This window comes from Manihot esculenta, chromosome 3 (assembly GCF_001659605.2).
Source record: "Manihot esculenta cultivar AM560-2 chromosome 3, M.esculenta_v8, whole genome shotgun sequence".
Lineage (NCBI taxonomy): Eukaryota > Viridiplantae > Streptophyta > Magnoliopsida > Malpighiales > Euphorbiaceae > Manihot > Manihot esculenta.
This window is the reverse complement of record NC_035163.2, coordinates 29620900-29691750: the sequence shown is the minus strand read 5'-3', so window position 1 is coordinate 29691750 and position 70851 is coordinate 29620900. Positions and strand designations below refer to the sequence as shown.

General features: G+C 32.9%; 8 protein-coding genes, 1 long non-coding RNA gene and 1 pseudogene across 11 annotated transcripts; 6 read left to right on the top strand and 4 right to left on the bottom strand.

The window, feature by feature from the left end:
• The first annotated feature begins 2008 nt into the window (after positions 1–2008).
• LOC110610973 (pentatricopeptide repeat-containing protein At5g43790) lies at positions 2009–4186 on the top strand. The gene has a single exon (XM_021751056.2). It carries the CDS (start codon positions 2117–2119, stop codon positions 3914–3916), a length of 1800 nt encoding a protein of 599 aa, XP_021606748.1. The 5' UTR covers positions 2009–2116; the 3' UTR covers positions 3917–4186.
• Positions 4187–4889: 703 nt separating this feature from the next.
• Positions 4890–8226, top strand: LOC110611059 (annotated as a pseudogene).
• A 6204-nt stretch (positions 8227–14430) lies between these two features.
• LOC122723331 lies at positions 14431–19335 on the top strand. The gene is made up of 2 exons (XR_006350238.1): positions 14431–14658; positions 19074–19335. It is a non-coding gene; the product is annotated as an uncharacterized LOC122723331 (long non-coding RNA).
• Positions 19336–22800: 3465 nt separating this feature from the next.
• On the bottom strand, positions 22801–26221 carry LOC110611003 (putative calcium-transporting ATPase 13, plasma membrane-type). The gene has a single exon (XM_021751098.2). The coding sequence runs from the start codon at positions 25960–25962 to the stop codon at positions 22897–22899; it is 3066 nt and encodes a 1021-aa protein (XP_021606790.1). The 5' UTR covers positions 25963–26221; the 3' UTR covers positions 22801–22896.
• A 2991-nt stretch (positions 26222–29212) lies between these two features.
• LOC110610540 (dentin sialophosphoprotein) lies at positions 29213–34252 on the top strand. Of its 2 annotated transcripts, XM_021750507.2 has the most exons (6): positions 29214–29843; positions 29980–30039; positions 30130–30327; positions 30456–30635; positions 30805–31020; positions 31180–34252. In XM_021750507.2, exons 2-6 carry the CDS (start codon positions 29997–29999, stop codon positions 33882–33884), a joined length of 3342 nt encoding a protein of 1113 aa, XP_021606199.1. In that variant the 5' UTR covers positions 29214–29843; positions 29980–29996; the 3' UTR covers positions 33885–34252. The 2 variants fall into 2 exon arrangements, with proteins under 2 accessions (XP_021606200.1, XP_021606199.1); XM_021750508.2 differs by lacking the exon at positions 30130–30327 and having other exon boundaries at positions 29213–29843.
• A 280-nt stretch (positions 34253–34532) lies between these two features.
• On the bottom strand, positions 34533–35978 carry LOC110612208 (calmodulin-like protein 11). Of its 2 annotated transcripts, none has more exons than XM_021752920.2 (4): positions 35632–35978; positions 35376–35518; positions 35194–35274; positions 34533–34881 (listed from the first exon to the last, which is right to left on the bottom strand). In XM_021752920.2, exons 1-4 carry the CDS (start codon positions 35705–35707, stop codon positions 34744–34746), a joined length of 438 nt encoding a protein of 145 aa, XP_021608612.1. In that variant the 5' UTR covers positions 35708–35978; the 3' UTR covers positions 34533–34743. The 2 variants fall into 2 exon arrangements, with proteins under 2 accessions (XP_021608612.1, XP_021608611.1); XM_021752919.2 differs by having other exon boundaries at positions 35376–35533; positions 35632–35965.
• Positions 35979–39453: 3475 nt separating this feature from the next.
• LOC110610396 lies at positions 39454–42767 on the bottom strand. The gene is made up of 4 exons (XM_021750306.2): positions 42075–42767; positions 41185–41840; positions 40331–40521; positions 39454–40084 (listed from the first exon to the last, which is right to left on the bottom strand). Exons 1-4 carry the CDS (start codon positions 42592–42594, stop codon positions 39622–39624), a joined length of 1830 nt encoding a protein of 609 aa, XP_021605998.1. The 5' UTR covers positions 42595–42767; the 3' UTR covers positions 39454–39621.
• Positions 42768–44305: 1538 nt separating this feature from the next.
• On the top strand, positions 44306–47221 carry LOC110611897 (guanine nucleotide-binding protein subunit gamma 2). The gene is made up of 4 exons (XM_021752454.2): positions 44306–44858; positions 46573–46625; positions 46792–46836; positions 46936–47221. The coding sequence occupies exons 1-4, from the start codon at positions 44721–44723 to the stop codon at positions 47018–47020; spliced, it is 321 nt and encodes a 106-aa protein (XP_021608146.1). The 5' UTR covers positions 44306–44720; the 3' UTR covers positions 47021–47221.
• LOC110611896 (ADP-ribosylation factor-like protein 5) lies at positions 47212–50444 on the bottom strand. The gene is made up of 3 exons (XM_021752453.2): positions 50237–50444; positions 49791–50001; positions 47212–47750 (listed from the first exon to the last, which is right to left on the bottom strand). Exons 2-3 carry the CDS (start codon positions 49980–49982, stop codon positions 47391–47393), a joined length of 552 nt encoding a protein of 183 aa, XP_021608145.1. The 5' UTR covers positions 49983–50001; positions 50237–50444; the 3' UTR covers positions 47212–47390.
• A 5820-nt stretch (positions 50445–56264) lies between these two features.
• LOC110611476 (pyruvate kinase isozyme A, chloroplastic) lies at positions 56265–61879 on the top strand. The gene is made up of 6 exons (XM_021751850.1): positions 56265–57043; positions 57744–57834; positions 57968–58161; positions 59779–59900; positions 60326–60804; positions 61203–61879. Exons 1-6 carry the CDS (start codon positions 56465–56467, stop codon positions 61502–61504), a joined length of 1767 nt encoding a protein of 588 aa, XP_021607542.1. The 5' UTR covers positions 56265–56464; the 3' UTR covers positions 61505–61879.
• The last annotated feature ends 8972 nt before the right edge of the window (positions 61880–70851 follow it).

Genomic DNA, 70851 nt, shown 5'->3' with positions numbered 1-70851 from the left:
CATTATAATGTTCATCCCTGATTTTTTCACCTTTTCTATTCAACGAGTACTATTTTGATTTAGTCAAACTACTACTAGATTAAAATTTAAAAAGAGTATATTATAAAAAATTATTTTTTATAACGTTGAATTAACTATCGCTAAAACAACTATCTATTACTAAAATAGCTACCATCTGATTCAATAGTTAGTATTGCCAATCAATACCTTAATATTTAAAAATTTCATTCTTAAAAAAAAAAAAAAAATTCAATACGCTCTTGTCTTGTATTCTTAAATTATAAAATGAAAACATTTTTTTTGTTTGTTGTCTGATTGGAGACCATAAATAATCCAGAAGCCCATGGGCAAATAAACGAGTTGCGGTTGGGCCCATGCAATCGACCACATCCCTTCTCCAATCTGTAGAAGGTGTGATTCTGAAATTAATTTAACCAATAAAAAATAACACTTCATAGTTTTTATCATAAAAATGATTTTATTTTTCTTTTTTGTAGATTTTCATTTTTTAAATAATAATTTATTTATTATTTGTCTAATATACGTTAAAGAATACAATTTGTTAATTTTAAGGATATTTTAATAATTAAATAATATAAATTTGTTACATATATTTAACTTAAATAAAGCGATATTAATATATATTCTATAATTTGAGGATTGAAGTCAATTTCTTATGAATCCGGGAGAAAATAAAAGTTTAAGGTTGTTCGTTTTTTTTTATCAAGCTATAAAATTTTATTGCATTAAAAATTTCATGAAGCAGGCATTATATATATAGACCAACCGAAATTTATGAAAAATATATTATTCAGCTCAAAATGGAAAACTATTCATAATTTAAGTCTAACTCACAATATTAAATGTATCTAAGAATCGATAAAATTTTTTTTAAAAATAATTCACCACTCTGACAATTCAATCTACAACAATTTAACGACATTAATCAACAATAAAAAAAAAGAGCTATTGTCAATATGCTAATTAATTGAGAGCAAAATATTGATATCCAAATAAAAAAATTTTTAAAATCAATACTAAGCAAGTATAATATATAAATAAAAATAAGTCTGTAGAATATAAACTCCACCCACCAAATTTAGGTCAATAACTTTAGTACTAGATATTGAAAATAAGAGATGAAGGAAATGATACTATGGCATTTCTAGTTTATTGTAGCCATGGAGCAAATCTTGATGGGGCATTCTGCACTCCAACACTGAATTCTCCACAATTTCTCACGGACTTCAATCACAATCAAATAAAAAAAACCCAAAAAACACCCATACAAATCAGAACATAGCACCATCACAAAATCTCCAGTAAACTAAATATAAGAAAAACATTCTAATAAACTTCTCAAAATAAAACAAACTAAATAAAAATACAACAAAAACGTTGCTATAACCACCAAGAAGGGCCAGCCCCGATGCTGAAAGGCAGAGGCAACCCATCATGCAAAATTGAACTATCCCCCTAATTTTTTTCCTCCCTTTTATTCTGAAAAAAATCTACTGTACCAGTGCAGATTTGACTATTCAAAATCTTTAGTTAAATGAGAAGGAAATCACGCCATTCCATTTCACTTTTTAAGGTATAATTATATATTTTTTTAAATTCATTCATTTTATTAGTTATAATATAAATTGATGAATGAATTTAAATATTTTTAAAATAAAAATTATTATTTAATTTATATAATTTAAAAAATTTTTAGTTTAAAAAATATTTTAAAAATTATATTAATTAATTTATCTATTTATTTTACCGATTAAATACCATCATTAATTAAAATGATTAATTAATTTATATTTTTATAAAATTAATAGATTAATTACTTAATTTTTTATAAAATAAATAATAAAATATAAAATTAATAAAAAATTATTAGTAATTTTTTTAATAATTTTAAAATATTTTAATGTATTTTTTAAAATTAAAAGATTAATTAACGATTCTCTCGTACTGCCATGATAAAATAGTAAATTAAACTAATAGAGGAGGCCGAACTGAAATCGAATCAAAGCTACCGGTTTCTTTTTCGGTTTTATATTCCCGCCCCTGCCGTCTGCCTCTACTTGCATATGCATAATCGAATTGAAGATCCTTCCTGTCCATGAAATCTCCAAACTCAGTTTTCACTTGCCCAACCCTGCAACTTTTTCAAAAATGCAAAACCCTAAACACCCTCAAGCAAATCCATGCTCAAATGGTAGCAAGTGGGCTTATCCTCCACAGCTACCCTCTCAGTAGGCTTCTCCTCTTCTCCTCTACTCTGGACATCACCTATACTCTTTCTGTTTTTAACCAAATACCAAACCCTTCAATATTCCTCTTCAACACTCTCATTTCCTCCATCGTCAATCAAAAACACCATACCCACGTTGCTTTCTCTCTCTATCTCCGTATCCTGTCTCACAAGTCTGTTAAACCCAATAATTACACCTACCCATCTCTGTTCAAGGCTTGTGGGTTACACCCGTGGGTCCATCATGGCTTAGCCCTCCATACCCATGTGTTGAAATTTCTCGAACCCACATATGATCACTTTGTTCAGGCGTCGTTGCTGAATTACTATGCGAATTATGGCAAGTTAGGTGTGGCTAGATATTTGTTTGATCAAATTAGCAAACCTGATTTAGCTACTTGGAATTCTATTCTAGCTGCTTACGCAAGTAATACTAATAATACCTCTTCTTATAATGGCAACGTTGGTAGTGAAGATGTTACTAGTTTGTCAGCAGAGACGTTATATTTGTTCAATGAGATGCTAAATTCTTTAGTTACGCCTAATGAAGTTACCCTTGTAGCTCTAATTAGTGCTTGTGCTAACTTGGGTGCACTTGGTCAAGGTGCATGGGCACATGCATATATACTGAAGAATAATCTTAGGTTGAATCGCTATGTGTGTACGGCTTTAATCGCAATGTATTCGAAATGTGGATGTATAGAATTAGCATATCAATTGTTTGATCAATTGTCTCAAAGGGATATATTGTGTTACAATTCGATGATTGGGGGTTTAGCAATACATGGTTATGGGCACAGAGCACTAGACCTTTATGAGAAAATGAAACTTGAGGATCTGGCCCCTGATAATGTAACATTTGTTGTCACAATGTGTGCTTGCTCGCATGTTGGCTTAGTAGAGGAAGGCTGCAAGATCTTTGATTCTATAGAAGAGGTTTATGGTATTGAACCTACACTTCAGCATTATGGATGTGTAATTGATCTTCTAAGTCGAGCTGGGCGACTGAGAGAAGCCGAAGAAAAGATGAGGAACATGCCAATGAAACCAAATTCAGTAGTATGGAGATCTTTACTTGGAGGAGCAAGAGTTCATGGGAATTTGGAGATAGGAGAGGTTGCCCTTAAGAACCTAATGGAACTAGAACCAGAAACTAGTGGCAACTATGTGCTTTTGTCTAATATGTATGCAGGGAATAATAAATGGGCAGATGTGAAGAAAGTTAGGAAATTGATGAAAGATCAAGGGATCGTTAAAATGCCGGGAAGCAGTTTAGTTGAGATGGGTGGTGCCATGCATGAGTTCATCACAGGAGACAAAACACACCCACTTTCAGAAGAGATTTATTTGAAGCTAGAAGAGATTAATAGAAGGTTACAAGAATATGGTCATAAGCCAAGAATCAAAGAAGTGTTATTTGACATAGAGGAGGAAGAGAAAGAAGGTGCTTTGTCATACCATAGTGAAAGGCTCGCGATTGCATTTGCTCTTATAGTAGCTGATTCTAGTGCACCTATTCGAATAATAAAGAACCTTCGCATCTGTGGTGATTGTCATGCAAGTACTAAGCTTATATCAATGGTATATTGGAGAGAGATAATAGTAAGAGATAGAACTAGGTTTCATCATTTCAATGGTGGTACTTGTTCTTGTTTGGATTATTGGTAAGGCATGATTAATTATCTTGCATATTTGAAATTGCTTGCCTGTGCTTTATTGGTAAGGTTATAGACAGAAAAGTTATAATTAATGAAATCAAATTCAGGACAGCTACTCTAACCAGCTGAAGGCAGGTAATTTCGTTACAATTGCTCGTCTTTCTTTCTTTAATTCTTTACTCTGGCGTCCTTGGAAGTCTTGTACATTATTGTGTTGTCCATACTCCATAGGTAAACTTTCGTTTTCTAGCAAATATCATTTCAGATTTTGTTTAGGTTACATAATATTCATGTGAATCTTTTTGCAATTTCTTGATGTTGACATTGTTTCAAGCTGTGCCCATTTATATAAACACACACAGAGCTTTCAAGCAATAGGGATAAAAGTTTGGTTTATTCAGTCCAGCTTTCAACAAATTAATGGATATTGGCGTTACTTAAAGTGCAAAAGGAGATGTTAAAGTAGATCCATTAAGCGAGGGAGATATGCTACAACCAATAGTCACACTTATTAGCGATACTAATAAAAGCTTATGTGTAATGATCTGATTCACTGTAGATCAAGACATCTTTAAAGGTCTTTTTATGAGAAAAACAGATAGGATCCACTTCAATATCTTTCAGATTCATAGTGAATGGACAAAACGTCATTTCTTATCGCATTTTTCTATTTAAATGGAAATTGCTTGGGTGTATCTGTGAATTCAAATAAGGAAGATTCTGATAGCTAATTGCCTAAATCCACAAATTATACATTTTAAATACCTTCCTTTTTTAATCCGTCTCTTCAAAATTAATTGAATTTGGGAGTACAATTTTACCATATCTTCTCAAATTAATTTCTTAACCCCTATTCCTCTATTGGTTGGTCCACTATTAATTGTTATATTAACGGATCAGATATTTAATATTAATTATTATCTCTAATATTCTGTTAATTTAAATTTAAATTAATCAAATAAAAAAATTTTGAATTAAAAAAAATTATGAAAAACAATTGTCGCACTAAATAAAATGATAAATTCATAGAAAAAATTACAATAATTATTTTATAAAAAAACATTAATAATATGTGTTAATTTTTATCTATTTGTCCAGATTCATCCTCCCAAATCACCAATTACACCACGACACCAACCGGTTCCTATTTTTTTTACCAACTAGCACTTGCAGCAGATCACTTATTTGTCGCTGTTTAATATTCATTTGATGAAGTTATTTTTCCATTATTAAAACGCTTACTCCAAACTTGAAACCAAAAACAGGGGAGCCTTCCTATCTTCCATCAATGGCGTCCACGACCAACCTCTTTACCAAAACCCCTTTTCCTCCCATTCCGCCTTCCTCTCAAACTTCCATTCATTTCCAAACTTCAGTCGAAAAGGGTGGTCCGACTTCGAGCTGCCTTGATTGAACCGGACGGTGGCAAACTTGTTGAGCTCTTCGTTGATAAGTCCCTTAGGGATCTTAAAGGAGAAGAAGCTATTTCATTGCCTAAGATTAAGTTGACGAAAATTGATTTACAATGGGTTCATGTGTTGAGCGAAGGGTGGGCCAGTCCACTTCACGGATTCATGAGGGAATCCGAGTTCCTTCAAGCTCTTCATTTTAACTCTCTTCGTCTGGAAGACGGGTCGGTTGTTAACATGTCGGTGCCAATTGTGCTCGCTATCGACTATTTGCAGAAGCAGAGGATCGGCGAGTCCAAAAGGATCGCGCTTGTTGACTCTGAGGATACTACAGTTGCGGTTTTGAGCGAGTAAGTTGACATCATTCGGTCCTGTGATTTTTTTTTTGAGGGGTGCAGTATAATTTTTGGGTAAACTTTTGTTTAATTCGCTTATTGGAGCTGTGCTGTGCGAATGGAAAGGGAATGGATGCTAAGTTTAAAGTCGCGTTAGAAGGTTTAGACTTTTATGGTGGCTGTTATATTCAATAATGCATTTACTGCTAGGTGAAGAGGGAGGTTGAAATTGGAATTTTCTAGCTTATGTTTCTTCTTGGTCCAATGCTTTATGCAAAAGCCAATTGAATTCTGTTGCAATGTTATTTCTGTTTCTTGAAAACAATAAATATTATGATAATGATATCGAATATGGGCAACAAAGTGGGGATTTATGTCATTTTTGTATGCAACCTTGTAATCAAAGTACCAATATATATTTTTTAAAATTATTTGTTAACTGTTGTTCTTAGATAATTGATTCACTTCACCATCCTGCAATTTATAGAGTGCTTTAATTTTTGTTTGTGATTCATGATCTAACCTGTGACAGTGTCACCTTTGAGTATTTTGCAAATGGGTCTGGTTCCTTGATAATTTCTGATGTTTGAATGGCGAAAAGGGATATTGCTGTCTCTTGTGTGCTGCCAGTGTCACTCTTTACTGTTGTTATCTCTTTGACGTGTCTGCAGTCTTTGGACATATTACCAACATTCCTTTTTGAAAGATATCCAGTCTTCTTACTTAATGGTATTTGGAAGAATTGGTGAATAGCAAACTGTGGTCCTGGGAGGCTGGGACCACTTTGTGCTTATGTGCATCTGATACTTGCTGTTCTATTTTAGGCATCGATTTTGGTATTTGTTCTTGAGCTGTAGATAGGATGTTGATGCCTGTTCAAAAAGCTCCTTCAGAACAGCAATTTGACATTTTTACTTGTAGCCATTATCATTTGTCCCTAGCAAAGAGTTTTTAATTTGATAGTTATTAGAATTTGAGGGCATGTGGTATGGAAGTTTTATTTATGATCTATTGACATAGCATGTTACGTCATAGATTATGCCAAGTCATTTTGTGCTGCTCAGTGGCATCAAATTTCTAATATTCAGTTTTATTTGTTTGTTTATTTGTTTCTTTTAGTATCGAGATCTACAAGCATCCCAAGGAAGAACGGATTGCAAGAACATAGGGAACTACTGCTCGTGGTCTACCTTATGCTGAAGAAGCTATAACCAAGTCTGGGAGGAATTCACTAAGCGCAATGCAGGTGCTGTCTTTGCTTTTCAGCTCAGAAACCCCGTGCACAATGGCCATGCTTTACTATAGGTGGCTTCTTGAGATGGGTTATAAGAACCCTATCCTTTTGCTTCATCCATTGGGAGGTTACACAAAGGCAGATGATGTTCCACTTAATTGGAGGATGAAGCAACATGAGAAGGTCGGTATGTCCAATCCTTTATTATTATTAATTTTTTAACTGCACCTTTATAAGACCTGTTTTTCTGTTCAGACTTGTTTCCAGCAACCTGTGCCTTGGACCAGTACTGACTTGTTAACGGTGATATATTTCCAGGTGCTTGAACTTGATCCAGGGACGACTGTGGTCTCCATATTCCCCTCCCTGATGCACTATGCTGGTCCTACTGAGGTTCAGTGGCATGCAAAAGCTCGGATTAGTGCAGGAGCTAACTTTTACATTGTGCGTAGAGATCCAGCTGGAATGAGTCATCCTTTTGAAAAAAGAGATCTATATGACCCAGACCACAGGAAAAAGGTTTTGAGTATGGCTCCTGGATTCGAGCGTCTAAACATCCTTCCTTTCAAGGTACATTTTGACTGTTATAAATTCATGAATACTTTTTGTCAATCTCTTCCTGAATAGAGGAGAAAATCCCAGTGATTACTGAATTGGATTTAATTGCAGGTTGTTGCATATGATAATACTCAAGGAAAAATGGCATTCTTTGATCCCACAACCACAAGGTCACAAGACTTCCCGATCATATCTGGCACCATGGTACGCAGCTAACTAAAACTTTTATGTAACCGTCCAAAATTAGGGGGAGAAAATCTAACAATAAACTACACATAAGAGATTGATAAGAAACACAATAGTTTCATTATTTCATTTATATTTACATTTGTTTCTGCTGGCATTTTATAGATGCGAACACTTGCGAAAAACAAACAGAACCCTCCTGATGGATATGGATTTATGTGCCCTGGTGGCTGGAAAGTGCTGGTTGAATACTATGACAGTTTGGCTCCGTCGGACAATGGCAAAGTCCCAGAACCTGTTCCAGCTTAGATGTGCTGCTGTATCACAATTTTATCCATAAAAACTTAATTATCTCCATTGTGGTCACTTTGTAATTATTCTGTATCCAGCTCTTCAATGAATATTCTGCGATTAGGTTTGCACATTGTGGGCGTCCTAGTGTGTGGATCGCTCTGTATCTAGTATTGTGCTGTACTTCTTTGAAGGAAATAGATTTTGGGTGTTTTTTTTTCAAAAAAACTTTTGAGTTATTTAATTTTTCAGAAACCTTATGCTTAAGACAATAACTCGAAAAAGTAAAATCATTTTAGTGGGAAATTTTTTTTTTGTTTGTTTGGACCGGCGATATGCACAAAGGAGACTTAGAAAGCAATACTGAAGGAAGTTGCATGGTGTCACGGTTTCAGATTTTAGCAATCCCATGAAACCGTGCGGCACTTGACTTGAACACCTTCAAGCCAAGTCAGCCTTAGAAATCACCCGATACCCTGTGAATATGAGTACCCTGATTAGTCTAAGTTATATAAGCAGACGACTAAGCCAATAGGCAACATTCCATCAGAAGCCTCACAGTAGGCACAAAAGATAAGAACTGAACATGAGAGTCTATGAAAAGGCTACTTATTTTATTCCAAGGGCAAAATAGTAATTATACATTATCATTGACGTAACCGTTACGATAATTTTCACCTCCCTTGTAGACAGGGGGACGGTTTACAAGGAGTGGAGGCACCACTTGGGATCTCCGTAGGCCTACGGTAGCCAACTGGTCACTCCCCCTAAAGAGCTTTAAGAACAACTTGGCTTGTGGCAGGAGACATCAACATGTCTCATATGACACCCCCTAAAATAAATACATGGAAAGGAATTACAACAAATTGTCGCAGCCCTTATCTTCCTACTAATTTCTACTAATTTATCCTAATATTGCTTCCTGGAAATTCCAATGTTGGAAAATTATAATTTTAGTTCCTGAAAACTCTATGACCGTGACACTCCCCCACTTAAATGGTCGACGTCCTCGTCGACTGAGTTTGTTGGGGTCCTTCAATCTTCGAGTCCAACGCTCTTAGGCTTGCTCGCAGTGTGATCTAATCCCAGTCCTGTTTGATTAAATTGTTGGATAGCCTTAATCCTTAGTATCTCCCCCCCCCCCAATTGATCTGTGTGAGCTGTTAGCTCTTACTGATGATGAAACAACGAAAACTCTATCTTCGGTAAGTAAATGTTCTACTCTTTGATTCCTTAGTCTACTCCAAATATTGCAAGAAGTTGTTATTTTACTCCTCCACACGAACTTATTGCCTGAACTCGTCGATCGCTGGTTCTTTTCCCCTTAAACTGCATACACTCATGTCCTCCCGGCATCATGATTAACCTGTAATAATCTCATCAGAAAGGTTAGTACTAACCACGTTAGATTCAAACACAAGTTAATATAGCAAGTCATTTAGAATACAACACACTATGAATCCACAGGTGTGCTAACAACACTTGACCACTATGACTTGAACTGCCTTTACCCATCTCCTTGACACCACACAACCTTCTTCTACTTGTAGCGAAGCTCGGCAAATCCTGCTTATGAAATCGGTGTCCCCACTTTCAAAAGAGTTCATTCAGCACTCTCCTTCTCTTTTGTACGTTTTATGGTCCTTCCCTTCATAAGCATTGGTATTCTGCACCTTTATCTCTTTTTCTCTACCTAAGAATGTAGTATACTCAAATGCCTACAAAAAGACACACATTACACACAAAATATCTTCGACGACTAAAAAGTGACATTTTCTTATTGAACCCTATGAGCAACAGAAGTATACTCAAGACAACTATTAGGATTGACTATACATGAAGTAATTAATACCATCGTTATGACTCCACACTAAGAAATTATTAGAAGATACTTCCTTTTTATTATACGGCTTTCGTCACCGCTCACAACATCGACTTGCCTCAAGCTACTTGTGCTTCTTGACCTATCTCGATCCTCCTCTACGGTGGTCCACTTGTGAGAACTTTTGTTTCGTCCTGAGGTCTTTTTCTTGCCCAATGACAAAGGTAGGACTAAACTTGTCCTTTCCATAATTCACATTATTCTCCAATCCCTTCCACGGAAGCTATACACTATATGTTTACAATACCTATTAGCACGAACTTATCAAGTCCCCCATCACGAGGAACCTGACTCAATACTACCCAAAATATCTCCGAATAAATGAATAATTAAATAAAGTAAGATAAAGAATGATATCAGGAAATATAAAAACATTATACTCATCTGATGTGAGAGGGTTCCCTCTCATTAAATTCCCTTCTCTCCTACTGAATTGTTAATAAGGATCTCAATCTCTCATCATTACCTTGAGCATCACACTCCTCTGACTCGTTCAATGGCCCTCACTTCTTCCCATTTTCGCTTATCCTCCTTCTTCCTTTGTCGTAGGATGAGTGAATTATTTGCTTTCACAACGCTATTGCTCCCAACGACATTTGATACAACTCTCGCCCAACGTTACCCTACATTCCTCTTGGTTATCTTATCAAAACGTTTACTTACCTCAAAGAGAATGAACATGTGCTCGGCAATCATAGTTGTTTGGCACTTATCCTGCATTGTTTCATACTCTTGTAATTGTTGTTTTCTGTTTATCCCCTCTGGACTCCCATATATTTCCCCTTTTGCCTCATTTTCATCATTGCGAAACTTAGTCTTAGTTTCTTTTTCCCATTTTTCTTTCCTTTTTAGGGTACGCCCTTTCCATTTTGGTGCTCATTTTCTGTATCCTTGTAAAGGATATGTTTTGAGAGGTGGGGCCACTACCACCTTTGATCTATCACCATTTCATCCATACCCGTGTTTCATATGAGTCTCTTAAAAAAAAAAATTTCTTCTGCACTAACAATGCTGCACAACATAGCATGAGTTATAGGAGCAATAGCTTGCTCACTAGTTACGCATCAGGATCAAGTAATTTATAAAAGAACATCATAACAGTTGATAACCACTATACTCATTTCTCATAATTGCCACATTTATTATTATTATTATTATTTTTTCCCACTTACACATGGATAGATAATACTTCATCGAATGCTACTTTTTGTTGAGTTTACTCTCGCACCACCTCGTGCCGGGTAGCCACTAGTTTCCTCTTCACTACTCTCGACTACCTCTCCTTTATCAAGGAACAATTATTGGTCAAAACAGAGATACTTTGCGTCATTATGGGAGACGCCATATCTATTAACATCTCGAGTTCACTAAAAGGAGAAATCGTGAAGTCCATCTTACTTTTTGATGTCCTCGATTAAGCGAGTTTGTCAAAGGACATGCTCACATTAATCCCTGCACTCAGGCTGTCTACTTTATCTCTATTTCCTCAGATCATCCACTTTAGTTTTAGCCGTGACTCTAACAATTGTGTAAACAGTCCATGAATCTTGTATCCATGATCACTTTGTAGCATCAACTTCGATATACCTGACACTAGGCAACGATATGTTATTTTATACTAGCTTCGATTCTCATTCCTTCTCTTAGAGTCTTCAAGAAGACTTTAAAGATCTCCTCCTCCATCCCATGTCCTTTACTTGACACAACGCTCACAAGATTATTTCCGTCATGCTTAACCCCTCACGCGAACAATACTACCTTAGGTGGAGAGGAACTAGAAAGCACAAACAACCTAGAGTTGACAACTCTATGATTTATACCTTATGTTCCCTCCTCCCTTACTCACCAGGTCCTTCAAGACCTTTGAAGCATTTTCACACAAGCAATTTGTAGAATAGTATGGCTTTCTTCATAGAGACCACTTCATACTACTTTGGCCCATCTTCTTAGGCGGCTATCAATCAGATACCGGAGTTGAACATCTCTTCAACTCCTTGGTAATAGAACCAACTCAATCTTGGTCACCCTTTGCTCTACACCATATTCCTCCAGGTTTCGACCTTCTTTAGGAAGGTTTTAAGCTCAATCATGTCTCCTGAATTTGTTGTCACCATCCGCTTACTCTATTAAAAATCAAGTGCCACATTCTTTTGTGTCAGCCATGGATGCTGAAAAGTTCCTTTATGTACTTCCCTTATGAATATCTGGTTGCAGTTTACCACTCTCTTGAATAACTAGTGTTACATTCTTGTAGTAAAATTAAAGCTTATCATTTCATATCCCCCTTTTCTCATGTATATTGTGTGAACACTCTCTATTCATAGGACTTTACACTTTCATTCTTCGAATAAATTTAGCTTTATAGTTTGATCACATCAATGCTGCTCTTTATATGTCTGCACAATCACAATTCCCAATAATATTAATAAATAAGTTCATATTGAAGGAAAAATTATTTACCTCCATCCCACGACAAGGATTGAGGTTCTAGGATTCCACCTTTGCCTACTTCATAGGCATTTGCTCGTAATTCACGCCATTGATAATTGTTCCTCTGGTTCACTTCTGAAGTATTGCTCATAGTTTTTCCTCTGTCATATTTAACATGATTGCACCATTCCTGCAAGCAAAAAGATACAAGAGAGGCCTTTTGCCTTAATTTTGTCTCAGGAGGCCTCTTGCCTCAATTCTGTCTTAGGAGGCCTCTTGCCTCAATTTCTGTCTCCAGAGGCCTCTTGCCTCAATCTGACTCAGGAGGCCTCTTGCCTCAATTTTGAGTGGAATGGTATCGGGATCTTCAGACGGCCTCAAGCTCTATTGGCTCATCCTCCCCCTCATCATTATACCTTGAGGTCATTACTCTCTCTCCAAGGATCATAAAAAGGGAGTATGTAGCACCTAGTCATTACCATCTCTCTAAAAGATATTTCTAATGGAGTGTGCAGTACTAGGTCATTACCTCTCTCCCGATGGTGTCCCTAATGAAGCGTGCGGTACCTCTGGTTCATATGGCTAGTCTAGGCAGAAAGCTCACACTTTTGTCATCTTTGTCTCAACAATTATTCGTGCTACTACTCCCTGTAGCTTCATAATTGGGAGGTCACTGCCTCCTCTTTTCATCATTTTATACTCAAGATCACCCTAACGGGTGTCATTCGCATGAAAAAGGTTTTGGGTGGCCTCAATCTCTCCACAATTTGGCTATTATAGCCAACAACGTTCATTTTTCCCTCTCTAGTGCCTCAAGGCACTCCTAACCAGAATCAATCTCCAATGCCCTCCCCTCTTAGGTGGCATAGACGTCCAACCCGACAGCAAGGTTCTCACCCTTCTCTCAAGGGCCTTCGTGCATGTGCCAAACTTCGTCATTCCTTTATATTGCTCGCAGATCGTTCTTGTTCTGATACCAATTGTCACTGTTTTAGATTTTAGCAATCCCATGAAACCATGCGGCACTTGACTTGAACACCTTCAAGCCAAGTCAGCTTTAGAAATCACCCGATACCCTGTGAACATGAGTACCCTGATTAGTCTAGGTTATATAAGCAGACGATTAAGCCAATAGGCAGCATTCCATCAGAAGCCTCACAGTAGGCACAAAAGATAAGAACTGAACATGAGAGTCCCTGAAAAGGCTACTTATTTTATTCCAAGGGCAAAATAGTAATTATATATTATCATCGACATAACCGTTATGATAATTCTCACATCCCTTGTAGACAGAGGGGACGGTCTACAAGGAGTGGAAGCACCACTTGGGATCTCCGTAGGTCTACGGTAGCCAACTGAGCCCAGCTCTTGCTGGTGGGCAACTAGTCACTCCCCCCTAAAGAGCCTTACGAACAACTTGGCTTGTGGCAGGAGGAGACATCAACATGTCTTATATGACATCCCCTAAAATAAATATATGGAAAGGAATTACAACAAATTGTCTCGGCCCTTATCTTCCTACTAATTTCTACTAATTTATCCCAATATTACTTTCTGAAAATTTTAATGTTGAAAAATTACAATTTTGGTCTCTAAAAACTCTATGACCGTGATACATAGGAAGTCTGTTATATAATTTAAGTCCGTTATATAATTGGGTTATGTAGTAGCATAACACTAAAATGTATTGAAAATCTTCCATTCAAATGTTAATTCTAACTCTCCCATAATTATATGAAATTGTAGGATGTTCAAAAAAATTTTTTAAAAAAATTTTAAAGATTCGACCATGCGATTTAACGTAATTATAATTAGTGAACAAATTTCATAATACATCCTAAAAATTGATACTCATTATATTAATTATAATTCAGTGACAAAATTTTAAAATGCATCACTTGTAAAATTGATATTCATTTTTTTTATAAGGTGTCAATGGAAATGAAATGGATTAAATATAATTATAATAATAATAAAAATTTATTTGATGTTAATATTAGAATTAATATAAAAAATATTATTTAGAAAATATTAAATAATAATTTATAATTATTTTTAACATAATTTAATTTTAAAAATATTAAAATAAAAAATATTATTTTTTTAATTGCATCTAAAGTTTTTCTGAAAAATATTTTTCTTATTTTCAAACTCAATACTAAACAGCTCTAAGTATCTCCACAGACCCAGAAAGTTGTACACAATGGGCCCTGAGCCCATCCCATTTTTCTATGAAGGTGAGGGGACAATCACAGGGATTTCCATGTGCGCCATCAATCATGGTAGGTAAGTTATCACTTCAGTCTTCAGAACGCACTGCGAGAACAAGAGCTGGAGTGACGACCCAGGAGGATACTGAAGAAGAGCGACGCCGAAGTAGGTCTGTCAATTAATCCTGTTCAAAAAGTTACTCGGGCATTCGACCAGGTCCATTTTCATTGAATTTCCATTCTTTATCTTTAATGAAAAATTTAGGATGTGTTCTACTTTTAGCATGTTACAGTTCAATAGAAGCGTGTTATATGTTAGCTAAAATTACACACTGATTAGGAAGTCTAATTAGCATATTACACTTGTTCAAAACTGGATTTGTTTAGGTTTGCTGATAATTACATTACGTAAATGATATAAGACTTGAGCTCTATTTTTCCATTTGATTTGCTGTTCTTGTTCATTGGTCTTATCCTTTTGTAATCTTAATCTTAATTAATGGATGCAATCTCTTACCAACATGCTCTGCTACGATTGGTTTGACAACTAATCTTTATTCTAGTTAGCAGGATCATATAGATACATGCCGCTGAAACTAATTGTTCATGAAAAATCTGCTTCTTTGCCATCCTTGCCTTGATTTTGTTCCAACCAAAGGGTGTGACATTGTAAAAGCTACCCTGATTTGAGGAAACAAACTATATATTTATGAAACTGTACAAAATCTAAACCCTGTTTTGTTCTGCGTACAAGGGCACTATCAGATGCTCATAAAACTATAAAACAAACCCTAAGGATTACTAGTTGTATTTCTATGTCCTAATGTTTCCACTTTAGATAGTTAAAAAATGGTTTGCTTGGGACAGGTATCCACTTGACATACCAAGCAACTGGCCATGACATAGCTGCTATTCCAATGCTAGCACCCCATTGCCCCCAATTCAGCCTCTCTGTACCTGCGAACCTCTTTAGAAATTCCACCATCACGACCTGAAGAACAATTATTGCCCCTATGATGCCTACAAACAGTTTGTTCTTGTGTATCCTCTTAAAGATGTTCTTCTTCTTTGGCTCTCTTGCATTGAATTTATTAAAAACTTGACAAAGAACAAAAGTATTGAACATCAGAGTGTCTTTTACCCCATCATTCACGCCAAAAATTGCTTTGCCCTTGAACTGTATGGTCAATAGGATAGCTATGTGGTAGATAGCTTGGGCTAATATATTTCTCCACATGATGTTGGTTATAAGAGGTTTTCCATCCACTGGACACTTCATGAGCTCCTTGGAGGGTTGCCCTATGGCAAGAGCCAGAGCAGCTAATGTACCCATGATCAGCTTCACCCACAAAACTTGTAGTGCTGCAAAAGGGATTTCTCCAGCTGAGATGGCTGCTGTAATTTTGATGGTCGGTGGCTCACTTGCTGAAACTGCTGTCACTAAGTCTATCGCTAGTGAAGTAATGCTCAGACTGAGCTGGAACTGCACAAATATCTGGATTTGGTTAAGCATAGTTCTCCCCCATTTCAAAACATTAACGACAGAAACGAAATCATCATCCAATATGACTATGTCAGAGCTCTCTTTTGCTGTATCAGTGGCCTGAAGCCCTATAGAGATGCCTATATCAGCTTCCCTCAGAGCAGCTGCATCCTCTGTGTCAGTACCAATAACTGCCACTATTTTGCCCTTTTGTCTCAGATATTTAACCATAAGAAGCATGTCAGAAGAAGAGGCACTTGCCATAACCCGAATTTTATCAACCTTTGCCATTCTCTCCTCGTGTGTGTAATTTTGAAATTCTGCTCCTTCCACTACTTCACTCTCTATGTTCTGCTCGGGCTTGAGTATCCCACATTCAGTTGCTATATCTCGTGCAATTGAAGCTCCATCTCTTGTTACCATTTTGATGTTCACTCCAGCATATTGGCAATCTCCTACAGCTTTTGGAAGGCCAGGCTGGCATAGAGCCTTTACACCAACTAAGCCTATGAAGGACAAGCAGTCATCTTCTATTACCTGATGGGATATTCCACTTTCATAAAGATCTGTGGAAGTTCTTCTATGTGCAAAAGCAATGCATTGAAGTCCATCAGTTGCCATTACTTGAGCTACATGATTCAGTTTCTTCCTTGTTTCACAATCAATGGCTTTGGCAATACCTGTTGTGTCATAGTATTGCGAACACATGGCTAGTATGGTCTCTGGTGTCCCTTTCCAGTGCACATGGATTGTATTATCATTATTCCTCTTCACCAAAAACCCACTGCGTCTCTTTGCTGAATTAAATGCTTCACCATGTAGAATGCTGCAGGTTTCCTTTATTTCCCGAGTATTCATGCCCATCTCTTGGGTGGCCCAACAAATGATCGCCTTTTCTGTTGGACTCCAAATGAATGAGGAATCTTTTGAAGGGGTTTGAGTTGTGTGCAGACCAACTGCTTGGTGAAGCAATTTAATGATAGTTGGCGCAATCTGTGAGGAAGCACCTTGTTCAATGAATCCTTGCCCTAACCAAAACTTTCTTACTACCATATGATTCAATTTCGCGCAGATAGTGGTGGCTGAGGCAATTGCCTCACAGGCAGAATGTCTTCTTACAATAGCCTGGTTACTTGTCATACTTATCATTGAATAAGCAAGAGTGATTAAAACAGCCAGTGGTAAGCCCTCTGCGACTGCTCCTGCTGCAATAGCGATCACAGCGGCTAGGATCCCAATCATCTCACAGATAACTTCATGAAATTCTGTCTTGCCTGCCACATATCCGTTTCTCATATCCCCCTTGAAGTAATGAACCAACCATACCAGGAAAACCAATGAAGCTCCCAACAAGCCAACTTTACTGGTTAAAGAAGTTATTATTTGCAGCCTAGCCTGTATGGGTGTTGTTTCATGTGGATCTTCCCATTTTGTGCTAAGCATCTTGCCCCATTTTGTGTTTATGCCAACAGATGTGACAAGCATTAGAGCATATCCATCTGTCACCATAGAGCCAGAACACAAAAAGGGCTTCAGGTGATGGTTAACGGCCATGATGTCAGAGTTCATTTTCAGGGTCGAAGTATCAATTGATAAATGGCCTTGTAAGAACAGACCATCAGCGGGAACTTTATCTCCGGTCCTTAGACAGACAACATCTCCTACAACAATTTGATCTACTGGGATATGCTGCCTCCACCCGCTTCTGACAACTTCCACCTTCATAGAGTAACTGATTTGGGAAAGCTTGTTGAATTGCTTGTTGGGCCAGAAGTTGCTGACAGAAGATGCGATGATGACTAAAAAAACAGCAAGAAATATGCTGCCTCCATCACTCCATCCTCTTGCCAGTCCATGCTTTCTAATACCAAACCCAAGTGAAAGGGCACTGCACACAACCACGAGGATGATCATGGGATCTTTGAAGGCCTTTAACACAAAGTAGAAGAAGCTTCTTGCAGGTGGCCTTACATACTTGTTTGAACCATAGGTCATTCGTCGATCGTAAACATCCAAATTATCATCTTTTATGCCATTCTTTGCATCACTTTTCAGGGCTGCAACAACACCATCAACACCACCAAAACTTCTAAGTTGGTCGAGACTTTCCTCCTCCACAAGCTTGGAGAGACTTACCTTATCAAGGCGATCAGTCTGTGTCTTGATATCTATTGCAGTGTAGGAGAAAGTGCGTAATAGTTTGACATTTAACTGCTGATTGACAGCGTTTTTGGCAATATGGAGCAGTGTTCTGGAAAAGAAGATGGCATCAAAGGCGAGGCGCCATTTTTTGCGGTGCTTGTTATTGCTGGTGGGGGATTGAACCCAGTTGTGACAGAGATTGGTACCCATTGTTTCAAATAGCACCCAGGAGACGCTCAAATCAACAAGAGAGCAGCAGGATAAGAACAAATTGGTGAACCAAGAAACAGGGAAAAGAAACGAAAGCTGAAGATTTGGAAGTGCAGTAACAAAGACAGGAAAGTAAGTGTTTTTCTTTCGGATGCCTACCGATGTGGAAGGTGACGAATTATTTAATAATGAGCGCTTGAAATAGGATAATAAAGGAGCAATCTTACAGGCTATGAGTATCCAAACTGTAAACTGCCGAAAAAAAAATAATTAAAAAAAATATATAAAGACGCGTTACGGCTGAGGCCGGGAGTGCGGATTTTGTCTTGTGGTTCTAAGCGTGCGTGTTTTATTACCAGAAAGAGATTTTAGAAATAAAAACAAAAATGAAAAGGGAAAACAAAAAAAATGATAATGGAAAGCCAAGATCTCCTTTTTCTTTTTAAATGAGCAGGAAGTAGTTATGTTGCAAGTGGCAATCATGGTCCGTAGTAAACCGTGTCGCATTGTCGTTTTGGGTAGTGGTACCCAATAGATTTGTTTCAGTCTGTGTTTTATTTATTTATTTATTTTTTCAAAGTACTGTGAGTGTGTATCATTCGGCGGCTTTTTTTTGTTTGGAACTGCATATTTTTGGATGGCTAGGATGTTGCAATTCTATGGTGTTAATTTGCTTACTAAATGGTTTTATTCTTGGTGTCTTGTTGTTTCTCTTTTGGTGATTGTTTGTTTAGTTTATTAATTAACTCTTTCCTTTGTTCATCCTCAACTTCTCATTATGGTTCTTGATTTTATAGACAGGAATTGCAAATCTTGCTCTTGTGGATTGTGATCAAGTACAAAAATATGCGGTTGAGATTGAAATAATTGGAGGTCTTCGTTATATTATATTTATAATTTAGTTAGTTTTTTAACCTGGAAAATAAGATTGTTTGCTATATGCGAAGCTGTAAAGTTGAAATATTGTTTTTGTTGCTAACATGTATTATTGCTTTAAATAGTATATTTTTTACTTAGACCTAATTCCCATGTTTAATACAAAAGAAGCAGTAATTCTTACATGCAAAATTAGTAGGTCTTTCATGAAGTATATCTCACAGGTATGTCTTTGATAAAATTATCAAATTAATTTTACTGTGTTAAGTAAATAAATAAAAAATATATATATTATCCCTCTTCTTGTCTACCACTGTGCAATTCTTGGCTCTGCCTCCAAAATGAAAACTTTTTCGCTCTCCCTTACGAATGCTCCAAATTTGAGAGAGAGAGTGAAACGAAAGGAAGGCTATGAATCTATGGATAATTTTTGTATAGATTGAATTTATATAGATCTAGAGAGTAAATATATATGATTTTGTAGATTCATTTTCATTTTATTTATATAGATGTCTAAATTTTTTTCATAAAATGATTTTAAATTTATTGCATTTATAAACTTTTTGTGAATTTTACTTTGAAGAGTGAATGGATTGATGCAGCGGAGGCACGTGAATTTTCCTAGTCTTTTTCAAAAAATAGAATGAAACCCCCAAATACTAACCATCAACGCGAACTTGATTACATCTTCTCTGGAGTCTTGACCTTATCGACGCAGAGCCAAACAAAACATAACATTATCTCCTTTAGTGTATTTATTAAAAATAGAAATAGGTTGATTAGATAAAACCATAGAGCCCAAAACGCGTGAGAAAACAAATATTAGGGTGAGAAATCAAATATAAGGGTCATAGATAAATCAAAATCCTCTTCATTTGCCGTTTATTGGAATGGATGCATGGCAAACTTTGTTGTCAAATTGTCCAACGCGGGAAAGCTCTCCGTCCCTCCCACTTGCGTTTCGTTCCATACTGGTGTGGCTTGGCTTCTGGAATGTGGAAACAGAACAGAGGAATCTTCCCTCCAAAATCCAATCACTTCCTAAAAGGCAATGCAAAAATCATTGAAGGAACCAAAATTAATACGCCTGCCCACGGATTATTTCATTTGCAATTACCTTTTGTTTTTTTTTAGCAATTCTTTTTTCAGTTTGGAAAGTTAATTATATAGTCTCTGTAATTAACTAAAATTAATGATTTAATCTCTTTATTTTTAAAAATATATTAAAGTCTTTATTTTTTAAAATTATTAATTATTTAGTTCATTTCATTTTAAACCATTATTTTTTTACTTTTTTTAATAATATATAAAATAATTAAAATGTCTTTAATTTTAGTCAGTATATATAATTTTAAAATATGATTATCTAACCTGTAATTAAAAATTATTATTTAATTTTCATAATTTTAAAATAATAACTATTTAATTTATGCAATTTTAAATAATAATTATTTAGTAATTAATAATTTTTAAAAAGGTTTATTGGTTCAAAAAGATCAAAACTTTATTTTTTTCACATTTATAGCAAAAATTTTTAATTTTGCATTAAAAAGTCTAAATTTTTAAATTTATTATAATTATATTAATTTTTTAAATTAATTTTAACTAAATTTAAACTAACATGTCTAATATTTTTTATTTCATAAACAATTTGATTAATTGGAATTAAACTTTAATTAAGATACTAAACTCTTAATTATATGAAAGTTTCAAATTATATAATTGAAATTCTTAATTCTCTAGAAAAATAAGTAATTAAAGGTGTAAAGTGTTAATCAAAATTTAATTGAAGTTAATCAAATTTAGTAAAAATAATGACACATGGTGTGTCATATAAAATGATTTAAAACTTAAATTAAAATTAATTTAAGAAGTTGTTTCGATTATAATAAATTTAAAAATTGAAATTTTTTTGCCAAAATTAAAAATTTTAACTAGCGAAAATTCATAAAATTGTGATTTTTAAATAAATAAACCTTTTAAAAATATAAATTATTTAATTTATTTAAAAAAATAAAGGAACTAAATAATTAATTTTTTTCTGTTATTGATTTTCTCTATATTTTTTAAAAAATTATTTTATTATAAATATAAGAAAGGGTTATTGGGTTTTTCCCCTAGAGATAACTATATTGAATTGGCAGAAGAAGGGCCGAAGCTTGGAACAACATAGCCCGACTGAGAAGGCCAGAGCTCTGCCTTCAATCAAACAGCAGCATTTTGCCAATGAAGGGGAAAAACCGCTTGGTTGGTTTATTTAAAATTGAATTAAATTAAATAAATTAAAAATTAAAATTTTAATATTATTAAAATCAAATTAAATTAATTTTAAATAGAAATTAATTTGATTTAGTTGAATTTAATTCAATTTGATTGATTTTATTTTATAATATGTTTTTTATTTTTTATACTTTATTTTTAATATTTTAAAATTTAATTAAAATATTTTTATTTTAATTATATTTAATATTTTTATATTATTAAAAATAATATAATATTATCCCTGTTAAGTTTTTTTTTTTTTAATTTTTTTATTAAAATCGAACTGAATTGAATCAAAATAATTGAAAATTTTAAAATTAAAAATCGAATCGAAATAAAATAAATAAAAAATAAAAATAAAATTTTAAATTAATTTACATCAATCAATTTTTTTCAATTTAAACAATACGGCTCACAATTAAGACATAACTTTATTTCTCCATTTTATTTTAATAGACAGAATCAAGTGAAAGCTTTTTTTTTTCACTTATTTTTTTTGCGCAATTGTAATGTGGAAGTCCTGGACATCGAGTGAGATGATGTGAGTTTTTCATCCTTAAACCTACCATGTGGTTTTCTATCATTACGCTGGGAGATATTTCGACTCACTCACTGTTCTTTGTATAAGGGCCTTTGGCTTATGTCTAATTTCTTCCACCCTATTTGATTGAAGGCTGCTGCTCAACAAGCTTTCATTTGTCAACGTTGGCAAAAGGCTGCTGTTTGATTGAAGTCCAAAAACAAATTGAAGACCAATGAAGTTCCTCCAACTCCATATGATCCCACTTCTTATTCGTCAATTTTCATGCTCAACGAATTTTTATCGGTACTGAATAAAGCAAGTTTACTTGAATAACAACTACACAATGACCACTCATCAGCTAAAGACAATATTATTAATAAACCTTTTATATAATAATTTTAAAATCTAAAATTTAGAAAAAAAATATTTTTTTTAAATGGGGAATGAAGATTTGGAGAGTAGAATATAAGATCTCTCAGATTTACTTACATATTTACTATCAGACTAAACCCGTGAATATTAAAAAAAAATATTAAAATATATTATTAAAAAATTATAATAGGAAATTTATATTAAAGTGCACCATAGTATATATTAAACTAAAACGTACGGTTAAACACATTATACTCTTTCTCAAAATCTAATAGAAAAATAATAGTATTTGTACTTGCTAGATCTGTTTGTGCTGATAGTTCCCTGATCCAAGAGTTTTCTATTAGGCCCATCAACGGTATATATGTATTAGAAGTTATGGATTTTAGTGTAATTCGTCCAAAGAGCAACTCCAATCCTTTGAATGGCTTTCTGGGATTTGGCTAGAACATGCCAATAAATCAATGGTTGCATTTTATCTGCTAAGGGAATGAAAACAATTTATGCAATGTGTATATTTAATTATTTACCCTAGCAAAAGAATAATAAAAAGATAAAAAAATCAATAATAATAATAGTAGGATCAATCAATTTTCTGAGTTCTGCTTCTTCCAATTTAGATAGCCGAAAATTGGTTTCTCTGGAACAGGAATAGACTTGACAAACCAACCGATTGGCCATGAAAGAGCTGCCACTCCAATGCATAGGACCCATTGTGCCCAATTCAACCTCTCTGTGTCTGCAAACTTCTTCAGAAACTCTATCATCAGCACCTGAAAGACTACGGTGATCCCTATGATTCCTAAGAACAACTTGTTCTTGTGTATCCCCTTGAACACATTCTTCTTCTCCAGCTTCCTTGCATTGAATTCATTAAACACTTGGCAGAGAACAAAAGTATTGAACATCAATGTGTCATTTACCTTTTCTTCGACACCAAAGATGGATTCGCCTTTAAATTGAAGTGTCAGGAGAACAGCTATTTGATACGAAGCTTGAGCCAATAGGTTCCTCCACATAATGTTGGTGATAAGAGGCTCAGTTCTGCCCACAGGTGGTTTATCCATGAGCTCTTTAGTGGGTTGTTCTGTAGCGAGAGCCAAAGCACCAAGTGTATCCATGATCAAATTCACCCACAGTAGCTGGACTGCTGTCAATGGGACTTCACCAGCTGAAACTGCTGCTACAAAATTGATAACAAGTGCAGCAACATTGACAGTGAGCTGGAATTGAATAAATTTCTGTATATTGTTGTAGACACACCTGCCCCATCTCAAAACTGTGGCCACAGACGCGAAATTATCATCCAAAATAACTATATCTGAGCTTTCCTTGGCAACTTCAGTACCCTGGATTCCCATAGACAGCCCAATATCTGCTTCTTTCAATGCTGGTGCATCATTAGTACCATCACCAGTGACAGCCACTACATGGCCTTTTTGTTTGAGGCACTGCACCATGAGAAGTTTATCAAATGGGGAAGATCTTGCCATGACACATATTTTATCTGCTTTCTCCATTCTTTCCTCAGGTGTATAGTTGCGAAATTCTTCTCCTTCTACTACTGCTCCACTGAACATATCCTGGCCAGGCTTGAGTATACCGCACTCAATGGCTATAGCTCTTGCAGTGAAGATATTGTCACCTGTGATCATTTTGATGTCCACTCCAGCATGTTGGCAATCTTCCACGGCTTTCTTCACTCCTGGTCGACATGGGTCCTTGATACCCACAAGTCCTAGCAGGGTCAAGCTGTTCTCTTTTAGTTTCTTCCCTTCCATTCCGTCTTCAAATTGTTCTCCTGACATTTGTGCTTGGGCCAAAGCAATGCAGCGAAGGCTGTTAGTTGCCATACCTTGAATAATTTGTTTGAATATGCTCATTTGATTATCATCCAGGTCTTTCATTATTCCTGAAGCATTATAGTAACTTGAGCACATTGCTATTATCATCTCTGCAGCTCCTTTCCAGTGCACATGGATCGTGTTGTCAAGCTTCTTCTTTATCAAAACTCCACTCCTTTTCTTCTGTGAGTTGAAAGCTTCAACATGGAGAATAATGCAATTCCGCTTTTGTTCCTCCATATCCATTTCCAAATCCAGGATGGCCCAAGAAAGAATTGCTTTTTCCGTCGGACTACCTGAGAATTCATATTCAGCTTCTGGATTGGCTTTATACGCAGTTCCTGTTGTATTAAGGGCCACTCCTTGTTTGATCAATTCAAGAACATGTGAGGAAATGGAAGAAGTGCTCTGGTCTACTAATTCTTGGCCAAGCCAAAATTTTGCCACTTTCATCAGGTTCATTGTAAGAGTGCCTGTTTTGTCTGTGCAAATAGTAGTGGCAGAGCCCATAGTCTCGCATGCGGAGAGCTTCCTCACCATTGCTTGATCAGCCATCATCCTCTTCATCGAATAAGCTAGAGTGAGTGTTACAGCCAGTGGCAGTCCTTCTGGGATTGCAACTACAACAATTGTAACTGCATCTGCTACAATTCCTACCACAGCATTAACTATATCATCTGCCTTCGTGTTTTTTCCGTTGAACTCCTGATTTCCGTTATCATCGTGTGTATTCCCCGTGAAGTAGCGAACCAACAAGACTACAAGAACAAGGCAAGCAACAGCCAGACCGACCTTGCCAATGGATGATGTGAGCTTGTTAAGCCTAGCCTGCAAAGGTGTCTTTTCATTGGTGTTCCGGCTGATATGACTCATCATTTCTCCCCATGTTGTGTTCATTCCTACTGATGTAGCAAGCATTCTGCCATAACCATCAGCAACCTTTGTTCCAGAGAACAAGAATGGATTTTGGTTATGATTAATTTCAACATGGTCACTTTCCCCTGTCATGCTGGATTCATCAATTTCCAAGGAATGCCCATCTATGAACAGTCCATCAACAGGCACTTGATCCCCAATGCTGAGACAAACAACATCTCCCACAACAAGTTCAAATATTGAGACCTGTTGTCGCCGACCTTGTCTTACGACTTCAATTTGGATATTGTTACTGACTTTGGATAGCTTGTCAAATTGTCTATTTTGCCTATAGTTGCTTACAGCAGAGACAGCAATGACAAGAAACACAGCAATGAAAATGCTTCCACCATCATACCAGCCTTCCTTTAGACCATGCTCTTTGATTCCAAATCCAAGAGAAAGAGCTGCACAGCCCAAAAGAATGGCAATTGTAAGATCCTTAAAAGATTCTACCACAAAGTAGAAGAAGCTCTTTGTTGGCGGTTTCTTATACTTGTTGGAACCAAATGCTTCACGTCGGTGAGCAATGTCCTGAGAGTTGCCGCTGATGCCTGCTTCTATGTCTGTGTGAATTGCAGATGCAACACCAGAAACCCCACCGTATTTTAGAAACTGGTCAAGATTTTTCTTTTTTACAAGCTCAGTTAGACTTGCTTGATGAAGCTTGAAGCAGATGTCGCCTGCTTGAATATCGAGTATAATAAAAGATGGAGAGGGGGAAATCTTACTACCCTTTTTCTTGATTATTGCATATTTGGACAGATAGTATATGGTTCTACAACAGTAGATAGCAGTAAAAGCTAGATGCCATCTTTTGTTGGGTTTGCTACGAGAACTGGGGACATCGAATAAACTCTGCATGGAAATGTTTTCGTGGAGAATGGTCAACATAATTTGAGCAGCAGGAAATGGAACAATGAGGCAGTAAAAAAGATGACTCTGAAACTAGGAAAGGAAATTTTTTTTTTTTTTAAATAAGGTACCGAGTAATGGCTTGGATGAGCTTTGGTGGGTGAGTTCTTATAATCGATCATCCCGTGTATTTTTCAGCTGAAGCTCATGACCTGGGGAAATAAAAAAGGCCCGATAGAGGAAGACTTGGATCGTTGGCAACTTGGCAAGTAAGTGGAACTTGCTGCTTTAATTCAATCAGCATCTTCTTGGAGAAGCATATTCATTTTCTCCTTTTTATTTGTTTGATTCGAATACTAAATCAATTCGTAATCGAGTTGGTTTAATTCATACCAGAATTGGATAGGTGGTTTCAAATTGGAGTTGTCCTATTTTCTCTATTTATTTTAATTAAACCAACATTATGTCGATTCAATATTTTATTTTAAAAAATTATAATAGTATAATTGGCTGAAATTGAATCAAATTAAAATAAAAAAATAAAGTTATATTGAAATCGAAATCAATTTAATTATATTTTTCAATTATTTTATTTTAACAACGGGATAATATGTGAATTCCGAGTAATCAACAATGGCACATGTAAATTTTAATAATTTACTACTAAAACTCCATACTATGGGGCTACTTTCTATACATTCTTCCTTTATTTTTTTAACCAAAAAATTCTTACAGTTGTCTTAATGTATAAAAGAGTTTTCTTTCTTTCTTTTTTTTTTTTAAGAAAGTGGAAGATGACACAAATCAGAATTAAAAATTTATGGTTTGATTCAGCAGTACACTATAATTTGAACCATAAATTTTATTGAACTGTTGGAAATTTTTTGGGTCTAAATAAAATGGAAATCTTCCTTCTAACTACTCCAAACTGAATTAGAATTAGAATAAAATTTATGGAGAATGGATCCACCTCATGAATCTCATCTGAAATTTCTTTGACTTGGAATCAAACCAAAACCTTAAGCAACCTGAAAGTTCAATAAAAGTAAATACATACTTTTCCATAACTTGTGAAACAAGTTAACTTTTTCATTTTTCCTTTATGACGCTGTATCGGTGACACCATGAATTATGTTTTTTTCTTCTTATCTTATCTGCAGAGGAAAATTGGATATCTTGTTTGACTTCGAATTTACTAAGGATGTCTGGTCTCCATCAAATTTATCTTATTTTATTTTATTTTTTATTTAAAATGAGAATAATTAATTTTTTAACTTAAAAAATTATTTAAAAAAAATAAAATTGTGCATAATTTCAAACGAAGTTATAGAAAACAGAATAGGATGCTCAGGAAATTTTGCAGAATTGAGAGGAAATCATAATTTATTTTCTTTGGGGATGAGTTGGTAAGGAATTAAATTATTTGTCCTTTTTGGTAAAACGTCCACGCAGAGTTGAATGAATAATCATTACATTCTCCATTTGTAGGGGAAAAAAAAACACGATAATATTGGAATCTTATGCTTAGCTCAACTACAAAGGAAAATAAAGTCATATATTATTCTTTCCGAAATTTCTACGATGAATATGAAGAAGGAATACACCACATGAGGAAGCAAGAAATTCATTAAATTTTACATTAATTTAATATTTTATTAATAGGTTGTAATTTAAATAAAATTATAATAGTTCATTTATATATTATTATAATATAAAAAATAACAATATTTTTAAAATAATTAAAATAAAAATAAATAAACAAAAATTATTGAACTAACTCAATAAAAATTAAGTATTTAACTATTTTTCAAAATTAATCAAGCTAATTCACATATTAATTTTAATAAAAAGTTACCATTATATGTATCATATCTATATGAAATTACTATTCCACCCTATGATTTTTCTCGGATGTGCTCGAGAAATTAGCTGTTGGGCTTCATTGCTACATGTTCGGGCTCCACTTTATGGTTACTTCCAATATGTGGGACCCTTACCATAATCAAACCCCATCATCAAGTCTCTTTTCTCTTTCTTGTTTTTTTTTTAACTTATTATTATTTTTTAAATTTTCAAAAATACCTGTTATAAAAAAAAAAAAAAAAAAAAAAAAAAAACACAAAGGAATTCGAGCTTGATTGGAGTTGATAATTTTGATTTGTTGAGGTATGAACTTGAATAGTTGCCAAGGTTCTCTGGTGATTTTGATTTTTTATTCAAGTTTCAGTTTTGATTTAACTGATTGGACTCAATTTTTTTTATAAAATTTAATAATTAGTATTGATTTTAAAATCTTTGATTCAGTTATGATTTAAGTCTACCGTTATTTTTAATAAATTTTAATTTAATTTTTTTTTTTGAAATAGGGGTTGAGAGAGTAGAATTTTAGACCTCTCAAGACTACTAAAATACACTTTCCATCAGGTTAGGTATCGGAGTGCCGATTTCAATTCAATTTGAATTTATCTATTTGTTTCAGAAAATTATTTTTTATATTTTTTTAAATTTAAGAAAATTTATTCATATAAAATATCCTTTATAAAAAATATAGAATTTCAGAAAAATTTTAAAAAATAAAATTAATTTTATACTTTAAAAATTTTATTAAAACTAATAAACTTTTTATATTTAAATTTATTGATATACATTATTTTTTAACATTGCAACAAATTATAGTGAAGAACTTATAGTTAATCGATCTTTTTTCTAAAGAAAAAAAAAAAAGAAAAACTTGTAGCTAATCAATTGTAAGCATTGATTAATCTATGAAACATCACTTGATAAATTGGTTTCAAAGATTGGAAAGGCACTGCTCCAGATGGATACAATGTGAACTCATCATTTCTTTTTGTTGAAAAGAAGAAAAAAAAAAAAGAAGTTTAAGTTTTTTCTAGTGGATTTCCACCAACTCCTCTTCATATTCCTCACAATTAAATTAGAAGAAAAAGAAAAAGAAAAAGAAGAGGGTCCAATTTCCCAACTTTTGATCTTGCACAAAGGTGGACGATTCCAACCGCTCTGCCCATCCTCAGCTTTAAGAACAAGAAACCTTCAGTGCCCAGACCCACCTCCTCTTCATTTTTATATTTTATACCCATACAGGAGAAACAAGCTACTCCTTACACGTGGCCTTAAGCACAACCGTTGATTTTAAGGTCGGCTAATGGAGATCTTCTGAGTTGAGAGTGGGTTATTGGATTCTTGTAGGAATTGGGCCAGTCATGTAGGGACTTGCACTTGAGAATTTTATATGGGGAAGCTGAAACTGAAAGCTCACATCCAAATTATGGGGGTAATTATAATTACGGATTTAAGGGAACTTTTTCCATGATTTTTGCAGACATGCTAGCTCAATATCACCCCAAGACTTTAATATTTTCATCGACCAACCAACTTGGAAAAAGCAATAGGGATCCAAAATGCACCACAAAATCTAAGTATTGCACAAGAGTTTCGGCGGCACATATAGAATTACCTCACCGGAAAGGCTAGGTTAGGCTGAACCTGGATAATACTCCAGAATTCAGAGTAATCATTAAGACACCCCACTTTGAGTTGCCGACATTTCGCTTTAATTAGTTAGCAGTGTCCCCATGTAGACTATAGAATTTCTCATACACAAAAAGAAAGGTGAGTAAAGAGCTTTAGCTTGTATTCATTATCAGATTTTGAGCCAAATATCAATAGGAGTCGAATAAATAAATAAAAGAAAATAGAAGAGAAGAACCAAATGTGCCACTGCTTTTGGATGATGTATCAGTTTGGCTGACAGGTGACCCAAATTGAGGCTTATGCTTTAAGCAATATAAGTGAAGTTAGGCATTTTATTTGAGTAATAACACTCTGGCAGCCTCACAGAGATCAAGCTGTACTCAAATAGCTATGGCTACAGCCATGTGAATATCATCATCATCATCATGGTATGTATTTTCAGACTTGGAGACTTTTAATTTGAACTAAATTTCCTTTAATTCGTATACCGCCAATAAAGACTGGTCATTGCAGTTGAAGATTGCAAGTTCTCATCTTTACGGCTTCATTTAAATTATATTGCAGGATTTGGCACATTGAATATGGGAAATGAGATGGGCAACAATAACACATCTGGATTGCGAGGTATCACCTTTTTTTTTTTTGGCTTGCTTGTTGAGTCCTCTAGTTCAAGAACATGAATGAATGCTTATCTGTTTCTTTCTTATAATGCAGAAGAGGACAACACAAACACTGAAGCTCAGGAAAAATCTTTCCAAGAATCTGCTCATAATAGTGATGTAAAAGGAGAAAACTATGTGGTTCCGACAACTGGAAATAAAGATTATAATCAGAAAGAGGCAGAGTTAGCCTCTGACGATCCAAAAGAAGCAGGAGAACCTCCTGTTCATAACCAGAAATTTGAGGGAACAGGTTTGCAGTTTCTCAATCCTATTGATTGTTGGCAATAAGGCTTTTGTTGAGCTGAATTTCAAATCTGAAATCTGTTTATTAATAGAAGTCTTTAGATTTTTCTTTCTTATGTTAATGTACCTATGCAGAAGAGGATAACACAAACACTGAAGCTCAGGGAAAATCTTTGCAAGAACCTGTTCATAAGAATGATGTAGAAGGAGAAACTGAAAGTAAAGATTCTAATCAGAAAGAGACAGGGTTAGCCTCCGATGTTCCAAAGGAAGCAGGAGAACCTCCTGTTCATAGCCAGACATATAATGGAACAGGTTTGCAGTTTCTCAATATAGTACGTAGAAGTTAATTTTAGTATACGTATGTTGATTGTCGGCAATAAGGCTTTGCTTGAGCTGAATTGCAATTTTGAAGTCTGTTTATTATGGAAATCTTTATCAATAGAGGTCTGTATATTTAACTGAGGACTTTCTGCTTTTGCAGGTCAAGCAGAGACTGAAGTTAATCCTCCTGTTGAATCTGCAGAAGCTGAAAAGCAATTCAATGAAGATGGTGGCAAAGATAGACATATTCAACCTGCAGTCTCTTTGCTGACGGAATTGGAAGATGATAAAGAAGATCACAAAAACCCAACACCAATAGGTACTATTTTGGATATAAGCAATAATCAGATTGAGAAGCAGGCTTCCTTCAAGAAAGGTAAACACAACCAATTAACTTAACTGATCCTCATTCTTATTCAACCTAGTGCATGGCAAAAAGTAGAAGGTTCATATATATATATAGATATAGATATATAAACACAATCAAAGACCGCTTTAAGATTTTTTTTTTTTAATTTTGGTTTGCTATGAACAGAGGCAGAGGATATTCCAAGTTCAACTTCTGTTGCAATAACCTCAGAACATGATATGGATCCTGAAGATTCTGCGGTACCAAATTCTGATCAACATGAATATGCAAATGTTCATGCTGATCAACAAGATGGAACTGATTCACTGAGAGGAACTACTGATGTGCTAGGATCAAGTACTGCATACAACAGCAAAGAGAATGGTCACCAGTTAGATACTTGCATATCTGAAAACCTGGAAGGAATTACTGCTTCTGATACTAATGTAGATGTGGAGAGAACAAGGGATGAGTTGCTAGTGAAAGAAATGGCATCTACAGAAGAAGAGAAGCCCAGCAAAGATGAATTGGAAGTTGAAGTTGGAAACGAGGATGCAAATATTTTTAGTAAAACTATAATGGTGGCAACGGATCATCTGCGGGATATTGGAGAGATATATGATGGAGAATTAGCTAGTAAGGTGATCAGTAATGGTACTAATTTCTTGGAGTCAAAACTAGAAGCCAATATGGTGACTGATTCACTGAACTCCCATTTAGAAGTCCCCCTACCTGAAGACAAATGCATAGTTCTTACTCAGGAGACTGAATTAATGGGGAAAGAATCAGAAAGTGAAGAAAACAAGCAGCAGCATCCTTTTTCAGTCCCAGAATCCAAGATTGACAAGGGAAATGCATCTCAAACTGATTCTTTGACAAGGATTACTTGCAAGAAAATTGAGACGAGTGGTTGTGGTTCCCTTATCACTGCTCATGATGCTGCTAGCAATGGAAACTGTGAAGCGGAAGAAGTGAATGTTGTTGAGGAATCTAACAACCAGAATGAGGCTTTTGAAGAAAATTGCAATGATTCTGAAGGAAAGATAGCTCATGAACTTGGAAGATTTGAAGCCCGGTCATCTATTGCGAATGGCAAACACGATGAAGAGGAATCAGGAGATTGCATACCCGAGGCATATGCTATTCATGATACTGCTAACAATGGGAACTGCCAAATTGAGGGGGCAAAGGTTCTTGTTGAATCTGACAGCCAGAATGAGTGTTCTGAAGAGCACCATAATGGAACTGAAGGAAAGCATGCGATGGTTAGTGAACTTGGAGTAATTGCAGCCAAGTTATCCATTGCAAATGGCAAAAACAATGAACAGGAATCAGAAGATTTAAGACCTGAGGCATTAACTGCTGATGATGCTGCCTTAAATGGGAATTGCCAAGTTGAGGAGGTGAAGCTTCCTGAGGAATCCGACAACCAGAAGGAGCCTACTGGAGAAAGTTCTGAGGGATTTGAACGAAATATTGTGATGAATCATGAATTTGGAATAATTGCTGCCAAGTCACCCCTAGCAAATGGAAAAATAAATGAAGACGAACCAGAAGATCACATAGCAGATGAGGCATATGAAGAAAAGATTATAATATTTCCTGAACTTGCTACTGTTGCAGCAGACTTGCCAGTCACAAACAATGAAGAGGAAGCAGAAGATTGCAAAGCCAAGGAACATGGCCCCAAAGAGAAGAAAATTTTGGAGATGGAGGAGAAAGTAGAAGCTCCATGTGCACCGGCAGAACAGTATGTATCATGGACTCCGGCTTCTCTATTCCAATTTGAGCATCATCAACAGGAAATTGTTAACAAATCTGAGGATGCCAAAGATAGCAATAAGTCGACATTGGAACTGAAACCTGAGAGCAACAGTGAGTTCATTTCTACAGCATCTTCCCCTTTCCATGCTTCAAATTGTCCTGTGGATTCCTTGGTCTCTGCAAATGAGAAACCCGTGGAAGAGATTTTACCCCATGTCACAGAAGCTCCAGAGATGGCTACAGAAACTATATCTTCAGCTTCAGGTAATCATTCCAGTGAGCAACATGAAAAAATTGAAACGTATGTCTTTGCAAGGGATGGTTTTGAGGCACAAGAAAACGCAGGGAGGGTAAACAATGAACCTATTCCTGAAAACTTGATTCAAGCAGACATGGAAAAGTCCCCAAGTTCAACTGTAGAGAGCACAGTCTCTGGTATGCAACTGAGAGTAGAGAAACCACAAGAATCTCTACAGTCAACAGTTCTGGAGGCAGTTACACAAGCAAAACCACCAGCTTCAGCGAGTCAGTCAAGTGAACAATGTAAAAAAGTGGAAACTTCAGCCCTTGCAACAGGCGGTTATGAGCCACAAGAAAGTCTGGGAAGGTTCAGCATTGAATCGATTCCTGATAACTTGAACATTAATGCAGAGATGCGAAAATCTCCAAGCTTCAATCTTGATCTACGAATAGAAGCAGCAAGAAGTGAAGAATCTGATCAGACTCCACTGCTTTATCAGGATAAGAATGCAATTGAAAACATATCAAACCAGGCAGATGGAAAGTTTCAGAACTCGCTGACGCAAGCTCAACAGGGTCAAGAATCATTCAAGTATCAAGCGACGCCAATGGAAGAGAAAGTGATTACTCTGGAAAGAAGCGATTCTGAGAAGTCAAGAACACCATTCCTAGGCTTCATGAAAGAAGATGAGGAGGCTCAAGTTCAAGTAGTAGTTCAACCGAAGAGAAAAGAGGATTGTGTTGCAGCAAAAAAGACAACCAAGGATTCGTGGAACTCGTCTTCTACAAAAGAAATCTCGCCAACTCCTCCAAAAAATAAAGCGAAGCACAAGCGCAGGTCATCTCTATTCACAAACTGCATGTGTTGCACAACTGTGATTAATTAAAAAGCTTAAGATCAAAGTTGCAGATTTTACAGTTTGGAATTTTGAATTTGTTTCGGTTTGCTTCCTTTCTAATTCCAAGTTTTCAAGAAGTGGAGTTTTAATCAATGGAGAGCTGCTGATTGGTTTAGCATATTTGAGAGAAACCAAGAAAGAGTGAGTATAACATGTATAACTGTGATTATTGCTGTGTTATTTAATGATTTTCCTGTCTATACTTGTTCTGAACCATTGAATTAGTTGAATCTGTTGACGTAATTTATTTTATTGTTCTCTGGAAAGGATATTGTAAAATAGGCAGCTTTTTTGCTGCCTTTGATTGTATCATTTGTTTATTCCATTGATAATACAATATCAATTGAGATTTATTTTAAAATTTTCAAAACTTTCTTGTGTAAATTCTTTTTTTGTACTTTTGGAATTGCAATTGGTTCGCCATCCTCCTAATAAAAAAAAGAAAGACCGACATTCAATTTAATGTAGAAATTGAGAATTTTTTAAAAAAAATAAAAAAAGAAATAGGGGACAATCCTGCAGGCCAGAAACAACCTTGCGGACTGAGGAGGATGCAAAAGTGTGAACGGTGATCTGCTTGGGAATGGTCTTCATATTGGCATCCCCAACCAAACTTCCTTTGAACCAATCAAACAATTTTGGATAAAGCAATTGTTATTCAGATAAGAAATGAAAGAATACAATTCGAACTTTGAAACTGGCAACATTTCAAGTCATTTTGACAAAATAATTTCAAAATTCTAACTATTACTAATACAACGAAGAGAAAATACAAAATACTAAAATTATTTCTTCGCTCTTGTAGAAAATGAATCAACTAACTTTATTTTTTAATTTAAAAAAAAAATTAACCTACAGTCATCATCATTTTAACAAATTCATCATAATTAACTTGACCATCACCGTCCAGATCAGCTTCCTTGATCATCTGCTCCACCTCTTCATCTGTTAGCTTCTCCCCTAAATTGATCATCACATGCCTCAGCTACACATTAACAAATTTTAATTAATTAGGTTAGATTCCCTTTGGTAAAAATTTAAATAATAATATTAATTAATTCTAAGGAGAACTTTTCAAATAACACGTGGTAGACTTATACATATATTTATAGTATTATTTATTTTACGCAAACGTCAATATTTTAAAAGACTATTGATTGTTGAAATTTAAATGATTTCTTTGAAAAAAAATTATTTAATAATAAAAATATTTTACTTTTTCATTTAGACACATTGGATATAAACTTCATTTTATATAAAACAGAAAAAGAAGGGAATCTGTAAGGAAAATAATTACCTCATTGGCTGATATATACCCATTCTGATCTTTGTCAAACACTTTGAATGCCTCTTTAAGTTCTTCCTCTGCATCAGTCTCCTGATTTAATATGAAAAAAAAAAAAAAGAAGACGTGATTAAGAGTAATAATGGAGTGCCTGTCTTCTGAAAATTTTATTTGAGAATATTGAAAATTGTTACCTTCATTTTTTTTGCCATTAAGTTCAAGAATTCAGCAAATTCAATAGTGCCATTACCGTCAGCGTCCACTTCGCTAATCATGTCCTGGAGTTCTTCTTCCGTTGGATTTTGATCCAAAGACCTAATCACCGTCGCCAATTCCTCTGCAGTAATGCATCCTGACAACGTATTATATCCCTTTATTATAACAACACAAACAGACAGATTATACACAACAAGAACTCAAAACAGAGCAGCAAATTAGATACCAACTCACCATCTCCATCCTTGTCGAACAAGCAGAAGGCTTCTTTAAACTCAACAATCTGTTCCTCCGTAAGAATTTCCGCCATTTCTTCAATCTTCAAACTCACTTCTTCAAGTTCTCAAGAAAGAGAGAGAGAGAGAAGCATATGTCGAGTATAGCTCAAGCTTAGCTGGGTTTATGTAGAATTCCAATGTGGTAAGTGTAGTGAATTATTTTATTTTTTATTAATATTAATTAAGTAGTAATCCTGTGGGAGTCAAATCAAAGCTTAGGACTATAATGGGTATTAGAAACGATTGGCTTTATCTAAGAAGAAAGAATCAAAAGCTCTCTCTCTCTCTTGGACCATGGCCTACCCTTTTATTTTCTCTCTGCTCTGCTCTGCTCTGCTCTGCTCTGCATGCTTCATATAATTATATTAATATTATAATTTAAAAAAATATATATAAAGTCAATAGTGTGTAGAGCTAGAGATGTGAATAATAATAAAATTGATGAAAAATAAAGGACAGCTGTAAGGGTTTGATGTTTAGGAGACAAAGCCCATTCAAAGAGTAGAGGGTTATGGGGAGGTGTGTACTTTCTCCTTCGTCCTCTTAACCCAAACCCCACGCTGCGTCTTGCTTCTAATATTTATATTAAGATTTTTATTAATTTTGTGTGGCAAAGGAAATGTTTTAGCAATAAATTATGTGATTAAATTAGTATAAATGAAAGTTAATGAAGTGATTAGTAATAGTAATGGTAGAAGAATTAATGAAGCGGCAACCATGAGACAAATGAAGAAAGAAGATTGGTGTGGCTCTGGCTTTGCCTGTCTACGCGTTTTCTATTTATTACTCTTTCCTTACGCCCAAACATCACGAAATGGCCGTCTTAGACTATTTTTATTTATTTATTATTATTTTATTTAAAAAATAAAATAACTTCGTTTTATTATATAAAAAAATTATGTTAATAATAATTTTTAAATCTCATATTTATATAAAATTTATATTATAAAATATTAATTTGATACACAGTTAAATTAAATTAATTAATTACAGCAAAAATAAGTTGTTTTAAGTTTATAGTTAGGGATGTTAATGGGTAGGGTATCCGTGAAAATTAAATTATCCGAACTCGAACTCAATTTGTATTAGTAATATTCGAATCCGTTCCGAACCCGATTAAAAATTAATTTAAACTATACGAATCCGTACAAAATCTAATTATTATTATCCGAATAAAATTCGAACCCGTTTAATCTTATATATTTTAATTAATAATTTATATAAAAAATATTTCTCATTAATAATTTTCATTTAAAAAATCTAATATATTTAAAAAATATTTTTTTTTTTGAAATAGAGGATTGGGAGAGTCGAACCTTAGACCTCTCAAGGCTACAAGGATACACTTTCCATCAGGCTAAATCTCAGAGTGCATATTTAAAAAATATTTAAATTTAAATTTTTAAATAAAAATATATAAAAAAATTTATAAATATTATTGTAAAATATATTTTTTATATTAAATTAATTATTTATATAAACAGATTCGGGTGGTGGGTACCATGTACATAAAACCCGAATTCGATCTGAACCTGCAACGGGTATTATTTTTAAAATCTGAATCCGTCCCAAACCCGATTATAATTATCCAAATTCGTTCTATTAGGGTTCGATCAGATCGAGTACCCGAAAATATCCGATCCGTTGCCATCCCTATTTATAGTGTACCAGAATCATATGAACATCTCGCATATAAAGAATATTAACTTCATTAAAGGGTAGCATTAGAGTCTAAAATGGCAAATTGCAACGACAATGGCATGCACCAATTCGTGGCTCAAACGTTTTCTAACTGGGATAGTGATCTGCAGGGACTGTACTGTTGCACTTCACTATTAGTTCTCCAATATCAAACGTACCAAAGACATATCATGCAGGAGACACTGTACGGAAACATGTAAAGTAATCTCTATAAAAAGAAGAAAACATCAGCCCGGAGGCATTGGCGAGGCAAAATGATGAGCCTTTCAAGCCGGCAGGTGGCCCTCCTACTTGTATTGGCATTGCTTGGAAGCAAGCCTTGGCCTTGCAAAGGCACCACCAACAGTTTTCTCCCAAAGTACCATGTCCATATTGTAAATAACTTGAGCGACAACATCCTGTATGTGCATTGTAAATCCAAAGACGATGATTTGGGTTCTCATGCACTTCCAGTGAACAGTGAGTTTCAGTTCAGTTTTCGCATCAACCTGCTTGGGACAACACTTTTCTGGTGCAATTTCAATTGGGGTAATGGTCGAGGTGGCAGTTACAAGGTGTTCTGGTATGGAACTGGCTTAACTCGCAAATGTAATTATAAAAATTGCATTTGGTCTGCAAGAGATGATGCTTTATACTTGTTGAATCTTTTTGAAAACAAGGACGAAAAATATTATGATTGGGGACATTAATAATGTAGTTATATAGCTGATGATATTGTCTCGATTAAGACTTAAAATAATTTCAGTCAGTACCTTGAATCATGAGTAGGAAAAGGAAAATATGTCTTATGTTCAAATTTGCATGAGGGAAATGTAATTAAAAAAAAAAAAAACGTATCTTACTTGAACATAGAATGATTTTTTTATTGATAATCGATAAAGCCAAAAAGATTTAACTAATTTTCAATCATCTCCCTCCTATTCTTCCCACATATAATTAGTGGTCTAATTTCAGCACCATAGCACTAACCTATGTTAGGTAACAAAATCCCCTTAAGTTCTATGATTGTTCTTATATTGTACTAACTTATGTAGGTTGATTGAATATTCTTTGTGAAGTATGTCATAAATAACTTTTTTATTGACCTTGAAATGCAAATCTATATGTTTAATACATATAGATAACTCCAAATACTAAACCCAATGAATTACAATTGAGAAATTGGGTAAGGCTGCTTTTAACTATATATGTACAAGCCATTAGTTACCTCTGCCATTCATAAAATATTTGAAACTGGTTTTCAGGGATATTCTTCAGATATATACCGTCGTTTCTTGCAAACCAAATGCAGTCTTTTTCTTTGTAACCACATTTATAAACAAGTTCATCCTTGTACCAGAAGATGTGGTAACCACCTCCATGGTTGATATTTCCCCAGTTGAAATTGCACCAAAACAGTGTTGTTCCCCATACATTCACTCGGAAAGTGAAGTGGAATTTGTCTTTAACTTGTAATCCATGGGAACCCAGGTCGTCATCTTTGGATTTGCAATGAACATACAAGACATCTTGGTTCAAGTCGTTGACAATGTATACATGGTATCTTTCGCCAATTTTTATTCCAAGGCAAGCTTGACCCATGCCTAGTATATATAGCAGGATTACACCCACATAGCCTTTGATAGCTCTCATGGTTGGTTTAGTTTGCTACTGTGCATGCAGTTTTAAATCTAAAGCTACTCCTTTTTATAGCCCATTTCATTTATGCGTTCACTTATTATGCATGAAGCTGAGAAAGTGGACAAAGGAAATGCCACTGATTATACATGTTTCCTCTAGTGTTTTCGTCATAAAATTGCTGTATCAGTTCTGTTTGCATGCTAATTGCATTTTTTAAAATACATAATTGGCTAAAATTGAGACTTGAACTCAAACCTCACAGTTCCGAAGATGATTTAATTACCAATGAGAATACGTTTGGATAGCAGTTACCCTCTTCAGTAAGAGCCAGCACCAAAACATTCGATTCAGCTACAGATCAGCCATGAGCATAACTTTTGGCTGGCCCACTCTAATTTACTAGCAGAAATTAATTTGCAGACACATTTTGGAATTTAGAACACACAGGACAAAAATATTTCAAGGAAACAGCGTAATGCTAGATTGCACTAAGATGAAAAAAGCAAATATGATGCAGTTCATGAAAAAGGTTTCTGCGACTTGTGTTCTAGTTCATACTGGAGGAACTATAAACTAATTACGGCAGAAAAGTAATGGATGATAGATCATATAGAAAACTCAAATTTTATGCTGAATTTACGTCAGACGGCTCCAGAACTTCTTGTCGGTCAGACGGCTCCAGAACTTCTTGTCGGTCAGACGGCTTCGGAACTTCTTGTCGGTCAGACGGCTTCGGAACTTCCCGGAGCTGAACGGAGTTATCAAAGCAGTGAAAGAAACCGAAATGTGGGAATCTCTCATACCAAGTCTCCTGCTCCACATGTGTGTCCCAATGCTCCCCGCTGCTGCTCTTGCCATACTTGTGAATCCATCCAGAGCCATTATGGCGCTCACCCCAAGTGCGATTCCAGCGTTCTCCATACTGGCCCTCCCACCACGTCTCCCCTTGCTTGACGCCACGACCATTTGGATCAAAATGTTCATCCCATTTATCACCCCACTTTGTCCAGCCATCATCCTCACATCTCTCAGCCCATTTGTCTGTGTATTTCATGGTGCCACCATGTCCATCATACTTCTCACCCCACCTACAACAGTTAACCCAATATATTAAATAAAATTCTCAAAACAATAATAAAAATTTCCAAATCCACACGTTTATAATATATGAACATGTTAGCATTAAGATGTCTGAAATTATTCATAAATCTGCAATTGAATCTACTTTTAGTTAAAAAGGCTATTTAATTAGTTAGTCTATGTCCAACATGATATTTATGTTGATTACAGTAAGTTCTGTGCAGATATTATCCAATCTATATGGAATTTGGTACCTTTCATGCCACACATGAGCATGCCCAACCTCAAGCTGAGTAGTTGGGTCAACAGTGCACCACTTATGTGCCCATTTCTCAGCTTGGTTAGAGGCATCATAATGTTCCCACCACTCCTCTTTCCACTCATCACCTCTTCCATTCTTCCCCCACTTGTCTGCAGTTTTCTCAAGATGCAGAAGGCCAGATTCCTGCAAGCATCAAATATACAATTTTAATTTGTGTATAATAAGAATTTAAATATGCATCATTATTATATTCTTCTAATGAAGACATAGTATTGCAACATTAAACTAGAGAACAGTACACTTGGGCTAACACACTATGCATGTGAATGTTATAATGAAGAGTTTTGTCAAGGTCCTATGGACAAGTTTCATTTGGCAAAAAGAAAAGATAAAGTTACCAATGCTTGACATGGCAACAAGGTATCCTTATAAAGAAGCCAAATGTGTTCTCCATTTATTTATTTTTCTTCTCCAGTCAACCAAAGAGAAAATCAACAATCAGACTCTTCAGTTTAAAACCAAAAAGCCTTTTTTTTTTTTTCAAACCTGTAACTAGAGACGATATTTTTATCATGCATGAAGTATTTCAAATGTTTTAGGCCCCATTTGGCATTGAATCAGTGTCAAAGAGATACTCTACAGAAAAAGTATTGTTTTAGATATGTTGAAAAGATTAGTTTGGAAATTTTTATTTTATTATTTTAGTGCTTTTATGAATAAAATATATCAAAATTAATTTTGAATCAATTTTTATCATCGGCTACCCTAATTTGAATAACACATACTGCAGAATATGCAGGAAGCAAACTGGAAATAAGTGCAATTCATCAAAATAACCCTACTAACCTGCCACATTGATTCTCTCCAAAACTCACGCCAGACATTTCCAGTAGCATCTCGTCCTGATTTCTCGGAACCAAGTTCCTTATAACCAAACTCATCTGAAGCTTCCCAAAACTTTTCTTGCCACTCAACATCTTGGTTAGCACTAGTACCCCTGGTCATCGTCCACCTACAAATAACACCATCAGGTCTTTGCTCAATTCCTGTCTCCTTCCACCACCTCGATCCATTTGGATCCACTCCAGAAAATTCTTCATCCACTTCATCAAGGACATGAGCAACTTCTAGTTCATGTGCATGAAACAAAAGATTAAGTTCGCGTTCTTCCTCTTTTAGAGAAGGGATATCCGGACCAGGTATGGAGACCTCATCTTTTTTAACCTCCATCAGTGACTGCAAAGGAGGAATAGGGGGATTGGAGCTACTCTCTGAAAGTTTACTCTCAAGTGGAATATTGAGAAAATCCAAACATCGCTCTTTCATTGCTACAGGGCTCGCCAGAATGGGAGATATCAAAGATCTTTTAGCTGCCAACAAGTCAGCATCATATTGACTCTTCTCAGCATCAGGAGGAGGTGCCCATGACCAAAAATCCGGCCCAGGTACTCCATTTCCAGAATTCTCAGATCGAGAGGCAAAAATGCTTCCCTTATTTGCAGCTGCATAACAACAGAGATTAAATCTGAAGGACTTCAAACTCATACCCAGCCTCCCAAACCCCCCACCCCACTCCACCCTGTTTCGCTAATTGGAGATATTTAAGCTCTCAAAGTAATAGGTGAAAATTTAAATGACACAAAATTAATGATCCTTCACAGCATCCCAAACTATTAATCCCGAGATTATTAAGACAATTAAAGCTCAAAATTAAGTAAAAAAATAGTGATTTTTACCTCCTTGATTATCTTCCGCTTCTCCGCCTCCACTTCCACCGGAGGAATTGCTATTTTCTCCGTCATTTGCCTCATCGTTTCCAGACGGCTTCTCCTTCAGAATGGCACGAGCCGCCGCGATTGCTGCCGCAGCACGATCAATGACTTGCATTCGCTGAATCCGGTCCCTTTCATCCTTGGAAACATCCAAAATCTTCTTAAAGTTTTCGCTTTTCTTCTCCAAATTCACTCTCCAATCACCATCACCATTAGCATCATTGGCATTGTCGACTCCAGCCACTCTTTCAGTAATTTTTTGGAACTCAACGGTCTTCCTGTCGCTATCGGCGGCATTCATCCACATGTCCAGGTACGAGCTCCCATCATTAGAGGCCCTAATTCTGGAGCTTCCGATGATCCTTGTTATTGATTTATCGGAGAATAAGGACTGCTCAAGGGGGGAAAACGGGGGTTTCAGAGTTTTACGGAAATGGGCGAAGAGTGGGGTTGAGCGTGAGGAAGCGCCGAGCTTGGACGCCATTTTGGTTTGAAAGAGGAGGGGAAGTGGTTCAATCAGCGAGATGGGACTTGGAAGTGAGCGAGTGGCGGTGGATTTTATTTTCTTCCTCCGGGAGTTAGCGCCTGATTGAGTGAAGCGTAATCTATCGTTTCGATTTTCCAATCTTTTTTCTGTTTCTTTTTTTATTATGAAAGATGTGATTTTCTTGTGATTAGAGGAAAGTGGAGATGCCATCTGTTCATTGATTCTCGTTTAACGGAAATTTAACTGTTTTCTTGTGATGACGTCGACTTTAATTTATTTAAAAATTAAAAGTAAGGGTCCATTAGATATGGGTTCTCTGACACGTGGCATAAAAAGTAACAGAAGGCAGGATACTGTGGGATTTTAGATTCTATACGTATAAGTGGACTCCTTTCTATACGTATAAGTGGACTCCTCTTCTATTTTCCTCCCATTTAAATTATTGAATTGGATTGCTGATTCATTGACTGTGATTTCAAATGCCCAGGAAATTCAATTATTATCCACACTCAGAATAAAATCAACCATTCAAAAGAAAAATATTACCCTAATTAAGTGATATATTTAAAATATTTTTAGGGTTATATCAGATTACTTTTTATTTAATTTATTTTTTTTGTAAACTTTTAATAATTTTTACCGATAAAAAAATCATATTATAATTAATTCATTTGTTCTTTCAATATACAGACGCACACGTGAACGGGGAAGTACAAATAGAACATTTTTGGCTGCACTTGTCTTATTCATGTTGTTAAATCTAGCGATCTTAATTTGACGGTGCATCGAATACATGTGTGCGAAGAGGACATTCATACGCAAATGCAATTACATGTTTAAAGTTCGTGGCAAGTTGGCTATTTAGCCACGTATTTTTTATATTTATTTTTTACATAATTAAATTTAATTTATATTTTGAATTAACTAAGACCACGTAGTTTCGATTTCATCCATGACCATGGTTCTAATGCTAAAGTCCATTCATTTATTAAAATTCAAAAAGCTTGTCTAATGACGCGCAAAGATAACATGAACCTCTTTTAAGCCCAAGGCGAGGGTGGGCCTCATTGCCGGGTCTTGTTGGTTGGGGAGATTTGATAATAGTAAAAAAAATATACTCTATAATTTTTTTATTTTAAAATATATAATTTATTTTAAAATTTATAATTTAATTTTATATGAAAATAATATTTTAATCTACTGTTTTATGCAAGTCATGCCCAAAGTTTTTTTTTTTCCTATTTTAATTTATAAAAAAAAATCATAAATTTATTTTTATAAGGAGTACCAAATTATTATATTCACGTAGTTTGAGCCTGTATGTAATAATTGTTACGCGTCGCACGAGACCATCGTGGCCCGTGGAGCAACTCAAGGAAGGAACCATAGAGGGACTCGACGTATTGGAAGCTTGCGGTGATTTTCGACGTCGTTTCAAACTTCTTATTCGTCGAATCGTAGTGATGCTTTATATAAAATGGTCGGAACATCTCGGTGAGCCTCTAAGGTTTTTGGATTATTTCCGTTTCACATTAAATTTTAATTTTTAAAAATGTTATTTTTTAAAAAAATATATATTTTTAACATTTTTTTAAAAAGTAATTTTAAAAAATTTATTTATTATTTTAACATTTTTATAATTAAATACATCAAGTTATTTCCGTCTCATAACTATAAACTTAGTCCTATGGCGACGGGGGAGAGACGTCGCGTGGAGGAAAGGCATAGAAAGTGGAGAAAACTGTAGACTGAAAGAGAGACAAAAAAGACACCAAATGAAAAAGAGTTTCACATTTCATACAATTCACGACAAGAATAAAACTTCTCTCTTTGTCCCTACTTCCATTGGAAAAAAGCTTCACAAAAGGCCAAAACAACCCTTCTCTCTCTTCCCCCCTTCGTCTTACTTTGAGTCCTTTGTACAGATCCCTTCTGTTTCTGCTTTAATGGAAGAGAACAGTTAGTTCCAAGTACATGGGGTCCATACAGATTTCTGGGTCACTCTTATTTTCTTCTCTAATGCCATCTTTCTTGTGACGCACTTTTGTTTCTTTCTTGTTTCTCAAAAGGGGGAAGCTAAGCTAAAGCTAGGGCTTTTTCTGTTACTGTTTTGTCTTTAAGAGATGCAATCGGATAGGTCCGATTCCTCGGGTCCGATAACCCAACGTCTCAACTCTTTGCCGTCTGCTACTGATACTAGAGGAAAGCATAGGATACAAGCAGAGCTCAAGCGGCTTGAGCAAGAAGTCAGATTTTTAGAGGTTATTTCTTTTTATTTTATCTCTCTGTGTTTATCTTTTTGTTTTTGTTTGATTGCACGAGAATATTTTATATGAGCAATAGAAATCTTAATTGGGTATCTTATTAGGATGAGAAAAGCAAACGAATTTCTCAATTTTTTGTTGGCTTTGACTTCCAATATTTCAGACTTTCAATGCTGGACCTTGCTAGCTATGAATTGGAATGTGATTTTGCTCCCCATATTTCTAAGAGATTGGTGGAAATTGGGTGTTGTTTAGTTGATAGTTGCATTCCAATATCTTCAGTTGGTTTTCTTGATTAAGATCACTGGACAATTGTCTTGCAAAGAAGAGGATTATAGGTGCTATTTTCTTGGTCAATCATTAAAATGAATTTCAATGCTCAAGTCCTAATCAACTATTTTACCAATTTATAGATTAGATTGAACTTTGAAGCCATTTTGTTGTGAGCAAGGTGGAAATATTTGCTTTGCTACATTCTATCCTTTGAATACAGAGCCAATTAGTATTACAACTGTGGTAATTTTGTATGTCAGACAGATATGCCAAACATGGCAGTTCCTAGCTTGGATATAGACAAGCACCTGCCTTCACAGAGATGCACATTTCATGTTAAGATTCCCACGATTGAATTATATCCAACTTGTGACACTGACACCCCTTTCTTCATCAGCCAATAGCAAACTCCACCCCGTCTTCTCCAAAAAATAAACAATAAAACCTTTTTACAGATCTGTAGCTCTTACTAAGGCTTCTTGACTGCAATAATTTAGTATGAGAATGAATTTACTATCTCTGCCAAGCTTCTTTCAAGGTGCCTATTCTTGCATAAATTTTAGAAACAAAATACAATGTTTTTAGGTCACAAAATCAAAGTAGATAAAAACAAAATTATATTACATTTTGCGGTAAAAATCTTGCAACTAGACATATTTGTTTGAAAATTGTTACGTGTTGGTTTCTCAAATATTTCTGAAACTATTTGAAATTTCCCATTTATATTGGGTCTTTTTTGGGGCTGGGAAACTGCAGGGAGAACTTCTATCAACATTACGATCGTGCCGGTCTTTGAAAAATGTTCATAAAAAACTGTCCCTACTTGGAAGCCATTGGGACGTCATTTCCCAGTGATTTCACAACAAACTGTATATACTTCTCAATTTTTCATAGAATTCCATTTCCATATCAGCAGTCTCCTTTTTTTTCTCTTTTTTTTTTTGTGTGCTCCGGTGATGTACTTTCCACACCACAAGGGATGACCACTTCTGAAGATTTCCTTATAAGTAGGTTTTATGAGGATCTGACTGTTTCTGTGCCCCCAAATTTTTATCTCCATTTGAAAATTGATTGCAAGCATACATGATGGCAGGTAAGACTTGTTTCATATGAAATCTTTGTGAAAAGATGTGTATTTGCGTACTTTCATTAATACCTCACCTAGAAAATCAGATTCAGAAGCTTTCCTATCATGAGCATATGGAATCTACTTTCAGTCTATGTTAAAAACTAATCCACTATAGATTACAAGTTTAGCTTTTGAAGAATCCTTGGTGCTTTCTAATGAACTGCATTTTTTTCAAATAAGGTTTGTAATTAACGTCAGTACCATCAGGAAATGCTCTGTCATCCATTATCTGACATCCTACCTTGAGTGCTATAAATATTGATTAAGGCTACCGACTGAAATTGATGTTTGAAATGAATGTATGTGCAGGAAGAGTTGGAACAGCTTGATAAGATGGAAAATGCCACAGCTGCATGCAAGGAGTAAGTTTAAAAAATAAAAATATAAATAAAAAAGAAAATAAAATAAAAGATATATATATAGCGCTCACTCAAATGCTTTATATCCTGGAATAGAGTTTTCAATTGCCTGATTGTTATCTATGAATACATTTTCATTTGTAAGCTATTTTTGTTTTGTGTGCATCAGAATGCTGCTTAACGTGGAAACTAGACCAGATCCTCTACTGCCAATGTAAATGTCCAGTTGTATAAATTTTTTTCCTCTGCATTTATTTGCAAGCATTATCAATGACATTAGTTATTTCTACGCCTGTTTATTGTGGTGTGACAGAACAAATGGCCCTCTAAATCCATTATGGGATCGATGGTTTGAAGGTCCGCAAGAATCACAAGGTTGCAGATGTTGGATTCTCTGATATTGATGGTTGAGTTCTGGCTTTATAGCTCTGATTGTTGATTGTTGATTGTTGGCAGAGTCTTCAAGTTACAGAGTGCAACATTTTTTAGCAATGCTTTGACATATGTTTGACAGGGTGCTTCGTTGTGTAGAAAGTAATAGTTATATGGCAACATTTCTAAATTTCCAAATTTATAATGAAATCCTTCATTGTGCAATACATGACGAATTCTTATGGGAAATTCAAATGTACGGAACAATCTACAGCAATGGTAATGAGTATTGAGCACAGTTTGATAGTACACAATGACACTTTTTAAAAATCTTTCAAAACCATCAATATCCGAAAAATGAACCTTCTTTTCTTTGCCCTTTAATCCATTTTCTCTTCAACTTGGTACTTTGCCAGAAACTCGCTGGGCAATCCACCCTAGGCCATCATAGAGACCTTCACCAGTAAGTGCACAGCAGGACTGGATGTGCCAATCATGATTCTTTATGCTGTGAAGAGAGAGTGCATCGGTGATCTCAGCTGGGGTCATGGCATCCTTGAGGTCTTGTTTATTTGCAAAAACAAGTATAACAGAATTTTGTAGGTCCTCATGTCCAAGCAACCTGAAAAGTTCATCCTTCATGATGGAGATTCTAGCTCTATCTGTACTGTCTATCACCGCAATGACAGCATGAGTCCCCCGATAATATGTTGCCCATGATGTCCTGAGTCTTTCTTGTCCACCAAGATCCCAAACCTGATGAGAAAAGCAGATAAATTTGCTCATGTTCACAATCTAACTTCACCGAAAACTACAGTATCATCCACGCAATGCCATTAACATTTGATGAAGCAAACAGGTCTGACAGAATCAATCGAAAGTTGAAACTCAAGAAAGTTTTATTCTACAATAAACAAAATTTGCATGATGGCATGAAACCTAGTCCACAAAGTTTGATTTTGAGTGAAAATATAGCATATTTATGATTCTCTGATTTTATTCCCCCTCCCAAACAAGTGGTGCCAAGGAAGATGCATGGAATAATATTTTACAACTGCCATGAAAAGTGGTTCGCCACATTTAGTTGCCAATCTATTTAACCAGATAACCAGAGGAAAATCAAATTATTCAGGGTAACGCCGGTAACAACACTACATCATACACAGAACAATCACCAAAAATAAGGTACCATGACCCAAACTTGTTCGCATTTTTCTTTTTTATGAATTCAAGTTCACACAACCAATCCTTTAGAGGGGGAAAAAAAAAAAAAAAAAAAAAAAAAAAAAAAAAAAAGAGCATTCTTCTCGCCAACAAATACACAGCAAATCCAAATTTCCTAGTTTCTTAAAAACCAACAAAGAACATAAGCTGAGTTAACTAGCTTCTCATAGAACCAGCAATTTGCAACCAAATAACATTCTTCAAGTGTATGCACACATAGCATTGATGCTGAAAGCTCCACTTTATAATTCCCAAAACTCCAGAGTATGGTAGTCAATAGCAAATATAAAAGATGGAACAAAGAAAGTAGACAGCCATCTTGTCCCATCAATAATAATTATCCAAATTTTGTATTTAATAGAAAGACATGAAATGTTTCATTAGAATGCCCCCTACTTTTGGGCTCATGGCAAAACAGCTACGAAGAAGCTGAAATCTAGAGGGGTTGGGCCCACAAGAAGCCTGATTTATGAGAGACTGTGAAGACTGAATATTGTCCACGGCAGACTCTACAAGGCTACATCCATTTAGGGCCTTTTGATCCCAATTCCCTAATTATTCAACCATACAAGAAAATAAGAGTTTTCACTAAATCATCCTCAGCTTATGGAAATGACATCCATCTCCTTCATATGTATAGTTGCTAATGGCTACTGGGAAACTGATATCTAAAGGACTAGTTGAGAAAACTAGAAGCCTGATTTAGGAAAGATGTATGAGGACTGAAGCTTCCAAAACAGTTTATATCCATTAGGGGCTCTGCACCTCTGACTAACAATTCATCCAGCCATATGAGAAATTGAAATGATTAAACTTGGACCCTTGATTCCTTCCCATTCAGCCATCTGATAAATTGCATGATGAATACCATCCTCTGATTTAGTGTCAGATACTGACAATAGTATCAAGTATTGACCCTTGCCATAAGCCATTTTTCCCAAATCTTGCACATGCAAACATGCATAATAGTATAATGATTATAAATAGCCACGACTATACTATACTGATAACAGATGACTACAATCTATTTCAGAGATGAGTAACTACTAACCAAAAATAAAATTCTCTTTGAGAAATCCAGGCGATTGAATACTTTCTAAATTGATAGTCTAATTAACTGATGCTTCTCTTTTCATCTTAGAATATTTTCCGGGTACTGGACAATGTCATACCAACAAGGATAGGTAACAACAATTTAAAGACAAATGTCTTAGGTTAGGTATCAGTTTAAGGGGTTGAATAATGGGTGGGATAGATTAGGATGTAAAAGCCAGCATGATGGCATCACGGGCACCCTGGCCTGAAACACACTCAAATGCAGACTTTGAAATTAATTTAATTTATTCAATTGCACTATAAGGACTCTTCATCTAAATGGCATTAACTTTTCACTAATATATCAAAACTCGCAACTCTTTTTTCCAAGAAGCTACTGAAAATTATATAGTAATATCAAGAACCAAATCATCAAATATAGAGATAGGTTTAAATTCTATACATGCTAAAGAACAAAACCCAACAAATTAATTTGAAAGTCCGCGAAACATAGAAGCTGAGAAAAAAAAAAGGCACCTCAAATCGAATGTTCTTATAAACAAGCTCCTCAACGTTGCTACCAACAGTTGGGTGAGTAGTGACAACCTCTCCCAAGTGTAACTTGTAAAGCGTGGTAGTCTTCCCTGCATTATCTAACCCAACCACGACAATCTTGTACTCCTTTGCAGGAAACAACATGAACCAAAACTTCGACATAAACGCACCCATCTTCTATTTCAAGCAAATCCTAATCACATATCAAGAAAGATTATGCCTTATTTCAATACACTCATCAAATCAAAACTAAAACAATACGGGGGGGGGGGGGGGGGGGGGGTGGGCTTCTGCAATTGATTGTGAATATATAAAAAACAACGTTATCAATTAAAAAAAAAAAAAAAGAATCCAATTGATGAAGGATCGAGGTCGGAGTACATATATACGATACTGGAACAATAAATAAATAAATAAAAAGATCGAACCTTTGATGAAGGATTTGATATAGATAGAGGATACGAAGACGATGAAGGATGGAGATGGGTGTGGGTCTTGAGGAGGAAGAGAGGAACCAAATGCAAAAGAAAGCAGACCCAGATTAGATTAGATTATTTTTTGTACGATCTGCGTTTGAAAGTGCAGAATAAAATAAAGAATGAGATAATAAAAATTTATAAACGATTGCCCTTTTCTTTAATTTCTTGAATGGGTTCGTTCGTTCGTTCGTTCGCTCGTTCGGTGGAAGAGAGAGATGTGGAGTTGTGGACCATGGTGAGCGCTGCTGTCCGTGACAACTTGGCAGTTAGATGCCAATTATGGCGATGACTGGATGTCCATGTCAGCATCAGTAATCTCTCCTGATGCAATGGGCAATTTTATACCATCTGGGTCATGCAAAATGCAGAATAAAATAATTTTTAAAAAAATAATACAATTAAATTATAAATTTTTTGAATGTGAAAAAAATATATTAAATATATAAATAATATACTTTTGTCTAATAAATAAAATAAGATAATATCTATGTCTGAAAAAATTTAAAAGAATTTGAAAGTCAGGCTATAAATAAATAAACAAATATATTATTTATATAAAAATAAATAAATATATTACATAAATTTTATTAAAATTATCATAATTTTGATTAAATTTAATGAGTTCAATCAATAAATTCGTGTTTATCTTTAAAAAAATACAATAAATTTTATTATTTTTTATATTATATTATATTTAATTAATTTAAAAATAATTATTATATACTATCCATTAAATAAATTGACAAAATATATTTACAAATATCTAAGTTTCCATTCCTCTCCCCCTGTCAGATCTTAACCGATAAAAAAATGGATTACAAAAATAATTTTTAAATTATTTTAAATAGATTTGCTCAATTTTCTCTTTCTTAAAAGGTCTTGCCTTCTTTCGATTTACTGCTTTTTATAATGTGTTAAGGGACATATATTGTTACTGTGAAATCCAATTGTGAGGTTTTAAATGTAATTAATTTTAATCTTACTTGAGACCATTTTTTATTCTCTTATTTAAAATAAAATTTTTATAATAATTTAATTTTATTTATTTATTTTTCATTAATTTTTCATTTAAAATAAAAAAGTAACTCTTATTTTAAAATAAGTTAAAATTTTCAAAAAAAAAAAAGTTAAAGTTATATATGAATTTATCATAATTTTTAAAATTATTTTATAAAATAAATCAATATACATGAAGCTATTATCAAATTTGTGAATAATAGTAGAACTTGGTATCATAGTTTTTTTCTTTTATCTCTTACATTAAAGACCGGTTTCATCTCTGCTTGGAATAAATGAAATTAAAGATGAAAATATAGAGTTTTTTTTAAATTATATATAATTAAAATTTTATTTATTAAATCACATAAAATTTAAAAATATTTTCAAAGTGTTAGATATTATAACTTTCGAATATATTTATTTTACACATAAAATTTAAAAATATTTTTAAATTTTATATAATTTAATAAATAATTTTTTAATTATGTATAATTTGAAAAAAAAAGTTAAAAATATAAAGTCATGAGAGTTTTATTTCATTGCTTCCCAGTGCGTGCTGATTTGCCACCTAACTTGTTCCAATTGCGTCACATGTTGAATAATCTGCAATATGGCCAAATAATTATATATATATATATATATATATTATTATGTGCTTTGTAAAATTGATTACTAAAGTGTTACCAAAGTTTTTTAAACAACATATTTATAAAAATGAAATAGATTAATGGAGATTTTTTCTTTTTACAAGTGCTTTCAAATTTAAATCTTAAGTATTATATATTTTAAAATTTAAAAACAAATATTTTCTATCGAAAATAAATTTGAATTAATTGAATTTCCAAACTCTTAAACGTCTAAAGCTTCAGATCAGGAAAAAAAAAAAAAAAAAAAAAAAAGTGGGGCTTAAAAGGTAAATTGCATCTCAAGTGGGCTCGACTGCTCGTACTGTAGAATAATAGAATATTCTCGGAGCATCAACGTCTCCGCGATCCAGAAGCAGATGTACTGCGCAATAAAATACAAAATGAAAACCTTTCCCTTTCCGCACGACAACTAATATCTACACCAATATCAAAATCGTCCCAAATTTTGCGGAAAATTTAGACTAATTTACTGACTAATCTATAAAATTTATGATTTAATTCATATATTTCTAATATTAGTATTTTTATTTTTTAATAAAATAATCATTTTATTAATATTATAATTAATTAATTATAAATTAAAAAATTAATTAAATTAAAAGAATTAAACTGTTATAAATATTAAAATTATAAGAATTATATTTTTATAGAAATTAAAATTAAATAAATTAAACTATTATAATTTAATAGTGAATTTTAATAAAATATATATTTTGTAATAGAATAAAATTTTAAATTATTTTTTATTGAAATAACAAAGTTTAAATTATGAATTTTTTTATTAAATTTCAAGCATTATATTAGAAATTGCTTTAACCTTTTTACTTAGCTAAACATTGATATTAAACTAAAAATAAATAAATAATATTGGTTTCGTAATTATTAGTAATTTTTCATGTGTAAATTTTTATTTAATTTCCATGATTTTAGTTATTTTTAAATTATTAATTATTCAATTCTTACAGTAAATTGTATGAGTTAACTGGTTATTATTTTGAAATTACTTAAAAGAGTTATAATTTTAAAATTGTTATTTTAAATTTACACTGATCGGATCGTTATGTTTTGAAATTATATAAATTAGAATTTCCATCTGTGTCGTTGCACAGCAATTATTAGATTTTTTGATGCATCATATTTTTATTTTTTTTTTTAAATAAAATAATTATTTTAAAACAATAAATATAAAATGTAACAGTTTAAAAAGTTTACCGAATTCAATTCATATGTTGGAAATTTATACTCTTTCTCATAAACACATTAATGTTATATTTGATATTTAAATATTTCAACCCGCGTCCCAGATTTAATTTCATGATAAATGTATTTAATTTCATGCTACTAACTCAATATCTAATTTTCATTTAAAAAATATTAAATTTAAATTTATTAAAAAATTTAAAAATAATAATAAAAAAATTAATATTATTCCAATACATATAAAACTACTCATATTAAAGAGAATTCAAAAGAATAAACCAAGACAAAAAAATCAAAAGTTAAGGCGGTAAGAAAGAAAATTTAAAAGAAAAATTTCCAAAAATTTAAACAATATTTATCTATGTATGAAAAAAATTATATTTTATCATTTTATTTATAAAATAATTTTGAATATAATTTTTTTAACTATAGTATTTATTTTAAATAATAATATAAATAAATTTTATTATTAATCAAATCATCATATTTATATTATATTTTTATTTTTTAATAATTCATTAATTTATAAAGATCGAACGTATTGATTAAAAACAATATATAATATAATTATTTTTATAATTATATAATAATAATTTTTTATTAAAAAGTATTTTATATGTTAATTATTTATATAATTAATAAATGTTTTTAAATTATAACGCTAATAAATTTATTTATTTTTATTATGATGAGAAATTTAAATATTTTATTCTTTATAAATAAATAAACTTCTATCTCCACAAATGAAATATTTTATTATTATTCTTATTATGATTTCACAAATTTAGATTGAAAATTTTATTAAAATAATTCAAAAATTAAGAAAAAAAATTATTTTTTTATTCTATCATCTCTCTCCAAAACCCTAATAGGTAGATTAATTAGAGATAATTATATTTTAGTAATTTCACGTATTACTAGGGAGTTGTATAAATGGAGGGATTAAAAATGGTTAATAATTTGATAAGAAAAGTAATAAATAAACAATGATTTAAAAAGATAGTGGCAATTCAATGAGTCTTCCAAAATAAATAATTAAATAAATAATTTCACGAAATAATTTATTACCTTTTTCATTCTCATCCTCCTCTTGAATTAGAGAATTTGATTTCCCATTTAAGAGACTCACCGTTTCTTTTTCTAACATAATGAAACAAAACATAAAAATCGCAATTCCCTCTACGTGTATAATTTGCCTTGTATATCACATCAATTATTATTTTTATAAGCATAAATTATTTTTTTAAATTTATACATAAAAAATTATATTCACCATAAAATATAAAACTGCAATTTAATTCATATGCTTAAATCAATTTAATGTTTCAATTTTACCATTTTAAAAAAAAAAGTTTCAATTTTAAAATTCATATTTTGAATTGTTTGGCATTTAAATAAACATATAAAATTAGTTGTCGTCGTTAAAATTACAAATAGTTCTCCATTAATTTTAATTAAAATAATCAAAATACCCTTTATTATATTTTTGATTTGAAATAATTGAGTTTATGAAATTTAATGAAATATACAATTTAATCTCTTAATTAAATAATTATATTTTTCAAAATACTTATTTTTTTTTTCGACGCAAATTTCATTCTGTAATACTTTTATGATTCAATACTCTCGCATTTCTCTCCTTAAATCTAACTTCTTCATTCCCCTTTCTATGGAAAACGATCTGCGTCAATTGACTGTCGATAAAAAAAAAATGTTGTTGTCCCTGTTAAGAACTCCAGAGATATTCCGATAGTCACTTATAATTTCTGTATGGTGGAAATATTTCTCACGTACAATCCAATCAATTTTTAGAATATGCAAACCTCTTTGACAGATTTATTGCGGCAATCCTCGGACAGTTATTGCATTAAAAAATTCGGTTCCTAGTTACAAGTCAGACATTTTATTTTTTATGGAAATAAAAACTCTTAATTCTCGTATGAAATTTTTTCGTAATTTTTTACATTTTGATGGTTGTTTCATAAGGATTGGGAGGAGGTTTTTCGCTAATGTGGAAAAGTCATGAGTCTGTTTCTATGGTTGTCTTTTCTTCAATTTTTATTGATTCGGTTATTTCGGAAGGTAATGTTCAATAGAGATTTAATAATTATTATGGGTTTCCGGAATTACAATGACGACGTCAGTCTTGAAATCTTATTCGAATTTTATATCGTACAAGCTCTTTTCCGTAACTTTATTTGGGAGATTTTAATAATTTATGCTAGAGAGATAAGAAAGAAATAAAATTATCTTTGCTAAATTATCTTATAAAGGAGTTTAGACCTTGAGGAACATTTTTGCCAAATTATTTTATGCAGAGATTTGATTTTGAATAATTATAAATTTTTGTTAGACTCTAGAACTGATATTTCTGTTAGATGGATTCATCATAATGTTAGAAGGTTAGAGAATTTATCTAGTATAATCCCTTTTTATTTGGGATAATATATATTATATTTTTATTTGATAAAATTTTATTAATACAATAAGTAGTTTTATTTTAAAAAAATATAAATAATTTTAATTATATATAAATAAATTCCTATATTTCTCTACAAATAAGTGTCTTTATAATTATAAAATTAATCTATAAATATTATAATTGCTCACAAATAAATCATGTCTTTTTTATAAATTAAATTCTAAAATATTAGGATTGTTATTCAATAAATTTTTATAAATTAATTCATAAATATTATACTTATTTATAAATAAATCCTTTATATGTTTTTATGAATTGATATATAAATATTAACTACAAGATTAAACTATTGATTTTACTAAACTATAAACTAAATTTTAATTAACCTCATTACAATGATAACATAGAATTTTTTTTTATCTCAAATTAAAATATGGAAAAATTTTAGGTTGACTTTCATTAAGTACGTTTGAAATTTCACAATGTTTATATATACAACCAGACACCTCATTCATTTTTTAAAAAAATTATTATTTAATTTTTATATCATAAAGCTAGTTTCAATAACACCTAAAATGTTCCCATACATCATTTTAGCTAAATTGTAGTAGTTTACCTTAAAGCCTGTGGTTAAAAAAACAGAAGTTTATTTTGACCCGTTTAGCACCAGTTTCACTTTTTCCAATTCTTAAAGATGGGTTTGGTTTTGTCATCCCACAATGCGATTTTCGCTGGCTGCTCGGCGACTTCTACAAAGCTCACTCAAACCTCGTTTCTTGTTATATCCGCCCCTCTCTCTAAAATCAAATCTCCACCCATTACTATATTTCGCATTTCAACTCCCCAAACATTGTCTTCCTCTTTCTTTCCCAGCGACGTCTCCACTGTTCCTTGCATTTCTCGGCAACCATGTCACAGTCTCTCCATTTATTCACTCAAACAAATCGCTCCCCAAACCTCACTTTCACTAAGCATCCTTTCCCTAAATCTAATCTTCCTGCTTCCAATTGCTGGTTCCCGGTTACTTCAGCTCCTAAATCTATCTCCGTCAGGACATCTGCTGCATCAGATCCCAACTCTGCGCCGTCGTCTCAAGTATTGGTTTCCAGTAATGGTACAGGCGGCGGCGTGGTGGCGACGGAGTATAGTTCATTATCCGTGGCTGATGTTTGTTCGATTGAGGTGGATGCGGTGACGGAGGCGGAATTGAAGGAGAATGGATTTAGGAGCACGAGGAGGACGAAGATTGTTTGTACGATCGGTCCGGCCACATGCGGCTTTGAGCAGCTGGAGGCGCTGGCGGTCGGAGGCATGAACGTGGCTAGGATTAATATGTGTCATGGAACTCGCGAGTGGCACAAGAGCGTCATTGAGCGAGTTAGGAAACTGAATGAGGAGAAGGGCTTTGCTGTGGCCATTATGATGGATACTGAAGGAAGTGAGATTCACATGGGCGATCTTGGTGGAGCTTCTTCTGCCAAAGCTGAGGTGAGTTTTAGACTCAAAGATATTTTCGTGTCTAGTGGCGCACGTAATTCCATTGGAGATCTTTTGTACGAGTTATTAGATTACCGTATTGATTTCCAAATTATTGCTATTGTTTTTGTTCTCGTTATCTTTTGTTATATAGTTGATTTCACATTCGTAGGAAGCTATGAATATAAAGATTAAGATGAAGGCCTGCGATTAGTTTCTCAGTTAGGAATTTTGTTAATTGCTACTTGATTCACTCCGGTGGATTTCATTTAGTATCAACTGTTATTGACTGAGATTGTATCCTTTTTCCCCACATTCGTTAGCATCTATACATGCATTGTATAGAAAGGCTTGTTTTGCCAACACCTGCGTTTGAATGAAGACTTGATTTAACGTGATACCTTGTCATTATTGATCAAATACATTGTTACTATGTTTTTATCTGAATTGGCATTGAGCAAAGAAGAACTACTTTTATAATGAAATAGATTTGGCATTATTATCATTACTATCATTAGTTTCCACTTCCACAGATGGCGTTACCTTGCTGATAGAATTATGTCCCAATGAATCATCTGGTTCTGCTGTCAAAATCTAGCATCATGATGAATCATTTTTTAAAATGTTCTTGCAACAAAAATCTTATTTAATTTAGGCAGGTTTTTTTTACAATTTTGGAACTTAATTGTATTATGTTTCTCTGAATGCGCAGGATGGTGAAATCTGGACTTTCAGTGTTAGAGCCTTTGACTCACCTCGTCCAGAACGCACAATCAATGTGAACTATGATGGTTTTGCTGAGGGTATTTTCATCACATAATCCTTTGCTTGAAGTTATCTTTATGAGAAGTGACATCTTTTACTGTTCTGTTCTCTTTTTGCTGATGCACATGTTAATTCTCAAATAATCTTGAGACAGTAATTCATGTGATACAGATGTGAAAGTTGGGGACGAACTCCTTGTGGATGGTGGGATGGTACGGTTTGAGGTGATTGAGAAAATTGGTCCAGATGTCAAGTGTCGATGTACTGATCCTGGACTGTTACTGCCACGGGCTAATTTGACTTTCTGGAGGGATGGGAGTCTAGTGCGAGAACGTAATGCCATGCTTCCCACAATATCCTCTAAGGTTGGTGAATCTTCTCCTACCCTTCCCTGTCCCTTCTTTTCCCTGCCTATTTTTTAGAAGTAATATCTCTTTCTGACCGTGAATTATATTATCCAAATAGTGGTTATTCATGTATATTCAATAACTAGAAAAGGCTTAATAGAGGTTTCCCACTATATGCTTGAGATTAATTAGTGATTATGACGCAAAATTTTGATAGTTTATTAATATTAAAAGTGAAGTCAAATTTAAATTTAAACTAACACCCTTCTCTAACTCTGCCAAATTTGTTTTCCTCTCTTCTATTGTTTTGAGAATTAGCAAAAAAAAAAAAAATAAAAGAAAAGCAACCGTGGCTTTTGGAAAGTGAAAAGAGCAGTTGAAAGATCAAATGAAGAATTTTAAAATGTTGAAGGTGATTCAAGTGATGGAGAAGAAATAGAATAGATAAGTAAGCTGTTACATATCAGACCTGTAATTCCCTTTGAAACAGTGAAATAGGGGGAGAGAGATATAAGTAGATTGGGTTGAGAAAAGAAATAGAAAGAGGAAAAGTAATAAAGAGAATTGGGGAAGAGGACAAAGCAAAACTAGAGAAAAATAGATTATCTTGAATATATATCTCTTTACAAGTAAGTTTTTATTTACACTGTTTTGGGTCCCATAACTACTTTCTGCAGTTACAACTGACTGAAGAGAATAATATGCTATTGATGGTCTAATCCACTACTTCTTTATTCCTTAGCCTTAAGTCATAACATAAGCCTAATAATTCAATTTAACTTTATGATTCTAAGCTAAATTACATGAATTTTATATACACATTTAATGTTAAAAGAATTTTACTTTAAATTACATGATTTTCATCCATATAATTCAAGACAAATGGTGCGATATGTATAGTGTAGTGTGACCCCATATATCATACTAACCAAGTCTACCTCTCGTATTGCTTATAAAAATAGTCATATCTTGTACCTGTACCACATGTCACAGTAAACCACAAATCAAGTAACATTGTTTTGGATGGGAAGTCTTGTAAAGAGAAACATCATTTCCATTACATTCTGGGATTTATAAATAGCTTTCATCATCCTTCTCATTGTAAGAAACTTCACTTTGATGAAGTTTCCATTAGAAATTTCCCCTTTATGCTATGTACCACCATGAGATGGTCCATTTGTGTGCATCATTTCTTTAGTGGGTAACCTTCTCTAAATTATCATTTTAATTTCAGGTGATAATTGATCTCAATGCCATTTATAATTATAAAAAAAAATTAGTAAACTATATTAACTGTAGTATTGTACTTCAAGTAGAACTTATGTGTTGGCTTCTTGATTTTAATTCAACATGGGCTGAAAGTCAGTTTCAGACTTGACTGTGGTTGATTAAACTTTGCAAGTAATTGTTGCCTCCTATCAGTGTGAGTGGATGAGTGTACATGGCTAAACAAGTTGTTTGTGTTGTATGTGCAAATGTATACAGGCATGCGTATTATTATAATATTATTTGCATGAACTTCCAATGTTGTGCATGCCATATCAGTTGTCTGTGCTGCATTAAATTTTTCTAGAATCTGTTTTTTTTTATTGGAAACATTTCATATATTCTCTTGCTCGTTCTTTTTCATTACAGGATTGGTTAGACATTGATTTTGGTATTGCAGAAGGTGTTGATTTTATTGCAATATCCTTTGTCAAGTCTGCTGAAGTGATTAATCATCTCAAAAGCTACATTGCTGCACGGACTCGTGATACGTAAGCACATTTAACACTTCATATTAAAATTTCCAGTATTGTGTATTTGTGTTTGAATCTTATTAATAACCAGACCCTTGTTTTGAATTTGACTGGATACTTCACTGCCAGTTAGCATATCTTTACAAGTTAAATTATCTGAGCTTTTTTATCAATCTCATGTACTGTTCATTATGTGATGGCCTGAGTTGTTCTGATTTCTTTGTTGTCTTGCTTGCAAGTCATTACAATTTTTATATAAAACCAATCAGTCTTTACTGTTGACAGTTACAATATAACTTAAAAATGTTTTTAACTGAATGTGTTGTGTGTGTTTTTAACTGCCAGTTAGCATATATTGTATGTGTTTTAACTATAATTGCTTTCATTCTAAAAACGGTTAGCACCTGTTACAATCTTTTTGGACTTTTTATATTCTGATGCAGTGACATAGCTCTTATTGCAAAGATAGAGAGCATTGACTCATTGAAGAACTTGGAGGAGATCATTCAAGCATCAGATGGAGCTATGGTAGCAAGAGGAGATCTCGGTGCACAGATACCGTTGGAACAAGTCCCATCAGCGCAGCAAAAAATTGTTCAGCTCTGCAGGCAGCTAAATAAGCCAGTCATTGTGGCCTCACAATTACTTGAATCCATGATTGAATACCCTACACCCACCAGAGCAGAAGTAGCTGATGTTTCTGAAGCAGTTAGGCAGCGGGCTGATGCTTTGATGCTCTCTGGTGAGTCAGCCATGGGCCAGTTCCCAGAGAAGGCATTGGCTGTTCTTAGAAGTGTCAGCGTAAGAATTGAGAAGTGGTGGAGAGAAGAGAAACGCCATGAAGCTATGGAACTTCCAGCTGTAGGATCCACATTTTCCGACTTTATCTCTGAAGAGATCTGCAACTCTGCTGCCAAGATGGGTAAGCATTCTTTGGTTCAAGTCTATATATCAGTTGATGGATCTAGTGAATTCTTTTGTGATTAAATGATATATTTCCAGAATATAAGTTTATACAAGGTTTGGTTTGGAGAGAATTTCTTGAACTGAATCAGGCTGTTTACTTGGTGTATATTGCATTAAAAACTTGGGACACTTTCTACACTAGTCACTGAGAAATTTCTATATCCTGCTAAGTGGGTTTCAAGTTTTGGTTCTTTTATCTAGCACCTCCTATTTATCTATTGGCTAGTTCAATGATAGGAATACTCCTAAACCTAAAAGGTCAAGCCGTCAAGGCACTATTTTTATGTGCATCAGTGTGTAGTTATGTTCCTTAGATGATGGTCATGATGCATCATGATATGTGTGATTTTGCAGCTAACAATTTGGCGGTGGATGCTCTTTTTGTCTATACAAAGAATGGTCACATGGCATCTCTCTTGTCTCGATGCCGGCCAGACTGTCCAATCTTTGCTTTCACAACCACAGCGTCTGTAAGGAGACGCCTGAACCTACAGTGGGGCCTGATACCTTTCCGCCTGAGCTTTTCAGATGACATGGAAAGCAACCTTAATAAAACCTTCTCCTTGCTCAAGGCTAGAGGAATGATCAAATCAGGCGACCTTGTTATAGCTGTTTCAGACATGCTACAGTCCATCCAAGTCATGAATGTTCCTTAAGATTTTATTTTAAATTGCTATCGCCTGTTAGACTATGTTATCTATTATTTGCTATGTCCTTGGCTACCGGTTCTACAATTTGGTTACTGCTGGAATACTCTTGATACTTGGATTGGTGTCCACTTGAGCAACTGATTTTTTGGCTGGTGATCACAATTTTAACCAGCGACTTTATTTTGTTTAGAGTGAGAGTTATATATTTCAAAATGTACCAATGAAGATAGAGCTGTAATTAGAAACAATGTACCCATGTAGCATTTTGTTGTTTAGCAACTAGGCTGTGTTTCCAGTCCACAAATGCTTAGACCAAGCATAATCTACACACACTGTTGGCAGATTCTTTAAGCTATTATGTTATTCCATGTCTCTTGTCTATATTCATCTATTCAAATGCTTATCACTAATATCCAATACTGTGATTACCAAGGAATTAATTACTCATTATTTCACAATCAAGGAGAGCCCTTCTCCTCTCAAGGCTGGTTTCTCGCCACTGAAAAATTATGTGTGAAGGGTTAAAGGCTTTTCAGAAATTGTCGCAGCTTGCTACTTCTACTGAATCTAATAACAGGATTTGAGATCTATATCTTGATTAATTTAATTTCACGAAAATAAGAAAATTTGGGTTTGAATTGTATCGGATCTTACTTCATGAAAGTATTAAAAAACAATAAGTAGAGCAAAATTAATTCAGATTTCCACTGATTGCAACATGAAAGTTGAAAACTTTAATCCTTCTCAGCAGTACATATTTATCAGAAAAAAAAAAGAAGCAAGAATCAATCACGTATTTACGATTGTGAAGTTTCAACTAAAACCTAAAACAATTGACTGCTCTATCTCTGTAACAACAAAGACGCATCAGCTTTATGAGTTTTGTCCAGAGTTGCGAAAACTGTTTGGAAATGCAATTTAATTTCAATGAGTATAAATTAATATTTTTAAACATTTTAATTAATATATATTACAAAAGCATTTCAAAAAACAATGTTAAAATAACCTAATTGTGGAATTTTTTTTTTCCAAGGCAATTGTGGATTCAAATCATCATACATGACAATACATAATTCAATGGGACCCAGTTTTGATGCTGCGCTGTGAATCCAAATTAGAAAAGGTTAATAAGGGCCTATACATGACAACAAAGACTGGGCAACGCCTCCTTTCACCTGTAAGAATAATACCAATGCAGTGTAACCATTCAGCATTTTATTTGGTGCCCACTGATTTTACTTGACATTCATTTCCCATCTTTAGTCATATTCTTCATTTGGTGTTGGTGGGGATTTTTTTTTAATAGAAAAATTTTGGCCTAATTTTCCATTTTATTTGTTTATATTAAACAATCAAAAAAATAAAATTGACACTTCTTACAACAAAACCAATTATAAAATTTTTTGTTATTAATTCGGCTATTCTGTCCCTTTTATGTAAAAGAAATATCTATTACCATTTCTATGTATATAAATATCTGTCAGTAAAAAAAAATCTGTCAGTTTTTTTTTTTAAAAAATATTCAAGTTTCACATTGTAAAATATTTAAATTCGGTTTGGTGTGAGAATTAATAAAAATAAAATGTTAAAAAGTTTAAAATTCAGGTTAAAGCTGATGCACTATTTCATATGAATTTTATTAATAAATTTTAAAAACATAGTATATAATTAATAATTTTTTCGTATTAATATTAAAATACAAATATTTCAGATTATTATTAGTTCATATGTATTACTCGCTTGAAGCCACAAATTTTGAGGGGAAAGATATGTGAGGTCATGATATTGTGGATAGGTCATAGGGGTCTAACCCCATAGGCCCCAACAGGTGGCCCAACATATATCTTATCAATTTAGACTCCTTCAACCCACCCATTAAATAGGGTATCATGAATTATTCATCCAACAGTTCAGCTATGCAATTAAATTGATATTTTTTAGAAAAAATTCTGGGACTTTGTAATATTTATTTATTTATTTTTTAAACAATTACCTAAACCTCATTGATAAGAAACAAATGGAGAGAACAATATAAGATTGATGCCTAGTTTGGATTTTTCCCATTAAAAATAATGAAAACCAAAATATGAATCCAACCACAACCACAATGCTCACAAACACAAGTGGGTTTTTGGTGTTCAAGGGACAAGGACATGCCCATCATTTCACATTTAGCTTCCTTATCATACACCTTTATGTCCCCATCACTCATCATCTCCCATTAATATATAAAAAAAATATTATTTATTTGTTTAAGGAAAAAAATTTTTAAAAAAATAATGGAAATTGTTGAGACACCAACTTTGCTGTGATTGATACAACCAGATAGGTGTTATCTTTATTAAACAAGAAAAAAAAAAAAAAAAGAAGTTGCACAATGTAGCTGCTCCTTACCATTGGCGATGAATCTAAGGCCTTTAATTTGGATTTTGCACATTATTAGTCATGAATCAATTGGCTTTTTTTTTAGAACAAAACATGTGAACCTCTTCATTTGATTGTCCTCATCAATCATCACTCTCCAACCATGTGATTTGTTATATTCAAGAATAAATAAATAAATAAATAAATATTGATTATTGGGATTATGTCTCAATTGAAATAAAAATTGTAGTAATTGAGTATTAATTAATTTCATAATCAAAATAATTAATTTCATATATATAAATGTATGAGGAAAATAAACAAAAGCATATGATGAAGAGATGAATAAAAAAATATAGTAGTTGGATATAATAGAGTGGGTCCCAATCCTTGGAATATGACATGAGATGATAGGGCACAAAATTTGAAATTAAGGTAAGATTGTTAAGGTGATTTTGACTAGGTTTTAATTTGTGAAAATTAAGGGTTTGGTAGGCCAACAAAATTAATTGGAAGAAGCTAAGGCAATGACGTTTTCTTTCTATTATTTGGTTCCAGTGGTTATGCTGTTGATACTTTTTATTTTATTTAATATTTTTAATTTAAGAGAATTACAGTAAAATATTTAACAATTAAAATTAATAGAATAACTATTTAATAATTTTTTAAATTTAAAAAATATTTTAATATATTTTTTAAAAAAACTAACCAATAAATTTTTCACACAGAAGTGAGTGTGATGCATCCAAAACGGGCACCAGGATGAGATACTAGGTTTTCCAAAAGGAAGAAATAGGAAGTAGCAGCTTTGATAGTGGGGGCAAAATCTATGGAAAATAGAGTGATTATGGGGACTGCAGTGCACATGGATGAGAGTTGATAGACCCCTCTCTCCCCATCTATACCCAATTTAAAGGATTTTTGAAGAAGGACCACTCCATCACCACCTCATCATCTTCTTCTTCTTCTTCATTTGTAATGAAATTCAATGGACTTGGATGGAAAATGACATTTATCAACTTTACTCTTACAATGCCCCACTCTTGCCTCTCCCTCTTTTTTCGTAAATTCCTTTATGCCTTAACAAAGCAAGCTTGTATTTCTCTTTTCTTTTTTTCCTTCCGTGTAATATTTATGCAAGGAATTTTTTTTTTAAAAAAAAAATCAATTCTACTTTACTTCTCTAGTTTTACTTAAATATCATTTTGCTTTTGCATTGATTAACAAATTCACCCCCCTCCCCTCTTTAGATAAAGCTATAGAATACATCACCATTTAGCTAAAATTTCTCAAAAGAACTACAAAACTAGATTGGCATGTTTAATTCATTTATGTGCTTTTAGTTCAATTGGTTTTTGAGTTATATATCAGAATATAAATAAATAATCATATTCAATTTTAATAAGTATAATGTTATGATGATCGCTGGACTTCTGGCATTCAGGCTGAGGCTGGATCTTGGAGAAAAAAACAGATTCAAAGTCCAGTAGAGCCCTCTAAGCAAGCTCTCTAAGCAAATCATTCTATTAGCGTGTCGTTCAATCCGTAATCAAAGCAGGTCGGACTGATCCAAAGCCTAAATTCATTAGAGAAGAGTCTGGCTTATGAAATATAACGGGAGGTAGGAGAGCAGGCCTGACTACACCACAACTCTATTAGCATGCACGCCGAAAAGAAATTAAATGGCCGCCTGACAAGAATGAGTAAAAAAATACATCTGCATGTACGAGACTGTGACAGGACAAGTGACTCTGTAATAGGATGGCGGTTATGCGTCATTTGAGAATAAAGAAAAATAGAATAGAGTAGAGGGATACGTGATCCTCCCTGACTAAACTTACTCATACTCTTATAAATTCTATTTTTTTTCTAATATCAGAACATTATCTTGCATTTATTATTATGAGAAAAAGTAAAAATTAGTTATGAAATGGTTGATAAATGACCATTAATTTATTTTACCGGCCTCTTTTTTATAATTTAATCGATAAATTTTTTTAATATAATTTTTATAACAGTAAATATAATTAATTAAAATTCTTAAAAGTAGGAGGTAAAGGATAAGATTAGAGGTTGAAGGTACTAAAATGCTCATATTCCAAGAAGAATTATGAAGGTAGGACCTCCTAATACAATCCTTAAAGTCTTTCACTCAACACAAAAAAATTCTTAAAGTCAGAAACTTTTCCTCAACTCATCAAAAGTAATACATGGTAATTTTAAAGCATTTGAGTCTCCAAAAGCTAATAACAAAACCATGTTCCCAAAAAAAAAAGTTCTTAAAAAGATAAAATAATAATCATGAGTTACATTTATTTATTTATTTATTTTTATTTAAAGATACTCAATAATTTCAATAGACATCATCAAAAGAAGTTCACTAAAGTGCAATCAATGGCATTGCTACATTAAAGTTGTAACACCAAAAAAAAAAAAAAAAGGAAAATAACCCAATGAATTATTTACAAATCTGACATCTCTAATTAATCCAGATGACATGATTTTGTTCATACTAATTTTTAATTAATCTTTGCCTTTTAATCATTTCATATATTAATCAAAAGAATTTAGAGATGCAAATGATACTCGACAATGTATAAATATATGATACGATTATAGAGGGTTTGAATTTATTCGAGTATGAATTTTATTTTTATTTTTATTTTTATTTATAATTAAGTGGACCCAGGCACCTAATGCTAGTAAAAAAAAGTAGATACTGGCATTGCTATTAATTTTAAACCTTTGTGAGCTCTTTGCTTGCCCAAGAATATTGGGATTTTGTTGTTGAGATTTCCAACCAATGCACCTAAGAGTGGAAAAAGAACCTTCACTTTAATTTGTGAAACCCATTTTGCCTAGACAAGCCTAAATCATTTTCTCTATATAGCTTTTAATTTGTTTCAATTCATTTTGATACTCCTTGATGGATGAGTTTTTTTAATGTTATTTTCAACTGGGATATTAAAAAAAGTTACCCTACATGTTAATTTAAATCAACTAATTAAAATTTTCAAGAGATAAAATAGGATGATATTAATTTTTGATGTGCCTAATAATAACCTGTTATTTTATAAAAAAGAGCAATTGAGATAGTTGGTATTTAAAACAGTTATTCCGACACTCAAATTAGTAAATTATAAATCAAGTGTGAATAAATTGTTTAAATTTTAAAAGAGTATGACAAAATGTATACCTTAAATTTTGTATATATTTTACTTTTATATTATAAAAAGATAGATTAGTTAGAGATTTTCTACTCTAAAGAGATAGATTAGTTAGAGATTTTCTACAAATTAGTGGATAAGATATCTCATTATTATAAACATAATAAAATTTACAGTATAACATAATAAAATTTACGGTATAATATCTTATATCATGGGAGACTCATTCAAACACAAAAGACATACTTTTTATTGTTTCGAGTATTGATCATTCTGCAGACTGAGTCTTATTTATTATAAGTGTGGCCGAGTATCATAATCTATTAAGATTATTGTCATGTAATCTCATTGGTTACAATACATAGTATGATTATTATATTATATGATTTTTTTTATTAATTAATAATTTAAAATTTAAAATTTAAATATGAAATTTAAAAAATATTTTACTTTATTGATAAGCATGTTAAACGCAAATTCAAATTAATCAGATTTGTAAATTTCAAATGCAATAAAAGAAAATAGCTAGAGCATTAATACAATATGAATTTATTACCACTCATACAATGAAAGGCTAAGGCTTATTTATCATCATTGTTATAGTTTTATTTAGAAATATATAGAATATTAAATATTTAAAAAGGAAATTTAATGTATTTCTAACAATAAAAAAGTAATAATAATCCAGAAAATTGAAGGCCCCACGGGCAAATAATATGGTGAGGTGTGGGGTTTAGAGGCACAGGAGAAAGTGACCACATTTGTGTCTGCATCTATAATTGTATTGGACAACGACCAGACATGCTTGCAAATGAAGAGTCATCTTCACTATTAATCTTGATTAACTCCTTTTTTTTACCACCTCAGTAAAAAGTTTAACTTTCTATCTCTCTCCATATCTATATAAAGTTAAAGTTTTTCTTTAATTTCTCCCATTATAATACCTTTAGACCCCAACGGTCTAATTGCTTTGAACTGTTGACTAATCTTTTATTTGTTCAACAAAAATCAAATTATAATTGATGAGTTGTACAGTAAACAATAAAGTATTTTTATAATAAAAATAAATGAATGAATAATTTAAATTTCAAAACTCTTTATTCCTTATATTTTAAAAATAAGAAAGATTGGTTAAATTATTTTTAATTAATTAAAATTTTTATTATTCAATTTTTATATTATAACAAAATTCACAATTTTAACTTCTAATTTTAAAAAATATATTAAAATATTTTTTATATTTTTAAAAATTTATCATTTAATTATTTTATTAGTTTTAACCATTAAATATTTTATTATTTAATTTATATAGTTTTAAAAAATTTATTAGTTGATTTTTAAAAATTTATTAATGAGTTATTCAGTATCGATAGTATTTTAATATTTTTATAATATTTAATAGAAAAAATTACTATTTAAAATCTATAATATAAAAAAAATTTATTAGTGTTGTTTTTCAGTTTTGATATAATTTTGATGTTCTGAAAAGTATACTAGTTAATTTCTGTGTTAGTTTTAACCGTTAAATATTATAAAAAAATTTAAAATATTTCTAATAAGGAAAAATTAATTAATAAATTTTTTAAAATTATAAAAATTAAATAATAAAATATTTAATGATAAAATTAACGAAGTCACTAAGTTGTATACTTTTTAAACTGTTATAAATATTTTAATATATTTTTTAAAATTAAATAATTAATTAATAAATTTTCCATAGAATCTAAATAGTAATTTTGCTAAAATTAATAATTAATTAATTAATAGCTTTTTAAAATGTGAATGATAATTTAATATATTTTTTTAAAATCAGAAAATTAATTTGTGAATTTTCTATAATATAAAACTAAATATTTATTTTTTTAATTAATTAATTAATAACCTAATTTAGGGTATAAATAAAATTAAGTTGAAGGTTGTTTTGGGATTAAATGTAATTATTTGAAATTCACTTTCTTTTATTGTACATATATCATTGATGGAGTATTTTTGGTCAAAAAGATGAATTATGACAAAGATTAACTTATAAATTACTTTTACTTTTTAGTATTTCTCTTTAATTTAAAATCATTATTAATTTTAAGGATAAAATTGGTTAATCCCATTAATATTTAATGAAGATTGACCAAGTTTGTGAACCAAATTTTTCTATAAAAAAAAAATTGTTTCATATGATATTAAATTATATTTAATTAAATAATCTGTCTCAACTGGGAATTTTTTGATGGTGTTACTTATTGACCAAGTCTCAACTGATCCCTCTCCTGATTACTTGCCAACAAAAAAACACCTTCAGTTCCATTTTTCTTAAAAATAAAAAAAAAATAAAATTATTAAAACCAATTGTATAAAACTCTGAATCAAATCAATTTCAAGGGTCAAGTCAAGTGATGAATTCTTCTCTACACAAATTTGTCATTACAATCCAAAGCAAATAAAGCCATTTTAGGTGCCCAATTTAGATTGATACTGCAAAATTTTATATTGCGACTAAAAATTTTATAATTCATAAGGTGAAAAGTGTAAAAGACTTTCATATTTTTAAAATATATATATATTTTTTAATTTTTATAAACGGTGAAAATTAGTAATAATTTTGGGGAAAAAAACAGCATAATTGATGCTTAATGATTATATATGCACCAACAAATTTAATTTATTGAGGATTAATGATGAACAGTGATTCTTCTAGTTGTGTGTTTTGTCCTATATGTGTACTGTCAAGTAAAATATTTCATAATAATAAAAATAACAAAGAGGGTCAGTTTCATAATGCAAGTGTGGGGCCTACTAAATAATATCACTTAACCCCACCAAGAAAATATATATATATATATTAATAATAGTTTCTTGCTGTGTTCACCAGTTACATACATAATTTAGCATTTTTGTTTTTATATTATAAATAATATTTAATTTTATTAAAATTGATTCTGCATAGTTGCTAACCCAATAATTGAATGTTAGATTATATCAAGCAATAGAAAAATAATGTGACTGGAAAATGAAATATTTCTCTAGATTATCTTGTGAGTAAGAGTAAACTCCTTTTGATAGCTACCCTTTATTAAATCTTGTAAGGGTCAAATTTATTGTTGGAATAAGTTGATTGGTTTTTTTTTTTTTTAATTCAAGATTATAATTCATAACTAAATTAATTAATTTTTAAATAATTTCACTCATTTTTCACCATAACATTCATATAAGCTTTCTAATTTATCAAATTGGATTAGGAAATAGATAATATTTATTGGGAAAACAAAATTTGAAACTGCTCACTTTTTTTTTTTTTTTTTTTTTTTTTACAAATTTAGGAGAAAGGTTTAATGTGAAAAAATTTGCATTTTCATAAAAAAAAGATAAGACTCATATTATTGATGGATAAGTTTATATAAGAATTTCTAAATTTAGTATTAGATAATAGAGACCTAAATTTGGTTATGCTGAAAGACAAATTTTATTTTTCTTTTTTTGCATTAAAAGAAAAATATCAACATATTACTTCTATTAATATATCATTTTTTTTTAATTCTCACACACTTTAAAAAATTAATTAATTAAATGAAAACAAGTTTATTTATAAACTTTTAATATACCATCTACTCATATTATTTTATTAAAAACTAAATTAATATTAAAAAAATAAATTATACTTTAGTCCCTGCATTATATTATAATTAACGAATCAATTTATATATTTTTAAAATTAAATACTTATATTTCTCTATTTTTATTCCGTTCATATATTTATTTATTAATTTAAAAATAAATAGCTGGTCAAATTTATAAAAATTATTTTTTTTCTTACAATACTCTTATTAT

Coding starts and splice junctions, on each gene's coding strand:
- LOC110610973 (XM_021751056.2), top strand. CDS start 2,117: ATGAAATCTCCAAACTCAGTTTTCACTTGCCCAACCCTGCAACTTTTT.
- LOC110611003 (XM_021751098.2), bottom strand. CDS start 25,962: ATGTTGACCATTCTCCACGAAAACATTTCCATGCAGAGTTTATTCGAT.
- LOC110610540 (XM_021750507.2), top strand. CDS start 29,997: ATGGGAAATGAGATGGGCAACAATAACACATCTGGATTGCGAG. Junction 30,040..30,129: donor TAACACATCTGGATTGCGAG/GTATCACCTTTT, acceptor CTTATAATGCAG/AAGAGGACAACACAAACACT. Junction 30,636..30,804: donor CCAGACATATAATGGAACAG/GTTTGCAGTTTC, acceptor CTGCTTTTGCAG/GTCAAGCAGAGACTGAAGTT.
- LOC110612208 (XM_021752919.2), bottom strand. CDS start 35,707: ATGGCGGAAATTCTTACGGAGGAACAGATTGTTGAGTTTAAAGAAGCC. Junction 35,534..35,631: donor GTTCGACAAGGATGGAGATG/GTGAGTTGGTAT, acceptor ATACGTTGTCAG/GATGCATTACTGCAGAGGAA. Junction 34,882..35,193: donor GGTATATATCAGCCAATGAG/GTAATTATTTTC, acceptor GTTAATGTGTAG/CTGAGGCATGTGATGATCAA.
- LOC110610396 (XM_021750306.2), bottom strand. CDS start 42,594: ATGGCGTCCAAGCTCGGCGCTTCCTCACGCTCAACCCCACTCTTCGCC. Junction 41,841..42,074: donor AGCGGAAGATAATCAAGGAG/GTAAAAATCACT, acceptor GTTGTTATGCAG/CTGCAAATAAGGGAAGCATT. Junction 40,522..41,184: donor GGAGAGAATCAATGTGGCAG/GTTAGTAGGGTT, acceptor TGATGCTTGCAG/GAATCTGGCCTTCTGCATCT.
- LOC110611897 (XM_021752454.2), top strand. CDS start 44,721: ATGCAATCGGATAGGTCCGATTCCTCGGGTCCGATAACCCAACGTCTC. Junction 44,859..46,572: donor AAGAAGTCAGATTTTTAGAG/GTTATTTCTTTT, acceptor ATGTATGTGCAG/GAAGAGTTGGAACAGCTTGA. Junction 46,837..46,935: donor CCAGATCCTCTACTGCCAAT/GTAAATGTCCAG, acceptor GTGGTGTGACAG/AACAAATGGCCCTCTAAATC.
- LOC110611896 (XM_021752453.2), bottom strand. CDS start 49,982: ATGGGTGCGTTTATGTCGAAGTTTTGGTTCATGTTGTTTCCTGCAAAG. Junction 47,751..49,790: donor ATAAGAACATTCGATTTGAG/GTGCCTTTTTTT, acceptor TTTTCTCATCAG/GTTTGGGATCTTGGTGGACA.
- LOC110611476 (XM_021751850.1), top strand. CDS start 56,465: ATGTCACAGTCTCTCCATTTATTCACTCAAACAAATCGCTCCCCAAAC. Junction 57,044..57,743: donor CTTCTTCTGCCAAAGCTGAG/GTGAGTTTTAGA, acceptor CTGAATGCGCAG/GATGGTGAAATCTGGACTTT. Junction 58,162..59,778: donor TTCCCACAATATCCTCTAAG/GTTGGTGAATCT, acceptor TTTTCATTACAG/GATTGGTTAGACATTGATTT.